Raw genomic sequence first — 72089 nt, 5'->3', positions numbered from 1 at the left:
AAACTGTATATATATTTGTTGTTGGCTACATTGGGGTTTCCGTTGGACACGGTCCCCAATCAGTACACTGACACGGTCTCTGGCGCAGAGCCGTGTGTGTCCCTGCCTGTTCTAGATCCACATGACATTCTAGGGTTCATTTTTGTTAGAAGCCAATTGACCTACCAGTATATATTTTTTGGGATTGTGGGAGGAAACCGGAGTACCCAGAGTAAACCCATGCAAACAAGGGGAGAATATATAAATTTAAAAATACGAATTTATATGGCACGAATTACCCTCCTGAACATGAATGTGTAAGTGGAATACATCACTGATAATAGTCGTATGCATTCGTATTAAGAATACGAATATGAAAATTCCTATTCTTAATAAATTTCCCCCAGAGACTGTGTCCTCCATATCACGCTGACAGAAAAACCTGGTGAGAGCAGCCCGGGTGGACGCACTGCTTCATTTTTTGTACACGTGAAGAGAAATTTCGTCACTCTCCCCTACACCTGCAAATTCGGAAGGCTTGCTGCCTTACCCACCTGCTGTTACAAAGGCTTAGTACATCTCGCCCATAATCTCTCCTAACTGTTTTTGGAATTCCCTTCATTCTATCCGTTGCACATTTGTCAACTGTGATATTTAACACTAGAGACTATGGTGATGTTGGTAATTTGGCATATTGAGGTATATCAAAAGCAGTTGAGCTAGTGATTTCCCAGTGGCTCCATGAGTTGTGACACCGTCATTTCTCAGACGTTTATAGAGTTTTTGTTTTGCTGCAGTCCAGCCAGCATTGGGGTGGAAGAGAAACTTTAACCACAAGCATCCCAGATGCATTAAATTAGATCTGAAATAAATAAGTATTGCTGCTCTAGTGGATGATATAACATTATCATGCCATAGACACTACTACTATAGAAAACTACACCTATATAGAAGCCATTGCTTTCAATATGCTTGGCAGTCAAGTGGCCCCCAGACTTTTAAGCTGCTGTGACAAATAACAAACATCCACATTACAAATAATTCCCCACCTACCCCCACTGAAACAGACCACAGACCCTAAAACCTCAATCAAGCACACAAACAACATTTCATTTCATTTCAATAATCCCTGAATATCAGAAATATCCCCACCCATCCTCCAGTGGAGTCCAGACACACCCCAGAAATTGATACACCCCCATATAGCACCCAATCATGTCCCTCTAACAGATAGGTGGCCACCTTAGATGAGTATTTGCAGCAACGGGTACTCTTCTGCATACCTCCCAACTTAGAGGACGGAGGAGGCGGGACGCTGGTGTATCCGAAAATTTTGTGGATGTGGCCTAGCGGAAAGGGGGCATGGCCTATGCTCGTAACACTCCCACGCGGCCACACCATCCGTTTTGCATCTGTATTTATTTATTAACAGTTTCTTATATAGCGCACACATATTCCTCAGCGCTTTACAGTGACTATTTGAACATTCACGTCGGACATGAGTATATGCGTCTATTTACGGGTGACAGGGGGGACGGGGACTCCCAACTGTCCATCCCCCCTCTGCGGGACACTGCCGGTCCCGGGAACTTCCCCAAAATGGGACGTTCCCACAGAAAGCAGGACAGTTGTTTGGAGGTATGCTTCTGTGAACCGGCAAAGGTTGCTTGTTTGGAAGACAGGTGCCTCGGCCTCCCCGGGAGTCATCCCTTTAAGGTCTATGGCCAATCCGCCCCTGCATCCGTGTGTATTCAAATCTACATAACACAGCTATCTCATTATGACAGAAACATTGATATTATTTTAAAGTTATGTTATGATAGATTTCCATGGGTAGAGGATTTAATGTACTTCCAGTAAAATATGCCTGTCTTTTTTTCTTTGCGTTCACGTGCCATCTAGTGGTGATTTGTAGATATAGACGAGGTAGGGAAATAAAATATTTGGCATATGTTTTACGGTGTTGATTTCTGGAAATTAGCATTTTGCAAGCACAAGCAGAGGTGTACCTAGTCTTGCTTTCCCCTTAGGCAGCAGCTGAAATGTTACTCTTCTCATATGCATAATGTTTGCTGTAGAAGACGAATCGCTTGCAGCGAAAACAGTTTGCAGTTTTTAATTAACTCCCAGCTTTGTTCTCTCCTTTCCTAAAAACATTCTGCCATGTAGCCACTATTTACTTACAGTACTGTGATTTCCTGTTTTAGTAAGATCATGTAAACTTACTATTGGACATTATTGTATACTACATTATGTAGACAAAAGTGATTGGACATAGACAGCAAATAGATCAATGACATTTTATTGATATCAGTACTTAGTAGGCCCACCATGTGCAGATACCCTTCTTGGCAATCTGTCCACAAGTTCCTGTACAGCAGTCAGTATGTTTGATCATTCTGCCTCAAGTGCAGTGACAAACAGTATCAATGGAGAGGGTTGAGTCGGCCTAGAATCCCCCCAGCACTTTATTTTATCCAAGAGGTTTTCAGTGGGATTAAGATTTGGACTCTGACCTGCCAGTCCATTCAGGTTACCAAATTTTCAGTATACCAGTCCTGCGTCACCCTGGAAACATGACAGAGGGCATTATCATCCTGCTAAAATGTTAGTATCTGTAGAATGGCCACAATGTAGGGAGCACAGTTATCATCTCTATACTTCTCACAGATAATGTGACCATACCAACTAGTAGACCCATTCCAAACCAGCTGAAATAGCCCAACTGCAAAATGCCACCACCTCCATGCTTTACTATAGGTACAGTACACTCTTGCAATCTCCTTGCAATCGCCAAACCAAGGGCCTTATTCTGGTTGGAGCGGCCGGGCCGTACGCGTACGTCCCGGGATTTTTTATGATCTGCGCATGCGTACATTCGCTAATGCGCAGGCGCGAACACTCCACAACGCCTACGGACGGGTCTCTACGTGCGAAAAAACCTATACGCGAGTGTACGGGCATTGGGGGCGGCATAGGGGCGTGATGAGGGGAGCGGCCGAAATAATGAGGGAAAATGGGCGTAAATATGGGCGTACACGGGGGTGTGCACCAAAAATGAGCGGTGCTACTACCGCACGATCGACTAAAGCACCGTTCATTTCGGACACAAAACAGGCGGCCGCCAACCGACATCTCAAACCACCCCTACAGATACCGCATGCCAGCGTGCGCCTGGATTTGCTAATTTACGCTGATTACTACCAAACACATACACCTGAATGTAATAACCAATGCTGCAGTCTATTAAGTCCAAACCATGATTTCACTACCTGCAAGCCACACACAGCACTCAAACACATTGGAAGCTTATCTTTCGAAACTTCTCAACATTTAAAGGTTTGTTTAATTTAAGGTAAGAATCTTTGTAAGACCTGCTTATATATGCTAAGGCAGGTATTTGTTAAACAGTTATACACATTCACTACGTGCTTTCATAGACTTTACACAGTAGCACACTCAATCTACACAAGTCGACATGTGTCAACGTGTTCACTCTAATACAAACATAGGTTTTGTATTTAGGATACAATAACATAAACCACATCTAACACCTACAAAGGACGTTTCAGCAATGTTTTAAGCCCATGTCCACTATTTTGCACATTAATTAATTCAATCAATTAATTAATTTACATCATTATAGTTCAAAGGCAAGATTTGCAGGTCCATATATATGAAGGCTATGTCAGCGTACACGGACGTACGCTCACTCTCACGAGCGGTGACATAAGCTGAGTTTTCTATTGAAAACAATAGGGACCCGTCCGTGCAAGCTGGCGTACGCTCAGATAGCCGCAAGAAGTCGGTGGGAAGACGGCCGAGAGACGTCCGTAAACGGTGGTGTACGCTCAATTGTACGCCAGTTGTCGGAGTGTAAGGGCTGGCCCGTCCGTGTACGTTGGCGTACGCACATTTGTACGCCACTCCCCTTCGACGTTGTTTCTGGCCGTACGTATGCGGCTGAGTTGTGGGTGGACTTAACCCCAACGGCCGCGTACGGATAGCGTACGTTGTTTGGGAACGTACGCACGTTTGGCCGCTACGATCAGAATAAGCTCCCAAGACACGTCCATTTGATCTTTAAAGTGTAAATCATGATTCATCACTCAATAACACTAGCCGCCATTGTTCTACTGTCCAGTTTTTGATCTCTGTACCGTGTACACCATTCTAAGCACAGGTTTGCATTCTTCTTTATGATTAGAGGTTTATGAGCAGCCCCCCCCCCACACACACAATATCCAAGTTCTCCATACAATGTATTAAAACCAATACATTAAAGGGCATTTGGAACTTGTGTACAATGGTATGCCTGGGACGATCCATGTTCTTTCTCTGCTCCCTTGTTAGCACTCGCCTGTCCCTTGGTTGCAGTTTCGGAGGTCCTTCAGGGTGAGGTCCATTCCTGCGATGACCACTCTCTTCCACACTTTAATAACAAAGGACCAACCAATCAGCTTCTAACTGCCATCTTACAGGCGGGGTTTGAAAAATGACAAAGTCAGTCTATTGCACTGTTAGAGCAGAGATGATCTGCATGGATTCTACACACGGGCCCTCTCCTCTAAATATATCTTGGTGAAAAATATTATGGTCTAGTTGATACATTGACATAACTGTCAACTAAATTATTATTATTGTCCTATTGAGAAATTAACCCATGTAATAATACTAACCACTGGGCAAGATTCTCCAACTGTTAGTCTATTTAACAGTCCTGTTCTGCATTCACAAGTGATTGCAGAATAAAGTCTTGTCAAAAAAGTAATGGGTTGATCATTCTAAAAAATGCTCCTCATTTCTCATACTGGGGTAATCATAAACCAGGTTTATTCAATTTTGATGACCGTGAATTGTTGCTCCATTCTGGGTGTACATTATTGTTATATTGTTCTTTCATCTTGAAGGGCCTGTAAATAGTCAATTTATAATTATGTATTTATACTTTACAGCTGTCAAAGAAGCAGGAATTTATGAGTGACACCAATCTCTCAGACCGTGCCACAACGCAACAGAGTCCCTCTGTTCTCAAGCAGATGAGCTTTGCCAGCCGTTCCATGCCAACTATCCCAGGTAGGTTCCAGGGTTTTTAGTCTCTACCTATACAGTTCTATCTACTGATCTTCAAAACAACGTACAAGTAATAGAACAAACACGTAAGTACCCTGTTGGAAACCAACGTGCGTGAATGCAAATTCTTCTCTATGATGTAACACATTTTGCAAATGTAAAGTAATTAATGACTGAAAAGGGGAAACATTTGTAACTTTCCTCTTACACAATTAATGTACAAAGCCTCCACTTAAACAGTGTATATGAATCACATTTTTTGTTTTTGTTTCAAAAACTGTGCAGGAAATGGGAAAACTGGATACTCCAGTAGGGTATGGGTGAGGTGGGCTATCTTTTAGGGTATGTACCAAACATGGGCGCCGTCTTGAAATTGGCCATCTTAAACATTTAATTTTCAGGTCATTGTTGAGGTACTTTTTGAAAGACTACTCTGTGACTTTTTTTCTTTTACTCTGTGACTTGCCAGCTACAGTTCCAGGTTCTCGGAATTTAGAAATTAGGCACCTAACAGTGTTATTTGAATTTGGAGGTCTTTCTGGGTGCCAGTTGTTAAAATATTCAGCTATGACATGGAAACTTTGTTCTCCAGACATCAAAGTGACCTAATTTTGTGAAAGCCATCTTCAGTTACCCTGCAACAAAATTATTGAACCAGAACTGCAATTTCAAATCTGTTTGGGGAAAAAGAAGCGTTTAGAGGGCGTTAAAAGTAAATACAAAATGTATGTGAAAACATTTTAATAAAAATTGCCCAATGGGCATACCATCGTAAATACAAAGTAAAAAATAATTCATTCAATGCTGTACTGAATTATTTTTTACTTTGTATATACGATGGTATGCCCATTGGGCAATTATTATTACATTTTTCACATACATTTGTGTATTTACTCTTAGCGACCTCTGAACCCTTCTTTTTTCCCATTTCTAAAACATTGGGTCCCACCTAACGGGATCCTTCAGAGGTGCTGCTCCATACATACTGAGCGCAGTTTGGGGTACACTTCTCTTGCACACATCTTCAGGATGTACAGTATATGCGGGTACCAGTTAGAAAAATACTATTAAAAGGCATCAGTTAGGAAAAAAGCAGTTATAAATGCAGTCATGTTTTGATATATAACATATTCACCCTTCCATTGTCTGATCAGTATGTCAGAAAGTCCGATGGTACCGTTTCGGTGCTAGAGGCACCTTCCTCATGGACTACTCTATATTTCTAAAGCCTATAGCTATAATTTTCGGCTTATATGATTCAATTTTCAATTTTCAAAAGCATGCATTTACTATCCCGGCTGCCTACTCATTCACATCGGATCCAGAGATCATCACGGTTGTCACAAGGATGTGACAGATCCCACAGCCATGACTGCAAAAGGGCCACAAAAGGTATCATATGAGATCCTGGCACCTGTGAGCTGCCGGGTGATTATCATATGAGATCCTGCCCCCTGGGAGGTGCCGGGTGAGTTGGCGTGGTATCGACTGCAATAACTCTCACTAGTGGATGGGGAGCTGTGCAGTACACTGTGTTGCTCTTTGCCTTTTCTAATGGTCCTGAATAAGTGGGGTGGGCCAGAGGAGGAGGGGCAGGGCAGTGAAAGAATAGGGTGGGTCAGAATCTGACAGATTAGCAGCGGCCAATGAGATCAGGTCTGCATTTAGAACTTAAGCAGGGTACAACTAGACAATGTGTGTACCTAGTGACATTGGCAGCAATGGGATACTCAGTGGCCGAATTCAGTGCGTTTTTTTCGGCTAGCTGGATAAATTGTACCTATTGAACACCCCCCATAGCGGGTAAACACTAGACATTTGGCCTGGTTCTGGTTCACTCACAATTTTTTTTTTTTTTTATGAAAACAGTTATTTGGTTATTATTAGATTTTACAACAGAGCAGAAATTGACAAAAGTGTATTATTTTAACTACAGTATTTTTTTGTTACTAATTACCCCTAATGTAGCTTTAATTACCTAATACATTACACTTAATTAAACTAAAACAACACTACTATGCAACACTATGAAAACCCATTAAAATATACTATTGACTAGGATTCTCTACAGATCTGATTAACACCCGACCCTCTGAGCTATTATCTTATTAGTGTGCGCCAGACTGGATTAAGGGCCTAATGGGCCTGGAGCTGGAAATGTTCAGGGCCTATTATGAGAAGTGGAGGAGGTGAGGTCGGTGCCATGTAGAACCAATACACTATACGCAACAGTGTCTCCCTAAATTTATAAAAGTTCAAAAATTGCATAATTTTCTGTGGAAAATAGAAATTTAACTTTAATACTTATGATTAACCACTTGATTGGTGGGTTTTGCAGGGGCAGGACAAACCTACCAGGGCAGGTTTGTTTTGCCCCAGCAAAAGCCACTACAGAGCGGTCGGCCAACCCTCGTCACTCCCCCCTCCTCTCGCTCCCCCTCATCTCTGAACCGGTGATCCTACACCGGAGCTCCTGGCCCCAGCCGCCATTCACAACAGGTGGCAGGATTGGAGCGGCTCGGGCACCCGAATTCCTGAGTCCCCCTGAGCTGCGTCGAACATCCCAGAGCCTTCCACCTGCTCACTGCAACTAATGGCGGCGGGGGCAGTGGCAGGGGAGCTCCAACGTACGATCACCAGAGGAGAGCGGCCACTGGGGGGGGGGGGTGTCTAGACAGCTGATGCACCCGTGGTGCACAGCCGCAGACACCACTGGCGCACACCTTCAATATGTTGGTATGCCGAAGATTCTCCCGAACAGCCCGCTGCGGCAGTGCTGCAGAGCCCGGAATATTTCTGGGCATACCACTCAAGCGGTTAATGGCTTATTAATAAATCAGCTGGTGATTACCATTATGACAATGTGTGCTTTCATCAATAGTTTCAAGAGGCTTAAAGCCATTTACCAGCTAACACCCTTGTGTACACACTATACAGGGTTAATCATACAAATGTTGGAAGATCAACCTCACAATCGTATAGTATGCACCCAGCTTAACAAACAAGAAACTACCAGTGAATAGGAAAATCTGGTTAAATGGTAGCCATGTAGCCCAGTAATTAAGGGGTTAAAGGTACATTTTGAAGTTTACCCGAATGTTAATCATCATTCCAGGACATTTCTTAGTCAGAATGTTTCCTATGGCAAAATTGTGGATTTCAGGACATCACCTACTTGCATACTGTGCAATGTGTGAGAATATATCTAATTAGGAACAAAGAGTGCTTGGCAGAACCATAACTACAGATGGAAACCTCCGTAATTCGCTCAAAGAAGAGATTAAACTTATTAACTTTAAACAATCTTAGTAAAATTAGCTGCTGCCTTAGATGTGTATGGATGTATATCCAATATAATATTATAGAATAACCATCTCCATTTGTTTCATTATATTTAGATTTTTTTTTTTCTTAAACAGAAATGTGAGAAACCCCTTTAATGTTTGTAGCAATTCCTGGTAACTAGCTCCTGGCATCCAGCCAGGGCTGCCAACAGAAATACTGGGCCCCGATGCAACAACTCCCCCCCCCCCCCCCCCCCTGGAGGGGGTGTGGCCACAACATGTTGGGAGCATGGCTGCACCTATTTGGGGGCATGTCTAGCACATGAGAAGAACCAACTCACGGGAGCATTGCATGCCTGCTGTGCGAGGACTGATTGTACTTGGCATTTTCACATCTGTCAGCCGTGCATTGCTGGTGCAACTACACTTCGGGTCTCTAACACATGGCTCTGGTGCACACATATGGATTTGTCAGCAGAGTGTATAGTGTCTGTTTCAAAACACTGTGTGCGTCACCTGGAGAGTGCTTTGTTGTTGCTTTTCCATAATGTTCCGTGTAGACTGTTTTGCCAGCACCATTCTCCCTTGCTATAGAAGTGTGTTCCTTAACATCAAGGAATGTGTATGCTGTGGGGACATTCAGTTTCCTGCAGCAATTAACTGTTATTCTACTTAAGTAATTACTAATAAAGAATCAAATAATCCAATAGTAATCCAATTTTTCAATCCAAGTTTCTGAATGATGTGTTCAATATTGTATTAAATGTTTCATATTAGACTTAGGGTGGGTCCATGTTATTCCAACGTGTACTTGGGCTAATTCTCTTTGGTCCGGACCATGGGGGTTATTCTAGTTCACTCGCAAAGGCACAACCACTCTCTTATGGACAAAATCATATGCACTGCAGGTTGGGCTGATGTAACATGTGCAGAGAGAGTTAGATTTGGGTGGGGTTTGTACTTCAAACTGATATCTGTAATGCAGTGTCAAAATAAAACAGCCAGTATTTACCCTGCACAGAAACAATAACTCACCCAAATCTTACTCTCTCTCTGCACGTTACATCAGCCCCACCTGCAGTGCATATGGTTTTGTCCATAAGAGAGTGATTGTGCCTTTGCGAGTGAACTAGAATAACCCCCCATGCCCAATTGCCCATACACACTACACAATGTAATAGAGGATGGAGTGACATCTTGTTCCGTCCCTCGTTACACTGCACTACATCACATGTGACATATTCCAGTTAGCCGCGCAGTGCGGCTGACCCGAAGATCTAACCTGCAACCCAATGAAAGTGCACAATTTCAGGTACACACTGCATAATGTACACAATTTGTAGTGGATACAGCAAATCACCCCAACATCGTGCTAGTGTGTACTCAGCGTAAACTATCATTATGTCACTCAGTTTCTACTGTTCCACTTTGCATTGTTGTTTTTGTTTTTTTTGTTTTTAGCCTTAACTCTATCAATTGCCAATGGCCCCACATGTGAGGAGCAGAATCAGAGCCACCATCGGATGAGCCAGCCAAATATTGGTGGACTGGAGTCAGACAAGAGGATGGGAAAGAAAAGCAAAATGAATCAGTTCTTTAAGACCATGGTGAGTTGTAGCAGAATACATTGCGGAGTGTGTAAATAATGCAGCACACAATGCTGTATATACAGCTAACCGAAGACAAACATTTCAAGGTTCTTGCTTAAAATCTAACTGGGTGGCCTCTGCCTCCTTGATACAGTACACCTTTGCATGATCTCATTGTTGTGTGCCTGCAAACCATCCCTTTAAAATGATGGCCAACCTGAGAATTTCCAGGGTCTGTGGAGTAGTGTGTAAATTATGCTCGAAAATAAATCTGTAATTTTGCAAATCCCCGGTCTGAGCAGAGAAATTTGCGGGTCGTATATATCTGAAAGGGGCATCAGACAGGAAGAGTGCTATATACTAGTGGCTCATGTAGTTGCAGATTGCTTAGGACAGTCATTGGGGTTGACTCTGAGCAGAATAAATTATCCAAGCTATAAAGGGTCAGAAATCCAAAAAGTTCAAAAATGAGATAGTTACTGTACTGTAGGAGAAAATTAACTACTCCTTCTCCACAACTATGATTTTCCTGTCAGTCCACACTCTTGTGTGATCACCATTGGAATATACTTAATCAAGAACCTAACTTAATCTATTTGTTCATGGAGCGATCCAGGGGCAAACGCAGGATTTTCAGAAGGGGGTTTCCAGAGGGGCAAAGCAAAGCACAGAGATGGACACTTAGGTGACTCAGTGTAGACCCCTGGGCATAGCAATGTATTGGGGCCCCTACCGATCCTCCAGCAGTAGGGGTGGGGGAAGCTTTGATGTCCCGCGGGTGGTAGGGGGTATTATATCAACCGCTCAGCATGTCGGGCCTGGATCAATAATTTCCCCTAATTACCCCTTTGCTGCACAGATGGTAGGAGATGGGGTGAGAGAAGGGGGCATTGGGCTGAATGAAGGGGCCCTGATACATAACTTCAAGGGTGGTAGAGGATGTTTAATATGCAGAGGAGGGGTGTATAGTGGTGTGGGCCTATTATTCATCATTTTCTGGTGGGAGGACAGCTTGCTTGACTGCAGATATCTCCAGTTCTGGAAAATAGTTTCTTAGATTTTAATGGAATTAAAAACTAGAGAATCCCACCTACCAAATATAATAAATAAAACTACATACCAGGTGTGTGGAGCTGGAGCAGTAACCAGCTGCTGGAAGGCTGATATCTCTGGTTATGGGAACAGTAGAGACAAAGGGGGAGAGTCCCAGCTTTTGGAATATACCCTCAGAAAAACTCTAAGTCAGACAGAACCTGAAATATCTGACTGGGAAGAGTAATTAATAGGCTTGGATGGGGCCGATTTTTTAAATTCTTATACCCATGGAAAGAGGGGACCCTCAGCTTTCAGGGTAAGGTCCTTAGACTCCTGGGGGGGGGGGTTTCTGGGTACTCAGAACCCCCCCCCCCCCCCCCCTGCGTGCACTACTGCAATCAAATTATAAATCTTTGGATTCTTCTTTGCAGACATTTGACATCCCCAAATCGAAAGTTTTTGAATATTTACAGCTACAGTTTTTTAGTGTCTTTTGCTGAGTTCAAATATTTGAGAACCTCGCCCCATTACGTTGTATATTATATTATTATTATCATTATTATTATTATTCTCTCAGTTCAGTAATTATTTATATAATTTACTGCATATACCCATTGCTGAACCTACTGTATGATGGGACATTTGCACAAGTTGGAGAAGGGTATAAGACCTCCTACAGATGAAATTTGCTTAATTTCGTTGGCCTCACCATCTCCATTTCCTGTTATCCTCTCCATCAATCTAAAGCCGTGTAAAAACACTGTGATTTTTGGCTGATTCCCATGTGTATCAAGATGTAGTTAAGCCGTCAAAGAGATGGCTAACTAAATCCTGCCAGTACCTGGAGCCACACAGTGTAGCAAGAATATTCTTGCCTGCACTGACTATTTGGCCAGGCAATATAAATGCTGCGGGGCCACGCATCGATATCGCCTGCTTTGTACACATGGAGCAATTCAGGCAAATATTCTAAGAGATTTTGAAGAATCGCCGTGTGTACACGGCTTAGGTTTAAAAGTAAAACTCTATGAGGGGAAAATGTCCAATGTTGATGGCCGTGAAGAAACAAAAAATGGTCAGAATGTCACTAAGTTGCATCTCTTCGCAAACTTAACCCCCCCCCCCCCCCCCTGAAAGGGAATGTCATTATTTTAGTACATTTTAAACTAGTTCTATGTCTTTCCTTACAGCGTGTCTCCAAAGTGGCTGATGATGACAAACAACCGGAATCATTGTCAATCGACCTCTGATCATCTCCTTCCAGCGTCCTTGTTGATTACATCGTAGTAAATTTCTTTCCATAAAAAATAAAACAACAAAAAATGTCATTATAAAACACAGGTAGTCTTATTTACAGAGCGCCAAACACTCGAGACAAAGAGTGTAATTCCATTTTTCCCAGCCTTGGCTTCATGAGAGTGCCTAAGGTTTAGCTGAAGCCCATTGGGAGTTTTTGCACCATCTGTGAGCTGGTGGGATCAGATCTCATTCTATATTATAAGGGACACTTCTTGTGCCTTCCAATCGCACTTTGGCAGTAAAGATCATTCCTAGATGCGCACACACACACACAGAAGGGACACATGGGGACAAGGTAAATGTGCCCTGACTTGTAATTACTGGAAATCATAATTAAATCTAACCTGGCCAGTATTTTAGCAGACAAATGTGACAGCAAGTGTAAATGACTGCCTGCTTTCCCTAACCTATTCTTTGTCTCGGATCCAAATTGTGGATGTGTTAATCAGTTTTATAAATGGTTCACAAAGAAACACTTTTTATTAATCTGACTTACTGTTGTCCACAAAAGGTATAAAAACTATCAGATAAAAATAAAATAGAAAATATGAATAGTAAATAATTTGGGCCAGTACACAGTGCTGCATATTTGCATTTGTACATTTGAGAGAGATAATTAGACTCTATACATGCATACCTCCCAACTGTCCCGCTTATCGCAGGAGCGCCCCTTTTTTTTGGGATGTTCCCGCGTCCCTCCCATGGCTGGCAGTGTCCCTCGGTGGGGGGAGGGGGGCAGCTGTGATCCCCCCCCCCCCGTCGTCACAAATGAATACACGCTGTGTAGTTAAAGGGGCTGGGGGCGTAGCCAGCAGCTATGGGGGCGGGGCTTCACGGCAGCAAGTATAGGCCATGCTCCCCGAAATTCGGCACACGTCTGTGGCCCGCTCACTGTACCTCTTTAGAGGGATGAAAAGTTTGGAGGTATGCGCATGATGCCTTGCAAAGGCGGAGCTACCATGGGTGCAGCGCACTAGGGGTCCCAGACAAACCTGCCAACTGCTTCAATTACAGTGCTGGGAACCCACAAATTGCTGAAAAAGTGGGGGTCGTCGTACTAGATCACGTACCTCTAACAATGGGCTGGCCCATTAGTCCTGAAGTACCACCCCTTTTCGAAGCGGATGTGCCTTCGAGGTGGCAGGCCCCTATTTCAAAAGAACAAATGTTGTGAGGTATGCCCTGAGGACTAAGAGGACCACTGCTGCACCTGTCGCCCTCTTCCTGTAACCCACTGCCTCCCCCTTCCTCTCCCTGTCACCCACTGCTGTGTTACATATTGGGAACTTGGGTTGGGGTGGAGCAGAGGGGAACAAACAACCCACAAGCTCCACCACTGATGCCTTGGCAAGCCATCCAGTGGTTTTGCACAAACTTGCTCCCACCAGTAAAATGTCACTGCCATATCTGCTGCAATAGGATGTACCAGCAGTATTGTGTAAATATCTGTCAGCATAACCTTCAGTATTTTAGACTATTGGTTTTTATATTGTTATAATAAACATGAATTCACTAAAATCTCTATAATGATGTTTCCATAGATAGTGTCAGTTCCCCTTAAGATTATAAGAAATACTATGTCAGATTGTACATAAAGTATTTTATTGTTATATTAAAACTACAGTGTCCTCTGAGTGGTACTGAGGCTGTGAGCCAAAGCTACAGAATGTTTTACTGCAGTGGGTGAAGAAATGCACATTGGAGCTGAATCTAGTTGACCCGCTCCCCTGCGCATTCGCACAGGGGAGTGACTTTTTGCGACTGCGAATGCGCATAAACATTAATGCCCATGTCCAGCCACATGCATCAGCAGGCGAGGCAAACTGCCTATTCGCCGTCCCGTTCGCACCTAGCAGTGCGGACGGGGGACCTAGGGCGGCGACGATGGGTCACACCCATGGGAATGCCCAGCGTTTCATGGTCGTTCCTATGAAAATGCTGGGCGTTCTCATGGAAATTCAACCGTGATGCGGGTGCTGGGGGGTGGGCAGCTGCCCGCCGCTTCTCATACAGGTACGCGCAGATCTAAGACACCAGAGAGGTGTCGGGACTCGCATCGGACCCAAGGGGGACATCACACGCATCCGATTTCGGCCATCGGGATCGGGTGAAATCGGAAAAGTGTTTGGGCACCTTTACCATCCTTATTCTGTTCCAATACATATTAATGTTCATCCTTTAATCCCTCTTATATTTTACGGTCTTTACTTTAGCACCCCTGAAAGTCATCAGTGGGAGTCGAGCTCGGAAATCCGGTACAAAGTTGTGACTTCAATAAAAGTAGTAAGCAATAACAATGGATTTACTGTAGCTGATGCTCAAAATGAACATTTGTTTTACTTTTTTAAGCCATCTAAGTGGGGAATGTTGAAGGGCCCTAATTCATTCCAGCTCTTGCAACAAAATATTTGCTGTATGACTGAAACACAAAGTTGTGCGTTTCTAATGATTTTTCATGTTTTAAGTACTGTATGTTTTATATTGTGTTTTAATATAATCCAAATATTTTTTAGCCAAATTTGTACTGTACGCTTTTAAAAATAAAAATGACATTGCATTACCAGTAAAGTGTTAATGTTTTTGTTGTAGCTTGTTAAGAGCTTGTTAGTGCCCTACGTCCCCCTGTTGATCAGGTCACTGTTGATGATTTGGTCTGCTTGCGGCCCCCTGCTTGCCCCCTGACGCCTGCCTTCATGCACCTCGCTCCCAGCTTACAGTGAAGGCTGCCATTCAGGCAAATAAGAAGGGGGGTGCACAGCAGAAAAGTTGAGTATATCTCAGTGCTGTGCATCTTATAAATGCTATTGCTGCCTCCACTCCACATTTTTTACCCATCTGTGGTCTTTGCCATTACTCTACTGGCTGATGGGTGTGGGGCAGCAATCTCCTTCCTCCTCCCCTTTACTGCAAATAAGTCTTACAGAGAATAAGCTCCGCCCCCACCAGAAAAGGTGCTGGTCTCAGTGGAGTTTGTCAGCAGTGCCTGGAGAGAGGGGAATGTGCGCTGTATAGGCAAATGCATGCAGCTATACCCCCGTACCTGCTAGTTACATTAACCTATTTGTTTTTTATTTAAAGTATCATATCTTAATATAAGGAGACAAGGGTGCCCTATATATTTTATGTACTGTTCAAGGAGTCCATGTACACTAAAAGAAACAAGCTATGTATAAAAGTAATAATTAACCTCTTACATTAGTGTGTAAAGAGGGACACGTGCCAACACTTTAGACCTAAGCGCCCCAATTTGCCCCAAAACCCTAATCCGGCCCCTCAAACCCTGATAACAGCAAAAAGCAATGTACACACCTAAGTGGGAAAACGTTACTTAGTGGCTGACTGTGTGTTTGGTTACATAATGGCTGCTCTGCAAACTTGGTACAGGGAACCCTCCCTGTAGAGCACTGTAAGCACTTGGGACTTCTCAGAAGTGGGACTGTGTTTTGGAGAAATTATAAAACAAAAAGGCGTTGTTGTAATGCAACTTAAAGCATGTATTAGCAGGCTGGCATTGAATTTTAAACATGCTGCTATAGTTGTATGTTTAAGTTATACCCCTTTTACACCAAAAATCCCGGATCCGACCCGGCATTTGGAAGAAGCCGGGTCGGATACGTGATTTACATAGTTTACACTGCGGTGCCCACCCGCAGTGTCGACGAGGCGGCGCTTGGAGATTACATCATCTCCAAGCGCCTGGACCGCGGTGACCCCCGCCGGGACCACTGATTGCCGTGCTGGGGGCAGCCCAGCACCAAGGTAAGCTGCTAGGTTACATAGTTACATAGTTACATGGTAGGTGAGGCTGAATAAAGACTTGCGTCTATTTAGTTCAACCTATGGTTGCCCCCGTGAACCCCCCAGCCATCGTCCGGGAGGTGAATGGATGACGCTCACAGGCATCCATTCACCTCCTCCGCTGCTGCTGTCTGCAGAGTATAGCGCAGGACGCTGCGGTCCGCAGGTTGCATGTCCCCCATTGATGTAAATGGGAGCAGTGTGGGATGACCCAAGGTATCCATTTAACCCGTGTTCTACCCAGGTTAGGACATGGAATGTCCCATTTACACCGCCGCTGACCCGGGTCTGACCCGCCGAAGACCTGGGGGTTTTCGGCGGTGAAATAGATAAAAATCATTAGGTAGCAACACAACTGTCACTGACATTCTGATGGCTACATAGACACTAGTGGCAGTTGGGAGCCTGGGGCTGGAGCAGTCTAACACTAAAATAGGTGACAAATGGTACACTCTGCATTACACCACCCCCTCCTCCGCAAGGAAATGCGGCCATATGAAAAAAGGGTGTGTCCTTAAGGGGATCTCCGTTCTGTCACTCCAGGTGTGTACCTGTCATCCCTGGATATTCTGGCTGCCCCTAAAGACAGGTTTGTCTGTAGTGTTCTTTATCTCTGACTGGTGCCGGGTACAGCACGAGAATATCACACTGCAACGCTCCTGTGCACCTGGTGCAGTTATAAAAGAGGAGAGACCAATGAGCCCCAACAATAATAATGACTAGATGGCATGCAGCTGCCTTGCTGCTCACCCCCCGAGCCTGCTCCCACTCTGATCATCTTCCCTCTGGCATCCCCATTGCTAGGCATCCGGTTACTTTCCGGCGCTGCAGCATCACTGTTGCCAAGTGCCGGGCGGACACCACCAGGGCCGGATTTGTGCCTAGGCCCATGAGGCACCGGCCTCAGGGTGGCACCAATTAAGGGCAGCAGGCGGGCTGACATCCTGATAAATAGCAGCATGGCACAGCGGGTGGGCAGCGGCGAGTGACGAGCGCCGCAGACATGAATTATCATATGTCGGCCTAGGGGCGGCCTGACCCCTAAATTCGCCCCTGGACACCACCCACCCCAACATCCGCCAGCAACACAGCATCTGTGCCAGCCCCCGTACACAGGGGAGTTGCAGCTTCCCGGTCGCCTGGCAGTGGCCATGAGCTACATTAAATGGAAGCAGAGGAGGTATCATGAAGAGTAGAAGTATTTTTTTTAGACTCTATAGGTGGAGCACAAGCATTGATTTTGGCAGTAATGTATTGTAGGGGCTCTTCCACTGAGCAGTAATATTGTACTTACATGCACTTAGAATATGACTAATTCATTTTTGTGGTTACAATGTAAGGATCTAAATAATGAGGAATAGAATGGGGAGGAAGGCAGTTAAATACCAGTGACCAATTTAAACAACATGTGGACCTTCTGTGAAAATGATTGAATGAATGGACAGGACCACCAAACATCCAGAAAAGCTCCCCTCTGGTTACATTGTCTCCAGCAGAGATCAGAAGTTGTCGGATAAATATCGCTAAAGGTGCCCATACACGTTACAATTATTGTATATAATATTGCATCTCATCGCATCTCTGTTTTGCGATGAGATGAGATCTAGTACAAAAAGTATAACCCCTCAGGATAAAAGAGGGCCTACTCCACAGCGGGATTGGTAATGGGTGAAGAGAGAGTAGTTGATATGTTCTGATGCAAAAATACCAAATATGTAGGGTGTAACAAGTGGCTGGGAGAAGTGAAGAAGAACAGTGGTGAGAGCTGCTCAATCAAACTAGTAATGCCCCCCAGGTGCTGCAAGGGAGGGGGATTTAACCCCCAGCACACCAAAGGGCATTAGTAATAAGATTTGAAAAACCAACATAATAGAGGGTCATTCAGAGATCTTAGTTACATATATTTTGCAAAAGATATGATAAGCTTCCGGGCCTTGTCAAGACTTCTCTGATACCGGAAGTCCTACACTGCATGATAACAGCACCCAATCTGGGCCATATAATTGTCTACTGTAAGGCTACATGATAACAGCACTTACCAATATAACTAAGTTGAGAGCCAGCCTAGTTACCCCTAAATCCTCCTTGTGGCACTACAGGAACCAGCATGCCCTCCAAATGCAGGTCCCAACAAATACCTCTTGCATATAAAAGCAGTGGTGAGAGCTGCTCAATCAAACTAGTAATGCCCCCCAGGTGCTGCAAGGGAGGGGGATTTAACCCCCAGCACTCCAAAGGGCATTAGTAATAGAAGTGAAGAAGAGGCAGGGTGGCGTGAGGGTGGTGACCAAAACAGGGAATATAAGGAGTAGAATTCTATACTATCAATTTCTATAGATGTTGACACACAATGATGTCTATAGAGCCGGGCTTCTGTAAAAGCACCGGGCCTGATTCAGAGTTGATCACAAAAGCGAAATATTTCTGAAATGGGCAAAACCATGGAGATAAGTCAGTCCTGATCGCTGCTGTGCGAATTTGCAGAGACCTCCGATTAGATTGTCACTGCAGGGACAGTGTAAAAACCTGCCCCGTGAAAGTCTCCGAATTGCTTGCAAAAATATCGATGATAGCTATCCTACTGCAAAACCAACTCACTCACCATCTAATGATATTTCCAGTCTGTGCAAGTGTGCGAACTTTGACCCTTCCACAAATGTGCAGCAGAACTAGGCTGATCAAGGCAAGAGCTGACGTCACAGACTCTCCCTGAAAAAGCCTGGACACGCCTGCTTTTTTGCCAGATACTCCCAGAAAATGGACAGTTATCACCCACAAACTCACGCTCTACTGTCTGAGCTAGCTGGGCTTGGTTATAGTGTTCTGGCATTAAGGCAGGTTTCAAACACTGATGAACATCACGGGTAAATGACAAACCATATGAAAATCCTTGGTGGTCCAGTGGTAGCATTCTTGTTTGCCACGTGGGGGGCCCAAGTTTTGCTGATACAGCAGAGCATTTTGTTAAAGAGTGACTGGCTCAAAAAGGTAAAAATTACCGCTCATCATGGGGCTCGAAGCAAATGACCCTGAGATTAAGAGTGTCATGCTCTACCGACTAAACTAGCCAGGCCTGGTTACAGTGTTGTGACATCAAGGCAAGTATTGCCCTATAATATATTAAACCAAAGACAGACTACCACATTCAGTAGACCCTGAGACTCCTGCTTTGTTTCATACACTGATGTACAATATAGGTAAATGACAAAGAGAATCATTGGTAGTTCAATGGTAGAATTCTTGCCTGCCATGAGGGAGGCCTATTACTGATTCCCGCCCAAACCAATCCTCAGCTTTTGCTGACACAGCAGTGCATTTTGTTGAAGAGTGGCTGGCTGTTTGCGTCTGGGGGGCAGGTATAGAATTCCACATAAAATGATACATGAAAAGGCAAAGAGTACCACCCAACATTCGGCTCTAACGCACAACCCTGAGAATAAGTCTCTTTCTCTTATAACCAGTGTAATTGTTTAACCTGCATTCTAGAAAGCTTTCAGGTTATTATTACATTGATGGCTATAATATTTAAAGAAGTGTAATTTTCTATTTTCATACTCACTTTATTTTCTCACACTTACTTCGGTTGTGCCCTAAAACTCCCACTAGAGGGAGACATTTACCATCTCTTGAAGAGTGGATTCCGTGACAATGCTTCAATCTGAAAAGTGAATACAGGTTTAATGCTTATATTTGGTGATGTATTTGAAGCCAAAAATATAGAGGTCTGCAAAAAACACAAATCTCTTTCTTGTTTTATAAACCATCCATCCTTTTCTCTTCTTTAAAATCCCATTAAACACATATCTAATTCTCTGTTTCATTCCCTCCTGAGCTTCACTCACTCCCCCAGCTATTATGGATCTAGGGCCACAGGTAAAGCACGGTCAGACATAAACCACAGAACAAGACTAACCTTGATCATATTCTTTGCATTTTTGCATAAAGTGACCTCTGCACACTTGACCTCCTCTGCCCAAACTATGGAGCTCACGCAGAGCCAGCTAAGATCACAGAAGTAGGGGCTTACACATACCTCCCAACTTTCATGCCGCTGCAGGAGGGATGTTTACATGAATGCCAAATGTACGCTGAACAGTTTGGGGGTGTGGCTTAGTGAACGGGGTGTGGCCTATACTTACATGAGGCCACATCCCATTTTTGCCACTGTGGGGGCGACAGTGGGGACTGCCAACATCTATACACGGGCGACAGTGGGGACTACCAACTCCCCCCCAAGGACACTGCCAGCCCCGGGCAAGATGCGGAAACGTCCCCAAAAACTGTGACGTTCCCGCATTGGGAGGTATGCTCACAGTCTTTTCCCCATCCTCCGCAGGAAATGGCACAGAGATCTGTGACTGCTGCTTACTTTACTAAAGTAAGGCAGGAAATGTTATGCCATGATACACCAGTACCTGTGTGCGGTAATGTTGTTGTCTACATTTGTAGCACTTATACATGAGAAGACATTCTCTCTCATGCCGCACATTATATATGCCAAGCATAACAAACTGACAGAAGATATGTTCTCACCCTGACTTCACAGTGATTTGTTCATTATACAGTAGCTTCTACACTTGGGTCTATGGAAAAAAAAATTGGAGACATAAAGCATACCTCCCAACTGTCCCGGTTACAGCAGGACAGTCGCGCTAATTGGAGACTGTCCCAATGTCCCTTCCATGAATGTCAATGTCCCATGGACATTTGGGGTAACTGGAGATCTCTGCTGCTCTGCTCTGTGGTATTCACTGAAGAGATGCTGTGAGCAGTGTTCCCTCCCGCATGCACACAACTCAACGAGCGTGCGCACAGACATTACAGCAGAGCGCACAAAGCAGCACTGTTCCCTTTTGCAGTTGTGGACTCAATTAATGGTGTTTCACCCATTAACTACATTGTGTTCTGTGTTTTGAATGTTTAAATGTTTATTATTATTTTGAAGTAAAGTTAACACAAATGCTGAACGTCATTTTCCAGTTATATATAAGTGATGCACAAAAATGATAAATTTCCTTCCAAAGTTGCACAGCCAAAATCTTTTGCCGCACACAGCCTTCATAAAATTAGAGGGAACATTGGCTGTGAGCCTGTGCACTGCATCTCTTTAGTGCAGGGAAGATGGAGGGAAGGCAGGGAGGGAGCCAGGGGCCGCCTAGTTGTTAAGGGAGCACTGGGCACAACCTTTAAAAATGATAAAATAGGGGTTATGATGCTAGGCCATGAACCTTTTTAACCTAGGCCATACCCGTAGCTCTGCCCTCTTTGGACCAAATGGGGGATTGACAAAGTTGGGAGGTATGGATAAAGTACCAACCAATCAGCTCCAAACTGTCACTTTTCAAATACAGCCTGTAACACAGCAGTAAGGAGCTTGCTGTTTGGTTCTTTATCTCTCCACCTTATATTTCTCCATGGCTTAGTTGATAGACTCTTCGGCCATCTCACATTAAACAGTCTTTCAACAAAATGGTGCTTTATTTGTAAATGTGTTGTGTTAATGGGCAAGATGTATCAAGCTTTTAAAAGTAATATCATGAAGAGTAATAAACAACCAGCTCCAACCTGCCATTTTTCAAACCCAGCCTGTAACATGGCAGTTAGGAGCTGATTGGATGGTCATTTTTCGCTCTCCATTTTATCACTTGTTGAAGTTTGGTACACGTGGCCCAATGTATTTCATTGCACATAATGTGAAGACTTGAAAGGCATACACACTGGGCGACTTTGAGCTGAAAGCCGCTGAAAACAGCCTGTTTGAGGGGTTTTCAGCTCAAAGCCGCCCAGTGCGTATGCCCTGACGATGAGCGGTGAACGCTGCTGCACGCTCCTGCATCATCGCCGGGAAAGCCGCTCATCTGCTGGTAATACCAGCAGATCAGCAGTTTTGAGGAAGGCTTTGCATAGCTCTGCGCTATGCAAAGCCGTCCGCCCCCCCGCTGCTGGTGCCGGGCAGGGGGAAAGCGGTTCAGTGTGTATGCACTGAACGACTTTCCCCCCCAGTGATGATAGCGATCATCGCTGTCTATACACGCTGGGCAAAGTCGCCCAGTGTGTCTTTCAAAAATACTTTTTGAAAGATAGAGGGCCTAATATATCAGGATTGCTCATGGCTGACATAAATATTCTATATTGATGAAGTGTGACATCCCAGGGTGGGGTGCAGTGGCCTGTGACCACACACTCTAGTAAATACAAACACAGGGGGCCCAGCACTCACTACAACAAACTGACTCACCTTAACATTTAAATAATAAATTAAATAAATAATGGGGTTTTAGTTCATGAATTGATCAATGCATTTAAGCTTGCAGCCCATCGCCAATGGACCCCATTTCACTGCAAATATATATTTACACATATATATATATATATATATATATATATATATATATATATATATATATATATACAGTATATACAGTATATACAGTAGGGTAGTAAAATCCACATCACATCCGGCTATATACAATGTCGGGGTGCTCCATATAAAGAAATCCCAGGAGAGGAGATTAATTTGTAATAATGTACTCCAGTGAATAAACTGCAGAGGGCACCCAACACTGATGCAAATAAGAATTCTCTTTACTGAAGTCACAGCATGTATGTCAATGTTTCTACCCTCAACAAGTCTTTTTGAAGATTGGACAGGTCACACACCCATCCAACACAGAAATTAGTGAGATACACATTATATATATATATATATATATATATATATATATATATATATCCTGATGACGATGTTCTGAATTACATCGGAAACGTTTGATCACGAAACTACCTGCGTTTGACTGTTATTTATGACTCCAAGTGACGCTATCCCTTGCTGTACTAACGGGACCAGTGGGACATATATATAGGAAAAGTTCTTTTCGGCACTCTGTAGCTGTCTCCAGTATATTCAACTGGCCTAGGTGCCTTGCCAGGTGCTTCCGCACACACATACAGAGAGAAAAGGAGGTCACCGACACTCGTAGGGCTTAACAAGGCTTATATAATAGCGTGTCTGACATTCATCTGTTGTTAAGCCATACGAGTGCCGAGTGCCGGTGACCTCCTTGTCTCTCTGTATATATATATATATATATATATATATATATATATAGATATAGATAAATAGATAGATAGATAGATAGATAGATAGATAGATGACCTCCTCAAGGATCCGGTACTCCAGCTACCAACTGCAACTGATTGGGTGCCGTGAACAGCCTGAATCTGAATCTATCCACATAAGCATGTGCTTTTAAGGCTCCGGCACTCTCCAATAGCCCAAAAAAACGACCCGACAACGGGTTTTACAGTCAACGTTTCAGGGGTCTTTTATTCGCCTTTCGTCAGGTATTGATGTCCTGAGGAAAGGGGCGATTAAAAGACCCCTGAAACGTTGTATGTAAGACCCGTTGTCTTGTAGTTTTTTGGGCTATTGGAGAGTGCCAGAACCTTTGAAGCACATGCTTATGTGGATATACATACATACATACATACATACATACATAAGTGTCTCTTTCCAGTGCACTCACAGTAAATCCTTGTAATTGTTGCTGGGGTGCTACGTGCAGATGCCAGAACGGCTTGTACGAGAGTCCAAGAACAAGGCACTCACCAGACTTTTTCAAATGCAAAGGTACTTTTTATTCCTTAAAATGACTGCATAATATATATATATATATATATATATATATATATATATATATATATATATACCAGTGATAGAAATGAGATATGGCCCCCACTGCATGGAATGTTTTTGATGAATCATGTTTAGTTATGAAATAACACGTGACCAATTACTTATATTCTGTGAATTTAATTTACTATGTTGCGTTTTTTTCTCTATCACTATTGTCCTAGTACAGTTTCACAAAATGAAACAACGTCTGTGCTAAGAAAATACTGAAATGAATTCACGTTGGAGGTGACTGACGGTGTAAACAGGCTGCTGTTTTAAACCAGCACTTTCAGCTGTTCCAAAGTTGGAAACATTCTCTAAAATTACTTCCATATGTTTTAAATCATAATATTGGCATAATTTATGCAGACAGTGGTAAGAGGAGTAAAACTTTGATGTAATGATTGTTTTTAGCATCTTAGCTACAGATAGAGATAGGGTATCACTGCTCTGGCAAAGGCATACAGAAAGCCCTGCCTCAGAACTCACCCTACACTTTTATGTGCAATATAAAGATATCAGCTCTCTTCACTAATTATTAGAGATGTGCACTTATCTGTACCACTGAATACTAGATCCTGACAATTGCCCTTTGAACTGTACATTCACCTAACACATAAAAAGGTTAACCACTGACAGCTTTCATTAATATATAAAATGTTACGTAGTTAGTTCATAGTTGCCTACCCTCCTGCATTCTGCAGGAGACTCCCTGAAATAGCAGCAATCTCCCTCTCTCCCTCATTCGTTTCGCAATCTCCCTCATTTCACCTAGCCCACATTATACTGTTACATTTTTTTGGGGAAAAAAGGAATGAGAGATAGATACATTAACATTAAATCATCAGCACCATTTCCCAGCACTTTACCAAGTATAGTAACTCTTACTAACTGCTTTGGGGCTCATCTACATTTGGATATAAGTAATTTAAAATCACACACCCATGCTTCTAGGTGCCACGTTCACAATCTATTTTCACAATCTCTCCATATATGGAACTAGACACACCCTTTGGGTGGAGCATGACACACCCCCTCCATGGGGCACTTTGCAAAAATTATATTACCAACTATATTCTCCCTGAAACTAGTTTTCAAACATAGGCAAGTATGAGTTAGTTACTCCTTAATTATGTCAAACAGCAAACATGATTTTGAAAATTATTTTGCAGACACTGATGTTTAATCTGTACTAACATAGCTGAATAGGAGGCTAGATTATCTAGGTACGTTCTTTTTTCTATCAATGAAAATATGATGCACAATTACTGAAATTGTGAAAACTGCTAATTGATAAAAACAAGAAGTGTACTGTATATTTACATTTTGTGCCCACTATGTTGTATTAATTTAAACATCCCATCATCTTACCCATCCTTCTTCAGCATGTTCAACCTTAACACTTTAACATTATTACTATATAAACCTGAAATAATGACTCGGAGACTTAGGTTTGGCAGAAATTGTTAACTGATTTATTTTCGTAAATTTTTAACTAATTTTATTGTTTGAATTAATTGATTAATTAATGGTGGCCAAGAAAGAACGGCTATTAAACTAAACTCCACCCCAACTTCAAACGTAACTGGCCTAACTCATAACAAGCGGTATCCAACTCAACCTTGTTGTCTTGACTACCCACCCCTCCGGGTGAGGTCACTGACCCCGACACGGGTGTTACAGCAACAGGCCTAAGTCAATGAGAGGTGAGTGCACTGCACCGAAAACAAGCCATGTACGCAAAATCAACACCTAATATATAACTAATTTATTAAAACTGCCGTTCTTTCCCGCCTATCAGCTAACGCGATTAAAACCACCACCCACACAACGGTCCCAAAGGGGAGGGAGGGCGGGAGTTTCAGCAGGAAGAAGAGGAAGCCTCCTCCCCTTCCTGCTCCTTTATTCAGTTAATCCTAGCCAAACCCACTCATCCTATAGGATCCCTAAGTCACATGCCTATCAGTGATGACACGCAGCTGGGGATGTTTAACCCACTACATGCCTCTTGCAGGCACTCCGTTATTCGTAAATGAATAAGTATTGGCTACAATAACACATTGTGCCACCTAACGTATGGATTAGTGGTCTGTCCCTTTAAGAAATGCGAAGACAGATTAAATCGGCCTGGTGTTGGTACTGCCTGCCCTGTGTATATCAGAGTATTCTGCAATCACACACAAGGTCACACTTCTGGGAGAGCTGCTGTCATGACTCATGTCTTTTTTTCAATACTAAACAGCTATTTTATATATTTTCACTGTAAATAAGTACACATTGCCACAGGCATAAACTATCTGAAACGACTCATCAAAGCCAGTATTGCGCTATGCTCAAGATTTACTCAAAACAAAACCAAAGTTGACCGTTCTCTATCTGCAGTACATTAACATGTGGTGTTCCAGCACATAGTGCAAGCTCACAAAGCAGGTGTCAGTATCTCAGTCACTGCTGGCTGCATGTATAATAATATATATATATATATATATATATATATATTCCACAAGAAATAAAAAGGGGGCGCCTAATAGTTCATTATCATCACTTTTAATAAAATAAAATCACTACAATCATCAATGAATGCACGATGTGCGTACCACAATAATCATCAGCAGTGACCCAGAGACTGCAGCAATCGAGGTGCCGCAAGCTGTGCCGGACGCTGAGGCGAGCCATAGATCGGAGGGATCCATGAGTGCACTGAGGGGATGGTGGTAGCCAGATTTGCCAGTGTGGAAATATTTAAATCTTGTGGTATCTAGCCCACTGCTGATGATTATTGTGGTAAGCACGTCGCACTACATTGCTGATTTCAGCGATGTAATTTTATTAAAAGTGATGATAATGCACTATTAGGCGCTGCTTTTTTATTTCTTGTTGCTGTGGGTCCCGTGGGAATCGTGACAGAAAAAGGGAGTAGCGATCTTTAAAAGGACAAGTGCTTTTTTTCCAAGTCAGAGACTGTGGACAAGGGTACAACTACCATAGGTGTAGGGGTTGCAGCTGCTATGGGGCCCAGAGCTTAGAGGGGCCCACTTTGCCTGTCAAAGTATTGGGTGCTGTATACATTTTTCAGCATTAGGTGATAAATAGGGGCCCTTACAAACTTTTGCTATGGGGCCCATATCTATGTAGTTACGCCACTGACTGTGGACTAATTAAGCAGGTGCCAGTTCTTTTCACTATCAAATAATTTTTTGGCTACCTATTTTTTTTGTGCTGGCTTCTAATTCTACGCTATTTTACATTTATATGGCTTCAGCACTTCCCAGTTGATATATTTTTGTGTGCAAACTGCTCTCCATATATATATATATATATATATATATATATATATATTTATATATATATATATATATACATATATATATATATATATATATATATATATATATATATATATATATATATACTGTATATAGCATGTTGAATAAACCAATCACCAAGGAGCCGGAACCTGTACTCTAACGGTGTCTATTATTAAAGAATGGTGTTTTAGTACTGAAGCTTATCATTTAACACATGGTGTTTCATATAAATACTTTTAAATTAGGATTGCCTTTTATTTCCAAGTATTGAATCTAATATCCAGAGAGTTTAGGATTTATAGATATTTGCATATGGTATATGCCATACATGTAATTAGGAGCACTTTTCCATTATTTTAGGGTCACTGACTAAGCTTCGTTATAAGCACCAACAATAACCACAGTGGCACTTGCAAATTATAACAGCACACTAGCCAATAGACTGAAGAAGATAAATGTATAGTACAGAAGCGTAATAACCACAAGAAACACAATATACTGTAACAGCAGCCACAGACATATGTGTGGTTAGTGAAGTGATTTGTATATCCTGTACTGAATATGTACGCACAAGACATATCAATGGTTTTCTATATCAATTTTAATTTAGCCTGAAGTAGGCCAAAGATAAACATTTGTCCTGATCTGTCTGCTGTAATGAAAAACCCACATTAGCAGACTGAATTATCATATTATCCTAATTTCTATCTTTCATGCCTATTCTTTGTTTGCCTCTTGTACCACTGCACTAATCCCATATCATTACATTACTTAAATGTTCTCAATAATAATTAACCTAAAGAACGACTTTATTTATAATCCACACACTTTTCTTATATAAACACATCTCTTGAATATTTATTTGTCAATTTATGAAACTAATCCTTGTATCCTCCTTGTCATCCTCATTCATTGTCTATATTCCAGATATATAACACATAAATATATATACTATACTATGTAAATATATAATACTATACTATGCAAATATGTATATACTAATACAATTATTATTCAGCGTCATTATGTATCAAAGGGTTCCACACATCTCAGTCTGTAACCTTACTTGGGCAAAGTCATCTATACGTTCTGTTTCATGTCATTGTATAGAATTTACTTTATGTCATGATTCCCTCAATGTACACGGCTGTGTAATATGTCCGTGTTGGAAATAAAACATAATAATAATAGTAATAATAATAATAATAATTATCATCATGATCATCATTTAGTGCACATTTTATTGACAAAACGTACAGTACCGAATAGTAAAACATTTCAAAATACTTTCTATGATTATTGACAAAACATACAGTACCGAATAGTAAAACATTTCAAAATACTTTCTATGATTTCTAAAATGGGATTATTATTATTATTATTATTATTACTACATATTAGCAGTGTCCAGAGAACTGTACAATATCTAGAACTAAAGCTTGCAGGTTAGTATTGTAAGCTAGCGGACACAGCAGAACAACAATAACATGATAACTATGGTGACCTACAGACGGAGACGATAATTAGACGTATGTCATGGCGTTTGTGACCTCCGTTACTTTATATTTTTCCAGTTTATACTAAAATAGACAAGAAAAGTAACCGCAGGCATAAATGGGGGACTAGTTACACACAGAGAATAGATGATATCTGTAACTGTTGCAGTGCCTGTTATGTGGGACATACCTGTAGGTGGGCATGAGTACTATAATAATGCATTGCTTTCATTATGGCTGTAGTGTGACCTTCATACACCAATCATCTACCCTGGGAAATATTTTGCTGTCACAATGGTCCCAGTATTTATGGACAGTTTGTAGCTCCTTGTTATGAGCAGTCGAGTTAACATTACACTTGGTGGACGATAGATAGTCACACGTCCATTCGTCAATGGAAGTTTATCCTACAATACCGTAACGCTATAAAATAGATGCGATTGTTTGTTTCCATTACACTGTGAGATTCAAGGTAAGATCAAGGGGCGCAAAACAAAACTGTTGTGTCGCCAAAACGTTTCCCACAGGCCGTCACAGATGAATCAGTAACTATTTGTTGCAGTTTTCTGATTTTGCCAGACATAGCGTCGTTCAATAATATTATTATGCTGTCTATTTACTGTAATCTCACGACGGCCACAATGAACTGAAACCAAAATACTGTATACAAGTGCTTTAAATGTATCTACTCTAAGCAGTGGCTTCCTAGCATTTACTACGAGCGTGTGTAACAGTAGTGCCGGCAGTCTCACCGCCACCGCTTCGTCAGCCTTAACTTTTATTACAGCTGCAAAAGAGCAGAGATTTTAAATCTCACATTTTATTATGAGAAAAAAAATGAATCTTGCCAGAGCACAGAACGTTCCCATGTACGCATTATATTTTTGTAAAAGATGAGTGGGTGGCACCAGGCTAGAATAAGATCATAAATACCACAGCAGCCTATTCCCACCAGGTGTTATTCCAATGTTATCACAGATCTGAATTCTAGAATATCAGCTTTTATTTAAAACATCTCCATTGACAAACTTAGCAGCCTTAGGAGCATGGCTTGGGCAACGGAACATCAGCAACCAGTGGATTAAATCTATAGGGAATAGGGATGAGCACATTGTTCCATTTAATGTGTACAAAGAAAGGGACAAATACATTTTTTCGTTCATTTATATATATATAATACTAATGGCATCATGTTGTTAGCCACTACAGATCACTGTCCTCACACAAGCCCTTATTCTGGTTGGTGCGGTCGAGCCGCATATGCGGCTCCGACCGCACCAGACGAATCCCCGCCCACCCTACGGATCGCCACGGCCGTCCGTACACGGACGGCTGGCGATCCGCATAAAAATGGTGGAGGCTACGCCTCCACCATGGTGGGAGCTGCCCCCTGCATTCGATGGTCGTCGACCATCGAAGGCAGGTCCGCACGCCGCGGCAGCTCCCGCAAGCTGAGACCAAACGGACAATCGTCCGTGTGGTAGCTTGTATGGGGGCTGAAAGCTGACATCCGGCGACGTCAGCTTTCCGCCCCCATGAGTTGCGTCATGCCCTCATTAGCATGCGTACGCCCCGCGTTTGCATGGGAACGCCCATGAAACGCGGGGCGTATACATAGGGAAATGAGGGCATGAAGCCCCTCACTCCCCTATACGCCCCCTTTGCGGCGTAGTAAATTTCTGTGCGGCGAATTCGCCTGCACATGCGCAGATTGACCTCTGCGCATGTGCAGACGGAAAACATCGGCGGTACGGCCGCACGCGGGCCGTACCGCGCGAATCTGAATAAGGGCCTTACTCCCAAATAAAGCTATTTTCAGGTTCCCTAAAGACACAGAGCCAAGTACCATGACAGTTGTAGCTGTTCGGCCCGTACTGACATACACAGGCAATACATCCACAAGTCACAGTGAAAAAAGAGAATATTGATGCTTTGCGCGTTGTTACGATTGTTATTTAAAATCATTAAGACTAATAAAAAATGTTTGAATAAAATATGACATTTTGTGTGAGCTTTGGCCCGAGGCCTTCCAAATGCTCCTGATCATGCTGAACTTGATGATGATGATCAAGATGATGTTATAATAATAATAATAATATTATTATTAGTCTTAAGGGGGTCTTCAATCCCAGGTCATGACTGTCAATCCGCCCCGACAGCCGTGATCCTGGCCCATTTGTGTTTTCACCAGGCGGGATTCAATGTCCCGCTTCGCAATCGGCATAAAGGGGGCGTGTCTGCGAACACAGCCGCGGACTGTTGAGATTTGACCGTAATTTTCAAAACAGGCCCAACAGCTTTTAAAGTCAGACCCATTCTGTCGATTTGCCTCTTCAATGCTGTCAGGAAAGACAGCATTGAATAGGGGCCCGCTGCTATTTCCCCTGTTGGAAATAGCGGCAGGGATTGAATACCCCATTACTCTTAGTAGAAGTAGTAGTGTTATACTTATGTAGTGCTATACATTGAGGGAGTCATTATACTAATAACATAATACAATAAGAAGGCAAGGCTGCCCTGGCCAAATGATCTTACAATTTAAAGCCGGATACACATCTGCACGATAGCTGTTCGATTTGTCTTTCAGTACTAATCTGAACAACAAATTGTGCATACAGTATTGTGAAGGTGTTTGCCCGATTGTCTGCTCCAGCAAGTTGCAAACAATATCTCCTGGTTGGCTTTGCTGCATGGCCAATCAGAAGATATTGTGTACGAGGTGACGCAGTGTAATGAATATGGAATGACATCACTCTTTTATTCATTACATCACACAGTGTGTAGGGTAATCTTGATGACCTGGGACGAAGGGATTTCATCCTGTCCATCAAGCAGATTGCATGTCATTCTACTGTGTACCTGGCAAGAGCTATGATGCATAATTGATACATTAGGTGCTGTAGAGAAATAACAATTGTAGTTGATGGTGTAGAAGCTATACCAGCCATAAATGTTGTATCAACCCTTAGTGACTGGCATTTGTGTGGTGTCAGAGGCGTAACTCTGGGAGGCAAAGGAGTCATCTGCCGCCGGGCTCCTGCTCCCAAGGGGGCACCTCTCCTCCCCTGCAAGAATTATTCAGTTAATTGAAAGCCATCGATATAGCTTCTGTGGCTGACTCCCCCCTCCCAGAAGGACCATAAATGTCACATTCTTTTCATTTTAAACATAATATACATACATTCAGTACACACATGCATACATACATATCATCTATATACAGGTATATACTGTATGTCTACACATGCATACATATCATCTATATACAGGTATATTTAGGTCTAGTGTCCATTTGTGTGTCTCCAAAACATTGGCATCTGTTGGCAGCATGTGAAACTACATCTCTTTCTCTCACACATGCAAAAACAATCACAAGGTAGCACTGTGTGGTGTGGTACGGCTAGACAGGAATAACAGTGGAAGTTGGAGACATATAAGAGTTATTGTATAGTTATGATAGTCAGTTACTGGGAACCGTGGCTGTGCTTCACCAATTCTTTTTTTTTGCGTGTCATCCTTGCGCAGCAGCCATGCTAATCTTCTCTGTATCGTTCCAATTTTAGTATATGAGCTGCTGAAGCGAGCCGGCTACAGCCTGCATGATGTTTATGTGAGCTGCCATTGAGCAAGATACATTTACAATAGAGCTGATAGCTATTGGTGCTTCCACCATATGGTTGCTGCACCTGACTAGACTGCAAATATAATGCTATTTTATGTGTTTATGGTTACCTAGAGTGTTTTGGCCCTTAGAACAAATAATGCATCTTTACAAAAATCCCATCTTGGACCCCCATCTAGGACAACATGGCAACCTTAAAAAAACATGGTTTACAAAAAAAAAATCAGTTTTGCTCTTCCCTGTCCCCTCTAAGGGCAGGATGTATTAATATACATCACTGCCCTTCGCCATACCCCCGCCGCGATACCAGCGCATATGTACTAAAATATGCGGCTGGCATTGCGGTGCGGTGAGGGGTCTCCATCACCTCCCAGCCACCTGCTTCTCCCCTGCAGCCGGGACAGCTCAGCGTGGCTGTCACCGGCGCCTCCTCCTCCCCCCTGCAGCCGGAAGAACATCCGGATGCGTTGCTAGGGGGAGGAAGGACTTACCTTCCGGGTTCCAGGAGGACCTGTAAGAAGGTAAGCCCAAGGGAGGGGGAGAGGGGGGTTTGGCGAGGCGGCGGGGTTGCGGCAGAGGCGGCGGGCAGTGAAAAGAACCCCATTGGCTTCTATAGGGTATCGCCACCCAAAGGTGGTGATACCCTGCCCGGCGATATCGGTGCAGCCGGGTAATAGTACATAGGAAAATACGGTAAAACAGGGGTTTTACCGCATTTTCCCCTTAGTACATCTCGCCCTAAATGACCAATACTGTATAACCAGCAGGTGCAATAAAAGCAGATAATATCAGTCTTTTATGAAACTGGTGCACATGAACGCTCTACACAGCAATAGGATAATAAAGTCACCCGGATTCATTTGCAGATCATTTTTGGGGACAAATGTAGGACCGCTTGGGTTATTACCTCTAGGTACCAGAACAGTACCTACAGTGGTGCTGTGTGTAGTTAATGTACTTTCTTCTTGTTATTGTACTTTGCAGTGGTAGAATTGATGGTAAGGACCAAAAAAGTTAAAATATTGCAATCAAATAAACAAAACTATTCTTATTTGCATACTGTATGTATTCATGTCTTCTGGGAATTGATACATCTATAGATGGGTACACATTATGCATTATGGGTTTTATTTACTAAGTTGGGAGGTCTATTGAAGATGGGATGTAGAACATCCATCTTAGTAAATAATCCCTTATGTGGCCCCAGCGACATCTTGTGCGATGGGTGCCAACATCGGCAAGGGCAAACACACTTGCCAATGTTGCCACAATAGCGGGAAATAGGGGGGAGCGGGGGCCACAGCATTCCAAAGCAAGGGCTGACCTCCATTATCGTGCATGTACAGACGATGGATGGTGATGCCGATGATATGTGGGAGTGTGCATTGTCAGCGACATAGGGCCTTATTCAGATCTGAGCTCAGTACAGATTTGTGTGAGTTATTTTGTTTCTGTGCAGGGTAAATACTGGCTGCATTATTTTTACAGTGCAATTTAGATTTTAGTTTAAGCACACCCCACCCAAATTTAACTCTCTCTATACATGTTACATCTGCCCCTCCTGCAATGCACATGGTTTTGCCCATTTTCCAAACAAATTTGTACTGAGCTCTGATCTGAACAAGGCCCATAGTGCGTACACACTATATGATATTTAGATGTTGACATTCTGCCCCGCGGAATCAGCAAAATCGTTACGGATATTATCCAGTGTGTACCGAGCTTTAGTCGGCAATAGCTATATTGTCATGATCATATGAAAATTAAGTGTGCTGCCCCCAGATCTCAAACAAAAGTTAATGCTGTATGTGTGTTATTGTCACATTACAAAAAAATTATTCAAAGCAATAAGTAATTGTATTTAACCTACAGTTTTGCATTAAGAGATCATGGGCCAAACGTAATAGGGGGATGCAGTTTAAATCCCGGCGGTCGGGATCCCGGCGTTCAGAATCCCGATGCTGGAATCCGGACTGCCGAAATCCCAACACTTTCTCCCTCCGTGGGTGTCCACGACACCCCTGGAGGGAGAATAAATTAGCGTGCCGAGCGTAGCGAGGCACTGGTCCCGCTGCGTGGGGATTTCGGCGGTCGGGATTCCAGCGTCGGGATTTTGAACGCCGGGATCCCGACCGCCGGGATTTCATACCGACTCCAGTAATAGGGTTTGAGATTTTGGGAGAGTTTTCCCAATTTTCCAATTTGTTTTAAAGCGGCAATCATTTACACTGCACAACCAGGGTGATTTTGCCATGTCATTGATTGCCGCTGTAAAGAATTGGGAAAACTCTCCCAAAATCTCTCCCTTTCTGATTGTCACATCCTAATACATTTGGCCCCAAGTTGTAGTTATCATAAGAGAAAGCTCTGTGCATATAATGAAACTAGTCAGGGGGATATTGGGAACTATGGGCCTAATTCAGATCGCATCACTGGAGTGCTAATTTTGGAGCCCTGCACTCAGGTATACACCGTCCCACCAGAGTGTAATCCCACCCTGTGCAAGCCTGCAAATTGCTTAGCAGGGCTTGTGAAAATGAGTTGGATCGGTGAATAGCTGCAAATCCATTTGCAAGCCGCCTTAACAGTGAATGATATTTCCAGTGTGTGCAGTCTGTGTGCAGCCCAGGACTTACTTGGCTGCCGCAATGGAATCAGTCAGAACATGGCCGAAGCTGACATCACATGACTTCCCCTAACACGCCTGGGCAGACCTGCGTTTTACTGTACCTGACACTCCCAGAAAAGGGACGGTTACCACCCTAAAATGCCAGTTTTCTGTCAGTCAACTTGCCTACGGCCAGCAATAAAATAGGACAGATTTGCACACGTGTACTATGGGCTGTACGCATGCTCAGTCTATCAATAATCGCGGTCCTGTAAATTCACAGCCATGTGATCTGGTCCGAATTACGCCCAATGTATAAAGGTTCTCCTTGCCAGGTGCATCTAATATGGACAATAATTAATATGTCTATATAATAGATAAGACAAAGCTAATGTGGCATGAGCATGTTTTCTGCAAATTGGGGAACACTAGATGTCGCCATATGCCCCAACTCAACTCATTTATGTTCATGAACAGTCATGGGACACTGTTGCCTTCACTGGTACCATGCCCACAAGTCATACCGTTACCGCTACAGTATATGCCACCTACAATAAATATTTATTTTACTTTGACAATTAAAAGCTACTGTTCAAACAGTAGATTAAACTATACAGTAATTGGTTCTGTTTAGTGTTTAGTACATTGCTACGGAGAAATATTATATGAACAAATCTTTAATCATTTGGATTTTTATTGTGTTGTATTAACAAACGCATATTGGGGGTCATTCTGGTTCATTCGCAGCAGGGCTGCGCTCGCACGGGGACCGATGTTTTCGTACTGCGAATTTCTGCGCATATGCAGGGTGCTTGCTGCCATAACGAACAGACTGTTCGCCAGGTGCAGTACCCAGGAAAGCGGGTATGGGGAGCTGGGCGGCCCACATTAACATATGGGAGTGCCCAGTGTTTCATGGGTGTTCCCATGAGAACACAGGGATTTCTCATGCTAACAAGGCCATGATGCGGGTTGGGGGGGGGGGGCGCCCAGATCACATCACCGGACGTCAGCTGCCTGTCCATTTCCTTCCCAGAATGCACGCCTATGTAAGGTTGCATCTTTAATGCATATACAGTAGCATTTTGTTACATTCAGAACGTAATTTCATATTAAATGATATCAATAAAATATACATAAACAATCACAGGTAAAGCTAGTATAAACGTCTTAGCCACATACACTATCTATGTAAATCCAATTTCTTAATATTTTTTATATATTTATATTTACTGTAAATGTAGTGAGCAGGAACCAAAAATACATTCTTCGAATTATTGAATCGATTTCAGCCCCTTTTTTTCCACAAATAATTTCTGTTGTAGGAATTAAAATGTAACAAAACCTGAAGAAATATATTTTATGTCTTTTTTTTTTTTGACAGTGTTATTAATTGTGTACATCTCACACTGTGTATTCAGCCAACAATAATAGTGGAGCATTCCCGTTATCTCGTTCTAAGATAAATTCCTTTTGCTCTCTTCATCTAACACCGCTCCATTAACTTTGAAGACATTATCATGGCAGCTCCCACAAGTTTGTAGTTAGGTTGTAAATCAATTAATTTTTTTTTCATTTTCAGATACACCGATATCTCTAAGAGTACTCTGGAAGCAATGCTAATGAGTAGGATTTATAATAATGGGTAACACGGATGGTGTAATGGTCCTAAAAGTGTGGAGTTTGTATATTCTCCCAGTGCTTGCATTGAGTTCCTCAACGTACTCCCGTTTCCTCCTACAATCCAAACAGGTACTATTAGGTTAATCGGATACAAATATGTGCAGCGACGAACTGGCCCGCTGAAACAGCCCTGGCATTTGTGCAAGCACGTGACCTTTGTTGCACGCATGCACACGCCAGGCACACACACTTGTGAGCACACATGCGCCCGTTGCCTCTCCCGGCTTGTAAGAGAGAGGGGAATAGCGGCGTGTGATCCCCCCTCTCTCCTGGACCTCAGCGGTGCACAGGCAGAGCCGCCGGACCCACCACGAGTCCTGCGGCCCTTTCTGTGCGCCAATCAGTAGGCGGAGCCTCCACCTTGCATAAAGAAATCGGCCCACCTGGTCATCGGCCCCTCTGGCATTTGCCAGAAGTGCCAGATGGCCAGTCCGACCCTGAATGTGTGTATATACATGGTATGGAGAATGTAAGCTCCACTGGGGCAGGGAATGAATACGCTAAGGAATTTGTGTCACTATATAAATAACTGGAAATAATTTAATAATAAGGCACAGTAGGTCAATGGTTGCGGCACCTCACCCTTTTTTTGGACAAGTCTCTGGCTCTGCTCATTTAATGAGCATTACTACACTCCATTATTATCGTATATACAGTATAATCCACAGATTATTAGTATAGTATAAAAGACCTAGGAGGTACGCTACAAGTGAAAAACACGTCACTTGGCTTTTCATTGTTACCGACAGCATTTGAAATCACTTTTCCTGCCAGTGCGGCCTTTTTTAGGCACAGCAGGTTGCTAGAAGTGGCCATTGAGCACTCAGTCCTGGACCCATCTCTACCCACCCATGAAACAAACAAAGACATCTACTTATCATAAACTTCAAGTAAAACATGTGCTAAAAACAAGACAACCAGCACCATCAAAGACAGAGCAGACAGCACTGGAAGCCGTGCATCATATAAACATTACAGGACTTATCTAACAAAAACAAAACAACAGCAGGCAACCTGTCTTCAATAAATGTTATGTTGTCACACTGTCCCTGTACAGCTTTTAAATAAAAGCGTCTTAGAGTACATCTTAAAGTTACTAGCCATAGATGCAATGTAATATGCAGTGTTACGCACTGTACAGTAGGTGCTCTCATGACATTTTGAGGTAAACTTCCATCTTGTTTTATATATATTTATTTATACATGCATGTGTTTTATTTTGTACAGCATCTTATCTAAGCAAAGTGCTGTGTCTTAGGCCCCTCCCATGCTCCATTCTGGCCAAAGCTTAAGATGCATTAAGCACACACCTTTGTTGTTCTCCTGACTGATGTATGTACCATTCAAGTAACCTTCAGAATTGAAATCCCTTCCATCTTTTTGCCATTTTATTTCTGAGGATTTGAAGAATATGAATGCAATTTGAAGTTTGCGGTGTTAAGTTTTCCTTCATTCCTTTGCATCACTATGAAAAGAAATGACTGTAGATTATTAACAAGAATATAATTATTCTCTCTGATCTGTACTGCACGATAATGTCCATGGTTAATCTGATTTTCATTCTTAATAAAGCACTTTGCAGAACTTTAACTACCCTACAAGATGCATGAGGTTTCTCGTTGGGTAATGTGGTCCATACGATAAATGCGCATCTATCCAGAAACTGGATAATGAGATTATTTTTTTAAAACCAGTTTAAGTACAATTTATTTCTAAATAACAAATACATTGAAAGCCTCAAGGGCAGCAGTCTAGTCTTATTAGTGTGTGTGTATTGTCACTGACTTTCCTTTGTAATGCATTGCTTCAATTAAAAGCAGTGTGTACATAGTTGATGCTATATAAATAAACATGGATGCGAGTACAGTAAGTAGCTAATACCACTGCAGAAAAGTATTTGGAGGAAAATAAAAAAAATCCCAATTTTCAGTGTCATGCGCTGTTTGGGAAATGTTGTTATTTTGCGCACAACCCCTATATGCAGGAAACTAAACATTATGAAGGGTAAAGATGATTTTTGATGCTTATCTCTCTTTATATGGCAATTAAACTTAGGACAAAATACCAAGCCAATAAACAGAAGTAAATGTACTGTAGTAAGTAGTAAATGTTTTACATTTTAAAGAGTATTTTGTGGCATTATTGAAATCTGCGATCAGGTGTTACGTACACTATAAGGGCTAAAAAAAAAAGAAAAAACCTGGGCTAAAAAAATAAAAATAAAAAAATGCAGGTGTATGCAGGTGTCACATACAATGTATCAAATCCAGAACAGACGTTCTGTTAAAAAAAAAAACCTTTGTCCCATATGCTGTAATATAATTCACTTTTGTATACATCTATAAAGTTTTATTGTGTTAAGAAGTTTTTAGTGCATTTTTATCCATTTCTTTGTACTGGTATCAGTCTGTAAAATACCACATTTTAAGGTAAGGACTTTTACCTGTTGTAGATTTGCTGTAATAATGTACTATTTTTATTTTATTTTATTTTTTTAGAAAGAACCAGATAAAAAAAAAATATTCCATTCTTTCAAAAGATAAATACTCATAAATTTTAAATGGTTTTATAGGCTGCCAGCATTCTAAAAAGGGATATCACTTAATCTCCAGCCAGTCAGTGAGGGCTGGGCGGAGCAAACCCAGAAACCTAGCTACTGACAGGTGTATAAGTAGTGGTGAGGAAGGGCACAGTCAATACACCTGTTTCAAGACAGTAGCAAGCACAGGTGCATTAGGCTCTGTAGCCTACCAGCTTTATATTATGAGTGCATTTGATCCACAGACACACTCTCCCCCACGCTGTGGGCCACAGTTTCCAAATATTGGACAAGAACCTCCCGAGATGAATATCTACTGTGATAGCATCTTCCACCCACAGACCATGCCTAGTCCTCAACGACCTTCAAACTTTGAAACAGGAGATTACAGCGCTGCTTCAAATCCTTATATTTGGCTGAATGGACCTTCCATCACACCACCTCCCTACCTGCCAGGCTCTAACACCAGCCACTTCATGCCTCAGTCGTATGGGATGCAGAGACAGCTGTTGCCCAACATGCATGGCTTGGGAGGATCTGAGTTAGGATGGCTTCCAATCCCTTCCCAGGAAGAACTGATGAAGTTGGTGAGACCTCCTTACTCCTATTCTGCATTAATAGCCATGGCAATACATGGTGCTCAGGACAAGAGGCTGACACTCAGCCAGATCTACCAATATGTGGCTGAGAACTTTCCTTTCTATAACAAGAGCAAGGCTGGCTGGCAAAACTCAATCCGACATAATTTGTCTCTTAATGATTGCTTCAAAAAAGTGCCCAGGGATGAAGATGATCCAGGTAAATGTCTTATTATTATTTTTGAATTTTACACATAATAACAGAAGAGGTAGATTTTTTTTCTTTCTCAGGCATAAGGATAGGAAGTTACTGGCTGCTTAAATGCCATTTAGTAAAATGCAGTACATTATGTTAACTGTGTAATGTGGTTCAAAAACTCACAGGAATTTAGACAGCGATAGGAAATTTGAGGAACCGTCACTAATGTACGGCTTGCCGATTGATGTACAGTATAGTGTGCTTTGGAACTGACAAATAAAATGTCTTGAGCATACTTTGGTTTGGTACTCTGAATTTTTGCATTGTTCTAATCTTTCTCTCATTCTGTTGTTGTTAAGCCTGTTTTAAGCTGTATTTGATGTGACCTATGGATATTACATAAGGGGGGATACATTAAGCCTTGAGAGAGGTCAATTAGAGAAGTTGCCCAAAGCACCAATCAGCTTATGTCTTTCATCTAGCACAGTATTTGAACTGAAATATATAATTTGATCGGTTGGTTTGGGCAACTCTTCCACTTTATCTCTCTCCAAGGCTTGATGCATCTCCCCTAACATCAGTAAAATGCTAAATTAACCTAGGTAAAGTGTTTTAAACTCAAATGATGCTATCAACGTAGACCTCTAAAGTCAACCATGACTTCAATGACCTTGGATGCAGTATATATATATATATAAATACTAATAGGATATTTTGTTCTATTAGGTAAAGGAAACTACTGGACATTGGATCCGAACTGTGAAAAGATGTTTGATAATGGAAACTTCCGCAGAAAGAGAAAGAGAAAGTCTGACCTCAACGGACAGCTAGCTTCTGAGAAAGCAGAGGGAAGCCCTCTGACCGGTAGTCCAAAGAACGGGGAACACCAAGACTTGTTGGAGAGCTCCTCACCAGGAACTGATGACTCATCTGAAAAGAGATTATCTCCACCCGCTATAGCACCATGCCTTAACAACTTTCTGTCTAGCATGAGCAGCTACGTCAGCAGTGCCAACTCTGTAAGTAGGTCGGTTCCGCTGGGACTCAATAACGAAACATCTGATAAAATGGGACAGAACATGATGGGCTTCAACTCTTACTCCCCACTATCAAACATACCAAGCCACGGAGGGTCAGAGTGGTCGACTACGGTGCCATCAAATCCTTTTGGTTACGGCAGTTCAGTTTTAAATCAGTTCAATTCCCATTTCTACAACAGTATCAATGCAAATAACACACTCTACTCCAGAGAAGGGACAGAAGTATAAGTTACCATTAGCATTGTACTGTAGAATAGGATAACAGCGTATCTGTATGATAAAAACATGCAAGAACTACAACAACAAAAAACACTGTACTGGGTAAAAGATGTAAATATCTTGCTTTTTTTTTTTATTCTCTTATTTTCTCATAACAAGCAGGTTAATATTTAAGTTGCACTTACTAAATGATAAATGATGCATACACTTTTCAAAAATAGAAAGTGACCTTACACGATATTATTACAAAAAGTGTTGACTTGCTCGCTCATTTAAAACAATACAGTAAATATGTTTTAGGACTTGGTGAAAAGTAATGTAAGAACGTTATCTACAGTACAGCGTACTTACTTGTATCCAACTTTTTTGGAAGACTGCCCTATAGTTACACACTGCCTTTTATTGCTTAACATTTGCATAGTGCAGAACTCTTAGAAATGTTGTAGTTTCAAAAGATGCACATTTACATGGATGTTATTACAGAACGCTCAGCCCCGCTGCTGTATAGACTTTTACCATAATCATCGGCTTTTTCTACAACTCTGTATTTATAAATGTTTACCGGGGGTAATATACTGCTGGCTATGGGATAAATATACTGGGTTGCAGTTCGGATTATCATGACTTTTTGAAAATGTTTAATATGTTTATGTTCTTCCTCTGACTTCACTGTGTAGGTAAAAAGTAGGTCCATTTTTAATAAAATAACACAAAGCTATCGATGTCTGTGCATTTTCTTGTGTTTTTTTTCTCACAATGTACATCATACAAATTTACAAAATGAGTAAATATGCCAAAAAATTATGTGCCAACAAAATAAATAACTTAGGGGAAGATGCACTAAGCTGTAAAAGTGATAAAATGTAGAGTGATAAACAGCCAGCCAATCAGCTCCTACCTGCCATGTCAACGACGGTGTCAAATCAGGCGGGAGCTGATTGGTTGGCTATTTATCACCATACATGTTATCACTTTTCAAGCTTCGTGCATCTGGCCCACAATGGGACTACAAAATAGAACTCAGTGGTATGCAGAACTTAGTTTACACCAAACACACTTTACTAGTTGTGATTTGCTGGAGCAAGGGCCAGTAAAAGTCAGATTCAACTAGGTACAACAAGGCTGTGTGTTAGTGTGTGTGTTATTACTATTGCCTCTGATGTGTAAGGGCCCGTGGTACTCAGCAGGCCCAGAAAGGTACATAAACACAGGAGACACAAAACAGGGACAACAAGAAAAACATAATAAATGAAAACATTTCTAAAACAGAGTAGACAGGATACAGACCATGAAATAGCTTATTGTCTAATGTGAGTTAGAATGCTGGCATTGGCGTTTAAACAAGCTGGTAGCCAGTATTAATTATTATACAAGCCAGCGCTATATATTATTTTTCCTAATTTTATAGATATAATATGATTTAGTGCCCTTGGCTATGATTATAATTTTGGGTGTCAATCTGGTACAGAAGCTTCCATCCTGCCATAATAAACAATGACTGTCTCACAGCTAATCCTACCTTTCCACATCACATACAGCATGGTTTTTTTATAACAGGTTTGAGGCTGTGTGAATTGTTCCTGGTGAGAAACATGATGAGTTGACAGCTATGAGGGAAATAACTTTCACTACCTGCAAGGCACACTCTGCATTTCTAAGGGAACCCTGCTTTCTTTTGTAATGTGCAACATGCTCTATAGATCTACAGATTGTAGGGGGTAGAGAAATGGATGGATATAAAGTACCAGCCAATCAGCTGCTAATTGCCATGTTACAGGCTGTGTTTGAAAAAATGAAAGAAGTTTGTTGGCTGGTAATTTGGGCCTTATTCTTGTTCACTCTTTCTGACAAAATTCTTTTATAGCCCCGTACACATGGGGGAGATATATTGCTCAGTTTCTCCTTTTCATCAGTGATCAGAGATGGTCGCTGATGAAAGGGAACCTCTGCCGGCGGAAAGGGAATGGGGCTTAAAACGGGAGCGCGCACCTGGCGAGTTATCGTCAGGGCACACTCCCATCACTGGCAATATGGTCGCCAGCGACCATATTCCCAGCAATATCAGCCCCTATCGCAGCCGTGTGTACACGGCTTAAGATGGACAAAAACCATGTGCACTGCAGGTGGGGCAGATGTAACTTGTGCAGAGAGAATTAGATTTGGGTGGGGTAAAATAAAGCAGCCAGTATTTACCCTGCACAGAAACAAAATAACTTACCCAAATCTAATTCTCTCTCCACATTTTACATCTGCCCCCCTGCAGTGCATATGGTTTTGTCCATCTAAGGATTTTGTCAGAAAGAGTGAACTAGAATAAGGCCCTCTGTCTCTGACTACATCTTAGTACATATACCGAAACTCTACTGATCAATCAGCTCCTCCGGTAGCTTTCATTTACTGAGTGTGTTTGAATAATGACAGATAGGAGATGATTAGTTGGTTCTTTATCTCTTTCTCTCTACTTTATCACTCAACATGCTTTGCTAAATCATAGGAGCCCTCTGAGTAAAGGAGCCTACACACGGGTGTTGCTGATGTTGCTGATCACTCAGCAAGATTGCTCAGTACACAGTGTTGCACAGCAATGTGTCAGCGCTGTGTGCTGGGCGATCTGTCAGGGGCAGTTTTCGCTTAGAAAATGCTGTGAAAGTGCTCATGGATTCTCAAATTCTCTAGAGCAAAGGTTAAAACACCCAAGGGTAACCCCTATGAAGAATATATAAAAATTATACATGAAGAACATGTCTGAGATTCCAAAGATATGGCTTTTAAATGATTTTCACATTATGCCTGGCTGCAGATGCAGAACGATGTTAGGCCATTGCATATAATATCAGATTGTACTGTGCTTAGTGCTTTCTCAAAGATATGCAATAACTCTGATTTATACATTAACCAAGATGAATAACAGCAATAAAGGCCCATACACACTCGCTCAGAAAGGGCTTTCTAAGCAAAAACCTTTACTATATCTTCTACTGTGTACAGAACACTGAGGGGCAAATTTATTAAGCTCGGTGAAGTGATAAAGTGTCTGTTTTTTATCACCAGCCAATCAGCTCTTACCAAGCTTGTTATTTCAGTGTTAGGAGCTGATTGGCCGGTGATAAAAACCAGACACTTTATCACTTTACAGAGCTTAATAAATCTACCCTGAATATTGTTAAGATCAGTGGCGTAACTATAAATTTTGCTCCCCCCAGCCAAAAACTTTGTGGCGCCCCCCCCACGGCTCCTCTCCAGCATGTTTCCCCAGTGTGTGACGTGATGACGTCACACCATAACAGTAAAGCTGAAGCAGGAGAGAGGCAGAGAGACCAGCAGACACTTCTGCTTCCCCTGGCTCAGACGCGTTCCAGGCCGCCCCAGCACGCCCAACCTGTACACAGTAGCCAATAGACAGCTCTGTGTACAGTCAATTGAATCAGTGGGGGGATTTGTCGTCTCTGTCATGGCTGACTCGCCTCCGGTGCTCAGCCAGTGGGCAGCGGCAGGCAGCAGCATGTCAGTGCATCGAGCAGGTGTTGGCCCCGCTGCTGCTTGCTCCCCCAAGCAGCTGCTGGGGCTGCCTTACAGTAGTTACGGCACTGGTTAAGATCCCCTCCTTCATCCTGCAGGTTCTGGTGAGGGAGGTCCTCGCTAACGACTGCCATATTGCAGCTGCAGCATGGCCATCGCCCCCCCCCCCCCCATCAGGGCTGTCTTAACAATTGTGAGGGCTCCTGGGCAAAATACCCGGCCACCCTGGCCCACCTACCTCCCACCTATGCTACCTGGATCCAGTTCAGCTGCTGCACATAGGGGGGAGGTTGGGGGTGGTGGGCAGAGTGATCCGGGTATCGGCGGCTGGGCTTGCCTTGTAGCGCTATTTGGGGGTGGGGCAGGAAGCGCTACTGAATTTGAAAAGACTGGCAGGACACTGATTGGCTGAATTCTCTCAGCCATTCAGCATCCAGCCAGTCTTTTCAAATTCAGCAGCTCTTCCTGCCCTGCCGTCTGGCGAATAGCACTACAAGCTCCCAGGCCCAGGCTCTGCTGCCCAGACCCCACTGCCACCCACCCGCCTCCGCAGCCGATCCACAGGGCAGTGCTGTCCATCGGCACAGGTTTCCTACTATACAATATGTTTTCCTGCATGGCAACCAGGCCTGTGCTGATAGACCTTCCCCTCCCTCTTCTCTGCCCTCATCATTGTTTGCAGCCCTCCCTGTGTGGAGGCTTTGTGGTACTCGGGGACCCACACTGATTGGCCATGCGGCTTGCTTGCTTCCTGGTGCTGGTGAGAGGAGCGGCCACCCTATGGGGAGCGACCTGACTCGTCTGGGAGTCTAGTAAGAACAGTGGGGAGACGAGACGGCAAAGTGACTGAGCTCCCCCAGGCGGAGATGAACGGCGTGGAGAGGAGGCTGGGGAGGTCCACAGAAGTGGCAGCGAAGAGGTGGCTACACACACCAGAGTCTCTGCTCCGGAGTGAGAAGTGGAGGAGATATTTTTTCCCATTGGGGTGGGCCCCTAGAGTACTTGGGCCCCTGGGCAACTGCCCATTATGCCCAATGGGAAAGACGACACTGCCTCCCATTACTCCATCTCCGTCGCTCCCTCTCCACCAGCATCAGCAAAAGTGCCAATATCGGCATTGGGCAGGGATCGCCAAGTGTGTATGAGGCTTCAGAATGAATAATGCATAGCATAACATCATTGCAAAGGGCCACAGACGACACTTAAGGCGGTCTCAAGGATTTATTTATGGTATGTGGATAAAATACTGTTTTCTTGTATTATTCATGCCACAGAAGGATTAAAGCTCACTTAAGCTTAAGAGACTGAGCCCACGCAAGTCAGATACAAATGCACACACTTAAATGCAGATCTTTTCCTGTATTCGGTGCACTGCCTGTACTTGGGTGCTCCGGTGCACTGCCTATACCTGTATCAAGCCTTAGAGGAGGATAAAGGCCCTTATTCTGGTTGATATGTGCCCCTGCATTCGCGCAGGGGAGAGATGTTGAGCGACTACGCATGCGCAGCAGGCACTGCTTGTCTGCTGTCCTATTCGCAACTAGCAGTGCGGGCCCCCCGTCCGCAGTGCTAGGTGTGACTGAGATGGTGAAAAAGCGTGGGGCGGCGGTGAAGGAACATGCCCATTGGAACGCCCAGCGGGGGGGGGGGGGATTTGGGGCGGGAAGCTGACGTCAGTGGATGTGAGCTGACCACCCGCTTCCCGCACAGGGGGCACATAGATGTGAGACACCAGAGAGGTGCCTTACATCTGCATGTGCTGAAATCATTTGATGGTTGGCGACCATCGAAAGATTTCCTCCCACATGCAAGCTGCGAATGAATGTTTATGCAAAACATCGATTCGCATGCGTTTGGGGGAATGCAGCATGTGACGGGGGTGGGCGGCGTTTGTGGACTCGCAAAGCTTTCAAATTTGCAGCTTTGTGAGTCAACCAGAATAAGGTCCAAAATGTAGAAGTTCCACAAAGACATCAATAAGGGGGGTATGCAATGGAGTCTGAGATTGCCAGACGTGTGGGATACTCGATGATCCTGGATGTTTTTAAAGGGGCAATCATTTATAAGACTTCAGTAATGAACAATGTAATGCAGGATTAAATTAGTACAATTCCCTTTATTTACCCTTGATCTACAACCCTGGATTTCTGGATGGAATTGCTGCTGACCCCTTCATTATGTGTAGATTAGCAGGTATTGCTACTATTCAATCCTTAACATGCACACGCGTGTGATTTGCGCTTTATAGTCAAAATCGGAAGACAAGTTAGTACAAATCACACAGTGATCCTCATTCTGGTTGCTTTGCACGTTCGCACAGGGGAGTGATGTTGTGCAAATGCGCATGCGCATAAACTTTTATGCACATGTGCAGCCACGTTGTTCGAGCGTGCGTCGTGATTTGATTATTCACCAGCCTGTTCACATGCAGCAGTGTGGACAGGGGGCCTGTGGTGGCGAACATGGGTTACGCCCATGGGATCGCCCAGTATTTTATGGGCGTTCCCATGAAAACACTGGGCGTTCCTATGGATATGCGCCGGAAACAGGCAGCTGATGTCACCGGAAGTCAGCTGCCACCGCCCTCTTCCCATAAAGGGGCGCTGCAGAGACTGACTTAGATCTGCGAGCGCTTGAGAAATCATTTGATAGTCGTGACCATTGATTGACTTCTGCCCCACACACAATATGCAAATGGGTGTTTAAAACATCCATTTGTATGCGTGCGGGGAGATTTACGCTGCGTACGACGGGCGGACCTTCGTTTGGGCGGCGATTAGATGATTTAGAAATTTGCAGCTTTGCGGGTTTATCAGAATGAGGGCCAGTGTGTATACGGCTTGCGATGCCGATGCGCGTCCCTGTGGGATCAGCATCGTAAGACAAAATAGACTGTGCAACCAAGCCAATTCTGACTATATTGTGCATAATCTAATGTTTTAGTATAGAAAAAATTACCCATAGTCAACATTTCAAGTAATTATAGTCAGTATTGTATGGTTCTGGGCTCTAGCGAGTTCAAGAGAGATCGCATAGTTAAAATTGTACATAGCCAAAATCTATACTATGGGATTCAAACATCTCTACTCTCCCCCTAACCACATGACAGCAAACACACCATAGTTTGAAGAACGCTACATGGTACTTTACCAGGTTGGCAGCACAGGACCCGCCTGTTTCCCTGGTCTAGGAGCATGATGGCTGGCGGGATCCCTCCAGGCCTATCTTAAATAGACATAAATATTGGTGCCCTGCCCCCCCCCCCCCCCACACACACACACACATACACACACCATCTTATATAAATATATGTATGTATGTAATGTATATTAAATGAAAAAAAGTGGGACATCTATGGTCGAAGGCGAGTCAGTCACGGAAGCAATATTGATGACATTGAATTGAATGATTCAAACTCGCAGGGGAGGAGAGGTGCCCCCCATAGGAGCAGGAGCCCGGCGGCAGATGACTCCGTTGCCTTCCAGAGTTACACCTCTGCATGATGACATTGTAAGAACACATCATCCTGACTTTTGCTTTGTTGTGCACAATAATACTTTATTATATATTAAACTTAACTGTTACTATAACATGATTGTCTGATTTTTTGCTGTATGATGTCTCAATTAAAAATGTTATTTAAAAAATACCTAGGCAAAAAAAACAGAGAAGAACTATCATAAATCTAGAAAATGACACAGCTGCCAGGGCCAGTTTTGACTTTGCTGGGCCCCAGGCAAAAAACAGCAACTTCTGGCCTCTTCTGACCTTACATGATGCAGTACACCCTCCTCATGTAGCTACAACCTAGCGATACCTAGCGAAACAAAGCAAGCGTGTAAGGACTAACATGATGGCACATTGGGAGTAATTCAGATCTGATCAGATGGCTGCCATCTGATTATCGAATAACTGCACATGCACACTGACCGTAGCGTGCATGAGCAGGGTCTTTCTGCGATAAAATCCTCCAGGTTTTTTTTTTCTCTGGCCGTACGCAAGTTGATGGACAAGCATTAGGCATTTGGGGGTGGTAACCGGCCATATAATGGGAGTGTCATGGAAAACGCAGACATGCCAAACTGTGTTCATGGAAGACCTCTGATGTCAGCTCCGGCCAGGAACAGCCTGTTAAAATCCCAGCTGCGGAGTAAGTCCTGGGCTACGCACAGACTGCACACTCAGGAAAACGCATTCGATGGTGAGTGATTGCTTATAGATTTGCAGCTATTCACAGGGGCTGCGATATTTCTGCTGCCCATTTGCAGCCTTGCATGCGGGAGGTTTTCACTCTGGCGGGGCGATGACTATGCTAATATACCATAAATAGTGTAATATATGGGCAACAACTTACGCAGAAAAGGTTAGGCTGTCCATCAATGTTACACCAATGGTAAATCACCAATCCACCACAAACTTGAGGGGTAAATTTACTAAGAATCATGTTTGGTCCATGTATAAACATAGAGGGTTATTCTGCTTGACACGCAGTGCTGCATGTCATTGTTTGCCCACCTGCCGCTCGTAAATGCCGCCACCCCCTTTGCAGGCCGAATTCGGACGCACAGCTGTGAATGCACACACATCCATTCACAGCTTTTATGGGGTTGCTCACTCAAATCTAAGAAATCTCTGGTGTCTTAGGCTTGCGTGTGTCCTGGAGGGGAACATGGCGGGCAGTTGACATCCGGTGATGTCAGCTGCCCACCCCTGGCAGCCCATTAACATGAGAACGCCCAAGAAATGCTGGGCTTTCCCATGGGCGAGACTACCCACTGCCTCCCCATGCCCCCCACCCGCACTGGAAATGCGCATGCTCACAGCGACACCATTGGTCCCCGCAGAATAAGGCCCATAATGCCCCCAGCAGTGCCATTTACACACAGAATGCATCCAGTAGTACAATATATACAACATCTTGGTTTTGTTGTGCCATGTATCTTGGACTCTGCAAAAGTCACGCTTTGTGATTTTTCTAAAAATTTGCTTCTCTACTCTATTACTTTATACAAATTATACTCAGGGGCGGGTTGGGCCGGGGGGCAGGGTGCCATATGCCCCCAGGCCGCTCTACCAGTAGTCTTGCAGGTCGTCGTCATGTCTCTGTTCCTTTCAAAACATGGCCGCTGCTTCAGGAACATGGCGGCCGGCCTCCAGGGCTACGTGGAGGAGGGCCCGGCCGCCTGTTCCTCCTGATTACTGCCCGTGACAGATGCTGTGTGGGGACGTCAGGACGCTGACGCCGCCCACCCAGGCGTCTGAAGAGAATCGGGGAGCCGCAGCAGGAACTGGGGGAGAAACTTCAAAGGCACAAGCAGCCCAAGCAGGTGAGCATATAACTAAAAGAAATGTATTTCTGCTGTCCTCCTGTTATTTTGCAGGGGGAGCAGCCTGTGGAGTCCTGATGTTGTTGTGCAGGGGGAGCAGCCTGTGGAGTCCTGATGTTGTTGTGCAGGGGGAGAAGCCTGTGGAGTCCTGATGTTGTTGTTGTGCCCTGTTATGATTATACAGGAGGAGCAGCCTGTGGTGTCCTACTGTTATTATACATGTGGAGCAGGGGGTTTTCCCAGCCCTCAGGCCCCCACCCCCTCTCTAATGGAGCAAGTGTTTTAATTTTTTATTTTTTTGTCTGATTGCGGTTCGCAATCGTAGCTCCGCCCTCTTATGGAATTATTCTCCGCCCATTTGCGGCAATATTTCTCCTTGAATCGATGATGCGCTGTTAATTATGGGCCAGTGCTCTGGACTTGCCCCCCAGGCTAAAATTTGCCAGCCAGCCCCTGATTATACTGCTGCAAATGTTTTTTTAGAATCCATCTAAAGTACTTACTACATTTGGAAAAACAGCAAAGCCGTGTTTTGCATGTTGTGACAAATTGAGAAAAATAGCCAAGATGTATGTGAACACATCTGTATGTACTCTTAATAAATAAATAAATTAATGTACATAATGCCCCCAGTAATACTCACCATCCAGCCTCTGCTTCTACGGCTAGGTTACTACCACTGGCTCCAAGGGTGTAACTACCATAGGTGCAAGGGATGCATCTGCTATGGGGCCCAGAGCTGAAGGGAACCCATCTTTACTGTCTAAGTAATATGTTTTACATACATTTATCACCATCAATTTCTAAATAGGGGGCCCTTACAAACATTTGCTATGGGGCCTATGAATATCTAGTTACGCCCCGGCTCCTTCTATCTCTGAGCGGAGGAGAGCGGAGTTTACACTTCTCCCAACCCTCACTGGGAGGGCACACTGCCCACATACACAGGGACCAGGGGTGCACTGACACACACACACACACACACACACACACACACACTGTAAGGGCACACACACACACACACACACACACACACACACATTGACCAGGGACACACTGATACACACACACACACAAACACATACATTATAAGGGCACACTAACCCACATACACAGGGACCAGGGGTGCACACACACACACACACACACACACACACACACACAGGGACCAGGGGTGCACTGACACACACACACACACACACACACACACACACACACTGTAAGGGCACACACACACACACAGGGACCAGGGACACACTGATACACACACACAAACACATACATTATAAGGGCACACTAACCCACATACACAGGGATCAGGGGTGCACTGATACACACACACACACACACACACACACACACTGTAAGGGCACACACACACACACACACACACACACATACAGGGACCAGGGGCACACTGACATACACATACATACATTATAAAGTCACACTGACCCATATTTACAGCAACCAGTGGCACACTGCCGCCACCGCCGCCTCCCCTCACCCCTCCTCTCCATTTAATAAACAGTACCTATAGTAGCTGCAGTGCTGCCCTGCGGGTGGCCACAGATCCTGGGATGACCTACAGTGCATTTATGTGTCAGTGGGGAACAGGATCACAGCATGATTGGGGAGATGGGACCTTTGCTTTGGCACTTACTTTGCTTAACAGGCAGCCCGGCCAGTCCTGTGTGGGGGAGGGGGGTGGGCTTGCTATGGCCACAGCAGCCACTCTACTCAGCAGTCAGGGAGGAAGGGAGCGGTGCCGACAGGCTTTGAGGGAAGCATGTGAGTGGGTGATGGTTATTAGGGTGTTCCTAGACACACCAGGCCTATTACAGTAATGCATACTGACTGTAATGCCTGCTTACCCTACCTCTACCACTATACCTAACCCATTCCAACTGTAATGCCTGATAACACTAACTCTACCACTAGCACTAACGCACAGTTACTGTAATTCCTGCTAGCACCAACTCTACCACTAGCCCTAATGCATACTAACTCTAATACCTGCTAACCCTACCAACATGGACTCACTGAAAAGGTGAGTGAGGGGGCAGGAGACAGGGGTACAGGGCAAAACCCTGGTGGGCTGCACTAACTGTGGCCCCACTTTCTCCTCTAGGGATCAGGACTGTGCATTTAAATTATACATTATACTAGAGATGTGCGGGCTCGGATTCCTCAGATCCGAGCCAGCACGGACGTCATCAATCCGGGCCCGGATACGAGCAGTGCTCGGCGCTTCCCGCCTGACTCGAATCCGGGCGCACGGGCAAAACGTCATCGCCCGGCGTCGGATTCTCGAGAGATCACTGAACCCTTAAATTCCGCAACCTCGCGCCGCCATCTTCACTCCAATCTCGGAGAAGGGTAGGGAAGGGTGTGCTGCTGCTGTGTGTGGTCTCTGCTGGGGCCCGTGCTGCTGTGTACTGTGTCTCTGCTCAGTGATCAAGACATCACCATTGCAAGGATGACTGGTGCTGTGTTCTGTCTCTCCTTTGTGCTGGGGCCTGCCTCTGCTGAGTCTGCTCCTGTATAGTCAGTCACAGTGTGATAGTCCACTGGTGCTGCTAGTGCCACTGCCTGCCCTGCACTGCCTAGTGTCTGCTGCAGTCTGCTATCTGCTGTTGCCACTGGCTAGTGCCTACCAGTACCTATTGCAGTATATAATTCCAGTGTGCTGTTGCCCCTGGCTACCAGTACCTATCACATTATATAATTCCAGTTTGCTGTTGCCACTGGCAGTGGCTACCAGTATTTTATTTATTGCATTATATAATTCTAGTCTGCTGTTGCCACTGGCTACCAGTATTTATTGCAGTCTATAATTCCAGTCTGCTGTTGCCTCTGGCTACCAGTATTATTTATCACAGTATATAAATCCAGTCTGCTGTTTCCACTGGCTACCAGTATTTATCGCAGTATATAATTCCAGTCTGCTGTTGCCGCTGGCTACCAGTATTATTTATCACAGTATATAAAAATCCAGTCTGCTGTTTCCACTGGCTACCAGTATTTATCACAGTATATAATTCCAGTCTGTTGCCACTGGCTACCAGTATTTATTGCAGTATATAATTCCAATCTGCTGTTTCCACTGGCTACCAGTACTATCAGTCCAGGGGTGCCCACATGTGTGCTGTATCCATCCAGGGGTGCCCACATGTGTGCTGTATTTGTCCAGGGGTGCCCCCATGTGTCCTGTATCAGTCCTGGGGTGCCCGCATGTGTGCCGTATAATTCCAGGGGTGCCCCATGTGTCCCATATCAGACCAGGGAAGATGCCTTTTTTTTTTATGAAAATAAAATTAAGGTGTTTTTTTTTTTTTTTTACTGCAAGGGCTGTTAAATGCGCTGTAGTCCAGGGGTGAGCCAAGAGTGCTGTATAATTCATGGGGTGTTGCTAAGTAAGGTTTGCTGCTCTTTTTTATAATTAAAAGAATACACATTTTTATTTTTACTGCAGGAATTTGTCTGCCGTATAATTCCATGCCTGCCGCCATGTGTGCCGTAACATTCCAGGGGTGCCGCCATCTGTGCCGTATAATTCCATGTGTGCTGTATCAGGTCAGGGGTGCCACCATCTGTGCCGTATAATTCCTGGGGTAAGCCAAGTCTGCCGTATAACTTATGGGGTGCTGCCAAGTGTGCTGTATTAGTCCAGGGGTGATGCTTGTTGTGCCGTATCAGACTAGGGGGGATGCTAAGTGTGCCATATCAGTCCAGGGGTGATGCTAAATGTGCCGTATCAGTCCAGGGGTGATGCTACCTGTGCCATATCAGTCCAGGGGTAATTCTAGGTGTGCAGTATCAGCCTAGAGGGGATGCTAAGTGTGCCATATCAGTCTAGTGTTTGTGCCGCACACTTGTGTGGCTTATCATAGTTATCCAGCTACCTCGGTGCAACCTTTTGCCCTAAAAACAATATTGTAAGGTGTGAGCTGTTCAGAATAGACTGTAAATGAGTGGAAATGAATGTTATTGAGGTTAATATAGCGTAGGAGCAAAAAAAAAAAAAAAAATTATGCGATTTTAGCAGTTTTTATGCTTTTTTAACAAAAAAATCAGAACCCAAAACCCAAGAAATCCAAACACAAAACACTTAGGAGGTGTTTTGGCAAAACCCATTAGAACCCAAAACCTCAAGGTAATCAGAACCCAAAACCCAAAACCCAAAACCCGAAAAGTGGCCGGTGCACATCTCTACATTATACATATGTTACTGTTTATAGCACAGGACTATGGTGTATTCTCTAAAGTGCCTTGTGGTTATCATTCTAGTTCATAACCATGCATGCGCTAGTAGTAACTATTTACTATATATATTTAGCAAGGGGCCCTGTTCATGTCCTCCCTAATGGTAAGCTAAGTCTCTGAAAGCTGACCACACCTCTTCTGGAGACTAACCACACCTCTAAACATGGGCTCTTACTAGGGTTACCACCTTTCCCCTTTAATTCCGGACACATATTAATTACACAGGTTCTATGGCTGGCTGACTTCAAGACTCCATTTCACCTGGTTTTAAACTTCCACAGAATCTGTGTAATTAATATGTGTCCGGAATTAAAGGGAAAAGGTGGTAACCCTAGCTCTTACCAATGCATTCCCCTGGTAGGCCCTTCATTCCATAGTCCAACACTGCCAGTAGACAAATAAGCTGTGCAGGGAGGAGGTCTGAGGGCTGCCCAGCTGCTCAGGGAGTGTTGACCACGCCCACAAAATGAAGAAAGTGGGTGTCAGTCTCAACAGGAGACCGTGCCCATCCCTCCCATCGTCTTTTCAGATGCAGATGCTTCTCCAGCACAGAAGTCCCCGATTCCCCAGTGGCTGTAGTTGGGAGATATGTTAATATAATAGTCTCAGCACTGAAATTTGGTAGTAAAAAAAATGAATTCCTCAATATTAAATTATGCTGACATAGCATCAGGGCATTACCCTGTCACCTTGCCTTACCAGAAGTGAAGGTACTGAGGCAGCAGCTGATTATACCATGGGGGTTATTCCCATTATGTCTAATGGGTACTAATCCACGTATTTGTACCCATTTGTTGTAAAATACGTCTGGTATATTAGTGTCAGGTAATTTACTATCAGATAAATTTGGCTGATTTGCTGTATTTATATATGGCAAGCTCAGGTGAACACAGATGGCAAGGATTCATTTTGAAGTTATATTTTTGTTTTGTTGGATACACTAATATAACTGGTTGAGGCCCAGTTGCACCAGAATACTGGAGTGATTTGTGACCTCTCAGCTGCTGCACCTTACCATCTACCCCAGGTGATGGTACCTGTTACCCTGATTCCTGTTCCCCTGACCCCTGTGGGAGGGAGAAGTCTAGTCTGTGCATTGGTGATGTGGCTGGCGGGAAGATGGGCGGATCGGGTACAAGGTAACACGATCACGTTATCATGGCTCCACCCTCCACTATATAGCGCTGTAAAAACAGGTACTGGAACAGCTCATTCAGGTCCTATATCAATATTTAGATGTTTGCAAAGCAATGCTGTTCTCCCATTACAGATTCTCACTTTGCTCCAGGAATGTACCACACAGGAATATAGCATATTTCAATACCTATAATTATTACACATGTATGTAATGTGTTTGGGCTTTCACTATGTGTGTGTGCAGTGGTGTAACTAGATACATGTGGGCCCCATAGCAAAAGTTTGTAAGGGCCCCTATTTATCACCTAATGCTGAAAAATGTAAACAACACATGATACTTCGACAGGCAAAGTGGGCCCTCTCAGCTCTGGGCCCCATAGCAGCTGCACCCCCTCCACCTATGGTAGTTGCGCCCTTGTGCGTGTGTGCAAATTCTGCATATGCTCGTAATTGGCCTTTACACTTATCCTGGAACAAGAGAGGGGGCCTCAGAGCTGTGTATATTTTTGTTTTAGTACCACAGAGCTCTAGAACAAGGCATCATATTGTATGTACATGTTATACATAATCAGAAATTCCATAAACAGTTCATAACGGATTCCTCTGTCACTTACCAGCCTGTGTGATTCTTTAAGCAGAAAGATACTCGTCAGGGCACTTGGTAGCACTTGTCATAAAGGTCGTTGTGTTTAGTTAGACTTTGATAAATTGTCCCCTATGACCAACAAATTCTTGTAGCAGTGAGAATGAGAGGGCTGGATGATGTAATGTCAGGATACGGCTATTGGGTCACCAGCAACCAGGTAAACAAGCATTAGGTCAACACCACTAGGTTGACATGCAGGAATGTCGACATGACTTAATGTTGACATGCAGGAAGGTCGACATGGGTTAGGTCAACAGGGTCATTAGGTGAACAGGGTCATTAGGTCGACATGGGGAAGGTCGACAGTCAAATGGGATTTTTTACTGTTTTTGAAAGGACATGTGGCGGGAAAATAAAGTAGTGTTCCGAGCATAGCGATGCACTGTGCCTGAAGCATGGCGAGCGCAGCATGTTTATGTTGACCATGTCGACTTTTTGACTGTTGACCTTCCCCATGTCAACCTAATGACCCTGTCGACCTAACCCATGTCGACCTTCAGTCACGTCGACCTTCCTGCATTTTGACCTTAAGTCATGTTGACCTAGTGGTGTCGACCTAATGCTTGTCGACCTACTTGTTGGTGACCCCATGATCCATACCCATTTACACACAATGGCAAGCCATTCCACCTGCACGTGTGGCTGTACTGAACTGTATGACATATACAGGGGGAGATTCTCTAAACTAAAAACCTGATAACGGGGTTTTTACCGCATATTGGGATGCTCTAAACATCCCCCGCCGGGTTACCGTGACGGGGGGCATCGCCAGAAAAATCTGCCGTTGCCCCATAGAAGTCTATGGGCTTCTACCGCGACCCACCACCACCTGCACCAACCCCCGCCTCCCTGCACCGACCCTCCCCCCTCACCTGTGTCCGGGCAGCACAGTGCTGCCCGGACCTGTGACCTCCTCCTTCCTGCACTATAATCCTCTTCCGGGTGCAGGGGGAGGAGAGCCTGGCGCAGCAGCAGCGCTGGGTAAGGGAGGGAGGGAGGAGCCACTGGGACCCGCTGGGACCTGGCGACTCTCACCGCAAAGGACAGCTCTTAACGCAAGTCCTTTGCCATAATTATCGCATGTGTTAGAGCATATGCAATAATTATGTAGGCGATGGGTGGTGAAGGGGGGCGGAGCTGGGCTGCGGATGTTAGAACATCCCGCCCACAGTAAGATAAAAAATACATGGGTGGAATTCTGCTAATAAAACAATAAGTATAATGATGTTGAGAATAAATAATATTAAGACACATAATTAACAACATAAACATTTAATACACAGGTTTAATGGAACAAAAACCATAATATACGTATACAGTGCAGAGTATTGGACTTATATATGCAAAGAGAGATGGAGGAGGTGCAAACATAAGTAAAATTATTTTACTAATGAAACAAAAGCTCACATACACTTACGTTTTAAAAGATGAACAACAATACAGTCACCAGCATCTGTGCGGTGGCAATTGGATACTTTCAAGCAGGCGGCTAACAGCTCGACGGCAGCGCAGCAGCAGGTGTATCACCGAAGCTTGAGACAGAACCGGACGATTCTCAGTGTCACTGAAAACATGAAATACTATATACCAGAGTTTCCTACCTGACCCTCTCCTTCAGGGAGAAAATGCTCTGTTCCTGGCCTTCCCTGGTAATGTATGATTACCATCACCTGTGGTGAGCTAGCTAATTGATAAGAAAGGTGTTTCACCACAGATGATGGCAATTATACATTACAAGGGAAGTCCAGGAACAGAGCATTTTCTCCCTGAAGGAGAGGGTCAGGTAGGCAACCCTGGTATATACATATGCCCACTTGGGTCCTATATCCAATGATCACTATAATGACAAGAGCCATTGTTGACCCACTTCAGTCCAATAAAGGTAATTGTGTTCACTGGTGATGAAGCACAGGGTCCCGCTAATATCAGGTGGTGATTCTGAAGCAGTAATATACTGTAAGGAGCAGCAATGTTAGGACCACTGGGCAGGTTCTAATCTCTTAGGGCAGCAATGCCTAACAATCAGGGGGAGATTCTCTAAAAGTCGCGGCTCGGCTCCGCCCCCCTTCGCCGCCCATCGCATACATAATTATTGCATATGTTCTAACATATGCGATAATTATGGCAAAGGACAGCTCTTGCGTTAAGAACTGTCCTTCTCGGTGAGAGTCGCCGGGTCCCATAGGGTCCCGGCGGTTCCCCCCTCCCTCCCTTACCCGGTGCTGCTGCGCCGGGCTTTCCTACTCCCTGCACCCGGAAGAGGATTTTAGTGCAGGGAGGAGGTCACAGATCCGGGCAGCACAGCTCTGTGCTGCCCGGACACAGGTAAGGGGGGGGGGGTCGATGCAGGGCGGCGGGGGTCGATGCAGGGCGGCGGAGGTCCGTGCGGGCGGCGGTAGGTCGGTGCGGGGCGGCGGTGGGTTTGCGTTAGAAGCCCATAGGCTTCTATGGGGCATCGCCAGATTTTTCTGGCGATGCCCTCCGCCGCGGTAACCCAGATAACGGGGTTTTTACTCTATTTTTTGCTTAGAGAATCTCCCCCTCAGTTTGTTAAAACAAAAAAATGATCTGAAGATAATAAATTGGATTCCAGCAAACTTAGAAATGCCGTATGGAAAGTTGAAACACCTCTGATTAGTTTCACCTGTGGATTGGAGAGGAGCTGTATCAAGCCTTAGAACAGTGGTTCTCAACCTCGGTGTCCAGGAACCCCCCAAACAAGTGACGTTTTCCAGGTCGCCTTACAGGTGCACAGGTGCACTCATTATTCACGGAAACATTTTAAAAGATCCACAGGTGGGGCTAATTACTTCACTTGTGATTCTGTGTGGAGACCTTGAAAACGTAAACGACCGAAGTTGAGAACCACTGCCTTAGACAGTGATAATGTGCAGAAGGGGTGCCGGACGGGGTCCCGACAGTCGGGATCCCGACAGTCATTAACCCGACGTCGGGATCCCGACTGTTAAAACACCGACTGCCGGGTTCCCGGCGGCCGGCGGCTATTTTCCCTCGTGGGGGTCCACGACCCCCATAGAGGGAGAATAGAATAGGTGGCTTTGTTGCGCTGGCCACGCTGTCTGAGGCCAGGCAGACGGGATCCCGACGTCGGGATAATGACTGTCGGGATCCCGACTGGCGGTGACTCATACCACACCCGTGCAGAAGTTGCCCAAATTAACTGTAATTTTTCTAGCACAGTTTTTAAGATGGCAGAAGCTGATTGGTTGCTTGCTGGATCTACCCCCTGGTGACAAATGAGCCCATTGCACTTATAACATACATTGACTGAATTTCGTTATTTTTTAGTATAGTAACAGCCCGTGAAAGCATAACACTCAGTGATTAATAGTAATTGCAGCATCTTAACGAGCTAAACATCCCATCACCTTACTTGTCATCCCTTAACATGTAAAACCTTAAACATTTTCAACTTATCACTATAAAACCTGAAATAATGACTAATGGGTTTGGCAGAAATTGTTAACTGATTTATTTATCGGAATTTGTTAAGCTAATTTGATTATTTAATTTTAATTGTTTGATTAATGGTGGCCAAGAAAGAACGGCTATTAACTCAAACTCCACCCCAACTACCCACGTGACTGGCCTAACTCAAAATAGCGGTATCCAACTCACCTCACTGCATTACCAGCCCAGCCGGGTGGGGGTCACTGACCCCGACACGGGTGTTACAGCGACAGGCCTAAATCAATGAGAGGTGAGAGCACCGAAACAAACCATATACGCAGGATCAATAACTAATATAAACTTACTTTTATTAAAAAAAACTGCCGTTCTTTCCCGCCAATCAGTTAACGCGATTAAAAACTACCCACCCACTCAAAAAACCCAACAAAATGGGGAGGGCGGGAGGGAATTTCAGCAGGAAGAAGAGGCATTCTCCTCCCCTTCCTGCCCCTATACTACCAGTTAACCCAGGCCAAACCCACCCCTTCTATTGGCTCCCCTAGTCACATGTTTGCCAGTGTGACGAAGATGGGGATGTTTAACTCACTACATGCATATTGCATGCCTTACGTTATTCTAAACATCCCATCACCTTACTTGTCATCCCTTAACATGTAAAACCTTAAACATTTTCAACTTATCACTATAAAACCTGAAATAATGACTCGGAGACATGGGTTTGGCAGAAATTGTTAACTGATTTATTTATCGGAATTTGTTAAGCTAATTTGATTATTTAATTGTAATTGTTTGATTAATGGTGGCCAAGAAAGAACGGCTATTAACTCAAACTCCACCCCAACTACCCACGTGACTGGCCTAACTCAAAATAGCGGTATCCAACTCACCTCACTGCATTACCCACCCAGCCGGGTGGGGGTCACTGACCCCGACACGGGTGTTACAGCGACAGGCCTAAATCAATGAGAGGTGAGAGCACCGAAACAAACCATATACGCAGGATCAATAACTAATGTAAACTTACTTTTATTAAAAAAACCTGCCGTTCTTTCCCGCCAAAGCGAGGCATCTAAACAGATGCCCCGCCCCGCCACCACCCAACTACAGACTCAATGCCCAAGAACAGATCCTCCAGAAATATAAACAGGCCCTCATCGCCTAAATGAACACCATCCGGCCGGAAGAGGTGCTGGTACCCAAACCTGATCCTATCATGGGAGACTACTGCCCCCCCAGAAACCAGCACGTATCGAGCTATTGCCGCATTAAGTTTCTTCCTGGCCTCGTCGATCGCCTTAGGATTACTAACCCCCCTCCACCTCAGTCTGGGAACCACAGAGGACCAGACAATGGTGCAGCCAGGCCAAGATGTAACAATGGCAGCCAGATCACTCAAGATCAAGCTCCGCAACTCCATTTGGGACATTTTCCCAAGGGCATTACCACCTAAATGAAGCACCAGTACTCTGGGCAGCCCGTAATTGCGGACATTCCTCATCAGAAAACCACGAAGTGCCAACCACGACATACCCGGGACTCCCAGCCATCTGATCGACCCGGTGCAAGCAAAAGAGGGGCCCCATTCTGAGCCAGCTAACCTGGCCGCCCAATGAATAAAGGAGTGGCTGACTACCCACACCTGGAGCCTATCGAGTCCCAGACCTATAAGGAAGAGATATAAAAGTTTGGGGTTAGGCTAGGTTCGTTGAATGTAGGCCTATTTACATATAAGGGGGATCTGCCAAAAAGAAAAAACAAATTTAGCAGCATTAAGCTAAGGCACAAAGTATTGGTGCCAAAAGACATGCTCCAATCACGATTGGAGCCATCCAGGACACAATGGGGAAGCGACAAACAAGGGTAGGGTAAGGTAATGGAAGGTAAGTGTCACAAGTTTGCACTGGACTACCTGCCTATACAGCTCGGGAATTGGCTAGACCTAATGCAGAGGTGCGGAGTCTAACCGTGCCGAGGGTTTTCTGCCAGTGACCCCTCCAATTGGGATTTGGGCTTCTGCGGCACTCGACACGTCGGTCGCGGTCCTCTGATTAGGTTTCCCTTTATGAGCTGAGGCCGGGAGTAGCTGATATGGAGAAGCGGTCGTCTAGCCGGGTCGGTATCTATGCGGTCAGTTAGGAGCCCAGGGGAGAGACAAAGGAGGTCCAAGACAAGCCGGGTCATACACGGGAAACACTGGTTGCGGTACACTGGGATGAGACAGAAGAATAGTCGGGAGCAAGCCGGGGTCATACACGAGAGGTCACAAGCGGAGTACAAGGGGTTAAGCGGGAGAATCGTCAGTAGCAAGCCGGATCAAATGATAGCAATGGAGACAAGCACTTAAGGTACGGTACGCTGGAGTAGGTGTGAGCCTATACTCTGGCAGAGTTCCCCTGCCAGAGACCTCCCTTTTATCCCCTGCAGGCTGCTGCTATTTCCTGCCTGTACCTTTAAATCTTAGAAGATGCGGCGCGCGCGCCCCTAGTGAGCGCGCGCCCGCATACCCGGAAGTCTGGACACACACACGCTGCTGAGCTCCGACGGAGGGAGACTCCAGCAGCCTGCATTCTTGCTGGTTACGGCCCGTGTCAGCACGGAGGCACCCAGGCTGAGCTCCCCGCTGCTTGGAGGAGTCAGCCTGCCGCCCGCCATGCCCAGCCTGACGTCCACCCCGCCTGACCTGCCGCCCGCCGAACGCACGTCCCCGGACCCGGTAAGAGGCTCCCGCGGTCCGGGAGACTGTGACATTACCCCCCACCCTAGGGGTGGGCACCGAACACCCTATGAAAGGTTTCCTGGGATATTTCTGATGGAACTTGCGGAGTAATTGTGGGGCGTGGATTTCAGAGGCCTTAACCCAGCAACGCTCTTCAGGGCCGAATCCTTTCCAGTCAATGAGGAATTGAACACGACCTCTGGAGACTCTTGAATCCAAAATCTGTTTTATCTCATATTCCTCATGACCACCTACCAGGAGAGGTGTATAAGGTCGTTTGGAAGAAGAAAACTTATTGAGAATAAGCGGTTTCAAAAGTGACACATGAAAGACGTTGGGGATCCTAAGGGATCTAGGAAGTTTGAGTCTTACCGCCACTGGATTGATTACTTGAAGAACATAAAAGGGCCCGATGAACTTTTGGGCTAATTTCATGGACGGGACTTTGAGCCTTAAATGTCTCGTGGAGAGCCACACTCTATCTCCCGGTTTAAATTGAGGGGCTTCCTTCCTTTTACAATTGGCAAAGCGTTTGTAGCGATCAGAGGCTTTTGTAAGGTTTCTTCTCACCTCAGACCAGATGTTCAGAAACTTTTTGACTGTGTGTTGGACAGCTGGCAGAGTACTGGAAGACTTGGAAAAAATTTCAGGAAGATTAGGGTGATATCCATTTTGAATAAAAAATGGAGATTGACCTGTGGACTCATGGTACAGATTTTTGTGGGCGAACTCCGCCCACGGGAGCAAAGACGCCCAGTCATCTTGATTGGCTGACACGTAAATTCTTAAAAACTTCTCGAGGTCTTGGTTAACCCTTTCAGTCTGCCCATTGCTCTGGGGATGGTAAGCCGAAGAGAAGTTAAGTTTGATATTGAAGGAAGAACATAGAGCTCGCCAAAACTTGGAAGTGAATTGAACTCCTCTGTCTGACACGATACTTTGAGGAAAACCGTGCAATTTAAAGATATTCTTTATAAAACTCTCGGCCAGCTGGGAAGCAGATGGGAGGCCCTTGAGGGGAATGAAGTGAGCCGCCTTGGAAAAACGATCCACCACCACCCAGATAGTATTGAAGCCCTGGCTAACAGGAAGCTCAGTGATGAAATCCATCGAAATATCAACCCAGGGGTGACTCGGGACTGGAAGAGGCTGAAGTAACCCCACTGGAGCTTGTGGTATAGACTTGTGTTGGGCACACACATCGCAAGCGGCTACAAATTTCTTAACGTCTGTTTTGACTGATGGCCACCAGTAATTACGACAAATGATATCTGTAGTCTTCTTGACGCCGGCATGTCCGGTGAAGTGAGAGAAGTGGAACCAGCGTAGAAGTTTAGTTCGGGACTTTAATGGCACAAATGTTTTCCCTGCGGGAATTTTAATCTTCTTGGAGGATGCAATGAAACAAGATGATCTCAAGATGGGCTTCTGGTCATCTAACTCCTCTGAAGCAGCTGGCCCAAAGACTCGCGACAGTGCATCTGCCTTAATGTTTTTGTCTCCTGGACGATAAGTTAGCACCAGATTGAATCGGTCGAAAAATAAAGACCATCTAGCCTGTCTATAATTCAGGCAATGAGCCGTCTTGAGGTATGTCAGGTTCCTGTGATCAGTATAACCTGTTACTGGGAATTTTGCGCCCTCCAATATATGACGCCATTCTTGTAAGGCCAACTTGATGGCTAGCAGCTCTTTATCTCCTACAGCGTAATTTCTCTCTGCAGGTTGAAATTTCTTGGAGAAGAAACCACAGGCATACCACTTGTTAGCTTCGTCTTTTTGAGAAAGAACTGCCCCCACCCCTGCTGACGAAGCATCTACTTCCACAAAGAAGGGTTTGTCAGGGTTAGGTTGCCTTAAGATGGGTGCAGAAAGGAAAAGTTGCTTGAGTAAGGAAAAGGCTTGCTTGGCCTCAGAAGACCACTCCTTGGTATTCTCGCCTTTGCGAGTGAGCTTGGTTATAGGAGCTACCACAGATGAATAACCCTTTATGAACTGTCTGTAAAAGTTACAAAACCCCAAAAAGCGTTGAATGGACTTTAACCCTACCGGTTGTGGCCAGTCAGAGATTGCAGACAATTTCTTTGGGTCCATCCGTAATTCTGACCCAGTAACGATGAACCCCAGGAAAGGCATTTCTTGTTGTTCGAATGAGCACTTCTCTAGTTTGCAGTGCAACCAGTGCTTACGGAGACGAACTAGAACCTCTTGAACATGTTGCTGATGTGCATGAAGGTTCCCTGAAAAAATTAAGATGTCGTCCAGGTAGACAATTACAAATTTGTTTAAAAGATCTTGGAAGATATGGTTCATGTATCTCTGGAAGACTGCCGGGGCGTTACTCAAACCGAACGGCATCACCAAGTACTCAAAGTGTCCATCTCGCGTATTGAAGGCTGTCTTCCACTTGTCTCCTGACCTAATTCGAATTAAATTATATGCCCCACGGAGATCCAGTTTTGTGAAGAAGTGAGCCCCTTTGATCTTGTCAAAGAGTTCAGAAATGAGAGGAAGAGGAAAACGGTCCTTTACCGTGATGGCATTGAGACCCCTATAATCAATACAAGGCCTGAGACCCCCGTCTTTCTTTTTGACAAAAAACAGACCCGCTCCCGCTGGCGACTTGGACTCCCTGATAAAACCCCGCTCCAAATTATCCTTAATATATTCTGAGACTGACCGAGACTCTGCCATGGATAATGGAAACACTCGACCTCGAGGAGGACATTTCCCGGGGACTAAATCTATGGCACAATCCCAGATCCTATGAGCTGGTAGCTTCTCCGCTTCTTTCTTGCTGAACACATCCGCAAAGGCTTGATAAGCGGTTGGAAGCTTGGGGCTGGATTCCAGTTTAGAGGAAGATATAGAACAGGAACAACGCTTAACCTGTTCAAGGCATCGCCCCTGACACTCCTGCCCCCATGCCAATACTTGAGGGTGCTTCCAGTCCAGGACAGGTGAATGCAACTGTAGCCATGGCAACCCCAGAATTACTGGATTCTCTGCTGATGGGAGCACGAAGAAGGATATGGACTCTTGATGAAGAATCCCTACTTTCATCTGTACCGCTGAAGTATTGGAATGGATGCTTGAAAAGGGCAACCTATTGCCATCTACTCCTATAATGTGTAGAGGATTCTTCAGTTCGCGACACGGAACTCCCAGGCGTTTGGCAGTATCTGCGGTGATTAAGTTGCCATCTGCGCCGGAGTCTAGGAATGCTTTGAAGGCCAAGGAAGAGTTCCTATAAGTTAGGGTTACGTCGATGGTGAACCCAACTGCAGACACTTGAGAAGAGGTATAAGATAGTGTGCCTAACCTGACCCCCTTGCAATCAGTTAGGCCTTGTCGTTTCCCGGACGCTTAGGACAAGCAGATAGAAGATGACCTGGCTCCCCGCAGTATAGGCACAGTCGATTTTTAAATCTTCGCTCTCTTTCTGCGAAAGGGAGACGAGCTTTCCCAATCTGCATGGGTTCCTCCAATTGCTGACTTGCCCCGGAAGCTGATTGTGAGGTTATCAGATTCACTGTAAATCTGTAATTACTATATTTTATTAGGTGTAGTAATTAATGTACTATTTTAGTCCGTCGGTACCCTCTTGTTCTCCATATATGTCTATATACTCCCTATATGTGTGTGTAGTTCCAGATCATATATTATTAGGCTGTATAATCCCACCTCAAATGTAATGTCTGTATTTCCCAGGACTTTATTCATGTAAGCATTGTACCATTGGCAATCTCCACAGGGGGGTTTACAATTCTTTGTAAACCTCTGGGCTCTAGCAGACTTTGTGGAACCGGCCACCACAGGGGGTGATCAGCCCATAATGTAATCAGCCTGTGTTTTGTATCTTGTGTTGACTCTGCTATGCATATCTTGGCCACTTCCAGACTTTCTGGAACCGACCCCAGCAGGGGGCAGAAGCAGATGGGCAGCAGCAGTACCTGGGAGGGGGGATAAACCTGACTTGAATCCACCAATAGGGATTGAGTGCAAGCCCACTGATGGTATGGAGAAGCGTGGGAAATTGGAAGTTTTTAAAATGACTGGCACACAAGCCAGGAGGATAGATTTTGATGGACTGTCCTGGACTAAGAGGTTATGCTCTGTCTAGGTATCGTGTGGACTTATATGCTATCACTGCTGTGTGGGCTAAGTGATAGTTTGCCCTGTGGAACTGATCCGGGACTGTGACTATACAAGGACTGTCTGTTTGGGCCTGCTACCCGATAACGTTTATATGCTACATTTGCCTCTTTTTCCTGTCTTCATCTACTTTCGTGTGCTGTGATAAAAATAAACCATATTTTGGTTTCATCTGCTCGGTGTCTGAGTGATTGAGGAACTCGTACCCTCACATTTGGCGGCAGCGACAGTGGGATCATTCAGACACCAACCATCGAGCACAGAAAGCACAGAGGACAGAGGATCAGACCATATGTAAGGAAACGGAAAATGCAATAAGGTGATGTTCAGCAAGTGAGCAGGTGTCATTCCTGTGGAAAGGGAAAATGTTTCCAAGGAAGGAAAATCGATGCCTCAAGACCCCTGGAGCAGAGCAGCTCAGGGACGGAGGTTCTTCAGTGTATCGGCAGGCTGGGAAGCCGAATCTGTTATTTATTGTCAGTAAAATGCAGTATATCTGGAAGTACTGGGAAGAAGCTCAGCAGATGGTCAGCGGGTGGAGAGTATCCAGCATTCAGGACAAGTTGTGTTACCTGGGGGATGCATTCCTGCACTGTAAAGGTGAGGCCACTTCTTGGAATCTGCTGGGAGAGCCAGAGTTTGTAGAATTTACAGAGGAAGTGATTGCTACAGTTACCCAGATGCTCCAAAGAGGACAATATTCTGAGGCTGAAGGACAAGTCCAGAATAAATTGATGCCCCAGATAGAACCAGAGGAAAGGTCTAGAAGGGGGCTACTGCAATCTGGGCAGACAACCGAGGGGTCTGCCACAGAATTAATTGTTACCGCAAGAGAAGGGTCGTTGTCAGGGGGGCCCCTAACTGCCCTTGAAGAAATGAGTATGGAGGAGCTGATAGCAGAATGTCATCAGCGAGGTATACCCATCCAATCCAGCACTCGCGGGGAAATCATTCAGCAGATCCTTCACGATCAGGGAGATCCTACAAAAGCATTTACCGATTATCGGGCATGTATCCTCCATTTCGGTGCCCAGCTGAGTGTGTGGGAACAATTGGAGTATCTGGAGGAGTGCTTTATTGTGGCAGAGGAAGAGGCGATTGATCGGGGGCTCCTGGATACCCCAGCATGGCAAGATCAGTGTCGCAGGGGGCGTGATGAAAGGCACCGTTTGCAACTGCTTCTCCCCCATCCTAGGGAGGAAGCTGCTCCGTGTTCTATACAGGGGGAGGTTATCCCCAAAGTGAAGGAGGTTATTCAGGAGGAGCTGCACTACAGCTTCCCTTTTGCTGAGATGGAAGATGAAGAGCTATTATCCTGCTGCCAGGGGATCTATGAGGACTGCGTCCAGGAGGAGATCACCGTGGTTAGAGGAGTATCCAACAACATCCAGGCCACAAGCATACCAGTCGCAGATGATGTCGTGTTTCGGGCTGCCCAGCATACTCAGCTGGGGAAGGAGGCTATCGCGGAGAAGGAGGTGTGCGCAGAAGTAGCTGCAGGTGAGCATCTGGCTTTTAAGGGGACAGAGCTGACACAGCCTGTCCTGCAGCCACCAGCGGAATTGTTTGTGATGGAGGGTCCCTCCTCAGCCCTGGACATTGAGACCAAATGCTGGACTGAAATTTGCCATGCCCCTAGTTTGGGTTTGGGGGAGGAAGGACATGACGGGGTGGTGGAAGTGCCAGGGCCAGAGCCCCTATATTGGCCTGCTGTTTGGCCCCTGTTCCTTGGGCAAGAGGGGGAGGTGGAAAGTGGTCCCTGCCCCATTGTGCCCGAGGCAAAAGTATTAGTAGGTTACAATGTTGCAGAGGGGGGGTACCCAGAATCCGAAGAAGAGGAATCGCTACAGCCCTTGTTAGTTCCAATGTATGACTTAGACTGTAATCATGCCCTTGCTGGTTCTGCAAACCAGCCGCCTTTTACAAGATGGGTTTGGTATGATGTCACCCTGTGGGACTCAGGTGGTATATCCAAACCCCAGATTCTCGGCTCTGCATCCCGCTATTCCAGGTTGTTATTGGTTCCTGAACAGCTTGGTACCGGGACTACAATAGTAGGGGAAGGAATGTGAGGTTATCAGATTCACTGTAAATCTGTAATTACTATATTTTATTAGGTGTAGTAATTAATGTACTATTTTAGTCCGTCGGTACCCTCTTGTTCTCCATATATGTCTATATACTCCCTATATGTGTGTGTAGTTCCAGATCATATATTATTAGGCTGTATAATCCCACCTCAAATGTAATGTCTGTATTTCCCAGGACTTTATTCATGTAAGCATTGTACCATTGGCAATCTCCACAGGGGGGTTTACAATTCTTTGTAAACCTCTGGGCTCTAGCAGACTTTGTGGAACCGGCCACCACAGGGGGTGATCAGCCCATAATGTAATCAGCCTGTGTTTTGTATCTTGTGTTGACTCTGCTATGCATATCTTGGCCACTTCCAGACTTTCTGGAACCGACCCCAGCAGGGGGCAGAAGCAGATGGGCAGCAGCAGTACCTGGGAGGGGGGATAAACCTGACTTGAATCCACCAATAGGGATTGAGTGCAAGCCCACTGATGGTATGGAGAAGCGTGGGAAATTGGAAGTTTTTAAAATGACTGGCACACAAGCCAGGAGGATAGATTTTGATGGACTGTCCTGGACTAAGAGGTTATGCTCTGTCTAGGTATCGTGTGGACTTATATGCTATCACTGCTGTGTGGGCTAAGTGATAGTTTGCCCTGTGGAACTGATCCGGGACTGTGACTATACAAGGACTGTCTGTTTGGGCCTGCTACCCGATAACGTTTATATGCTACATTTGCCTCTTTTTCCTGTCTTCATCTACTTTCGTGTGCTGTGATAAAAATAAACCATATTTTGGTTTCATCTGCTCGGTGTCTGAGTGATTGAGGAACTCGTACCCTCACACTGATGACGACGGTGGGCTAGTCGGAGGAATAAATCGGGGTGCCAACTTGAAACTGTACTTCCGGGATTGTTCCCTCTCCTTGTCCCTCTCTTGGTAACGGAGATCCACCCGTGTACATAAGGAAATTAGGTCATCCAAAGAAGTCGGCGGCTCCCGACCTGCCAACTCATCCTTAATTTTCTCAGATAGCCCCTGTGTGAAGGTGGCCATTAGAGCTTCCTCATTCCACCCTAACTCGGATGCGAGGGTCCTGAACTGGACCGTGTATTGTCCCACAGTCTGGGTTCCTTGTCTCAGCCGGAGAATGGCAGAGGCGGCGGACGTCACCCGGCCCGGTTCATCAAATACTTTGCGGAACTCAGTGATGAATTCAGTGATATTATTGATCACCGCATGATCCTTCTCCCAGAGTGGGGAGGCCCAGGACAGAGCTTGACCCGAGAGTAGCGAAATCATATAGGCTACCTTCGCTCTATCCGAAGGGAAGGATGCTGCCTGTATTTCAAATTGAATAAGGCACTGATTCAGAAATCCCCGACACTCCTTGGGATTCCCATCGAATTTGGCTGGGTTTGGGATGCGAAGTGAAGGGGCACTTGCTGCGACCACTGGGGGAAGTGGTGCCGGAGGCGGTGGAGCCGGGGGAGCTTCGATACGCTGCATCAAGGTTTGTAGACATTGCATGATCTGTGCCTGATCCTGTTCCTGCTTATTCACCCTGGTTAGCAGATGCTCCAGAAGCTCCTTTGGAGACGGACCGGCCGCTGGATCCATATTTATGGGCCAGAGTATTCTGTCACAAGTTTGCACTGGACTACCTGCCTATACAGCTCGGGAATTGGCTAGACCTAATGCAGAGGTGCAGAGTCTAACCGTGCCGAGGGTTTTCTGCCAGTGACCCCTCCAATTGGGATTTGGGCTTCTGCGGCACTCGACACGTCGGTCGCGGTCCTCTGATTAGGTTTCCCTTTATGAGCTGAGGCCGGGAGTAGCTGATATGGAGAAGCGGTCGTCTAGCCGGGTCGGTATCTATGCGGTCAGTTAGGAGCCCAGGGGAGAGACAAAGGAGGTCCAAGACAAGCCGGGTCATACACGGGAAACACTGGTTGCGGTACACTGGGATGAGACAGAAGAATAGTCGGGAGCAAGCCGGGGTCATACACGAGAGGTCACAAGCGGAGTACAAGGGGTTAAGCGGGAGAATCGTCAGTAGCAAGCCGGATCAAATGATAGCAATGGAGACAAGCACTTAAGGTACGGTACGCTGGAGTAGGTGTGAGCCTATACTCTGGCAGAGTTCCCCTGCCAGAGACCTCCCTTTTATCCCCTGCAGGCTGCTGCTATTTCCTGCCTGTACCTTTAAATCTTAGAAGATGCGGCGCGCGCGCCCCTAGTGAGCGCGCGCCCGCATACCCGGAAGTCTGGACACACACACGCTGCTGAGCTCCGACGGAGGGAGACTCCAGCAGCCTGCATTCTTGCTAGTTACTGCCCGTGTCAGCACGGAGGCACCCAGGCTGAGCTCCCCGCTGCTTGGAGGAGTCAGCCTGCCGCCCGCCATGCCCAGCCTGACGTCCACCCCGCCTGACCTGCCGCCCGCCGAACGCACGTCCCCGGACCCGGTAAGAGGCTCCCGCGGTCCGGGAGACTGTGACAGTAAGGAATGAAAGGTGTACTCGGCCGGAGAAAAACGACTAGACCTGCTGAGGGACTCTTAATTAGACTATAGCCAAATTAGTAGCATCAGATTCAGTCCGTCAGGTCAGGCAAAAAAGCGACAAAACTCCGGACGCTGGCCCAATAGCAGAGCGTAGATAAGCCCCGAGTAGGGTGGACATAGGGTGGGGAAAACAAATGACCATCCATCACACCAGACAGATAGACAAGACAGGCACAGCAGCGCTCAGGGCAGGAGATGAGGCCTAATGTATTTCCTATAGCTCGCTGAGCGCCATCTACCCAAGGATTTAATGTCAGCTACTGACCAGCCAGCCGCAGCAGCCGCTGTAGCGGCGCCAATGCGGAATGAGTGAGTGCCAAAATCCCCCGGCGACAGCCCCAATCGCACCAAGCAGCGGCCCAGCATCCATCTGAACTGGTAAACCGTCATGGGTGAACCGTCATAATGCAGGAGCCAAGAGCGCCCTGCATGTGGTCTCACTTGTAAGTAAAGGGATGCCAATGACACTGGGCACTCCGAATCCGGGACAACAGGGCACATGGAGGACCATCTGCCCCTGGCTGACTGGTCAGTCTTGGACCGCCTAATCCTAAACCATAGCGCTCCACCCTCCAGCCGAATGTCAGAGCCTAGCAAGACAGCATCCCTGGTCTTCGAGGGCGCAACTAACTCTGATATCCTAAACGCGCCGTGAAAGGCCATGGAGAAAGCCAACCCAAACAGCAGCATCTCAAACGCAGAGCTAGCGCAGTGACCAACCTCCTTCAGGAGAGCTGAAAGGAGAGAGGCATCTATAGGCCGACGGCAGTCAGGGGGAGACGGGGCCATTCGGGACCAGCCCTTCATAGCCCTGGATATAAGGAAACCCTTAGTGAAATCCGGCTTACCCTTAAGCCTAGCGAAAAAGGATATGCCCGCTAAGTAGTGCGCGGCCACTGCCCTGGATTTTCCTGCGCTGTATAGGGACCAAAGGAAGGAGAGCAAACGCTGTGGACCCTGCCTACCTGGCTGCGCATTCCCTCTAGAGAAAGACTCCCACTCTGTCCAGGCCTACCGATATGTCCTTAGGGTAGCGGGGGCCAATGAGGATACCGCTAACCCCTCCAGTCCGGCCCGATCACCTGCCAAACATAAGAGGGGCAGGGTACCCCCACAACATCAGCCTGTGGAGCCAACTCTCTGAAACGCTGCCACTGGCAGCGGGAAAGCGCATCCGCTATCTCATTCTCGACACCTGGTACATGCTGGGCCCTGAATGAAATG

The 72089-nt window shown here is 44.9% G+C and overlaps 2 protein-coding genes and 1 non-coding gene across 6 annotated transcripts in view; 2 read left to right on the top strand and 1 right to left on the bottom strand.

Moving 5' to 3' along the window:
• DOCK2 (dedicator of cytokinesis 2) overlaps positions 1-14827 on the top strand; it is a 707149-nt gene extending 692322 nt beyond the window's left edge. For all 4 annotated transcript variants that reach the window (XM_083181781.1, XM_083181779.1, XM_083181780.1 and 1 more), the window contains exons 50-52: positions 4935-5055; positions 9798-9943; positions 12151-14827. In XM_083181781.1, coding sequence (XP_083037907.1) covers positions 4935-5055; positions 9798-9943; positions 12151-12210 — 327 coding nt within the window. In that variant the 3' untranslated portion in view covers positions 12211-14827. The remainder of the gene's footprint in view (positions 1-4934; positions 5056-9797; positions 9944-12150) is intronic.
• Positions 14828-32015: 17188 nt separating this feature from the next.
• Positions 32016-32123, bottom strand: LOC146076803 (U6 spliceosomal RNA). The gene has a single exon (XR_014474200.1). It is a non-coding gene; the product is annotated as a U6 spliceosomal RNA (small nuclear RNA).
• Positions 32124-39206: 7083 nt separating this feature from the next.
• Positions 39207-41213, top strand: FOXI1 (forkhead box I1). The gene is made up of 2 exons (XM_083179619.1): positions 39207-39786; positions 40492-41213. Exons 1-2 carry the CDS (start codon positions 39213-39215, stop codon positions 41031-41033), a joined length of 1116 nt encoding a protein of 371 aa, XP_083035745.1. The 5' UTR covers positions 39207-39212; the 3' UTR covers positions 41034-41213.
• The last annotated feature ends 30876 nt before the right edge of the window (positions 41214-72089 follow it).

The sequence above is a fragment of the Crinia signifera genome, chromosome 4, assembly GCF_055691185.1.
Source record: "Crinia signifera chromosome 4, ASM5569118v1, whole genome shotgun sequence".
Taxonomy (NCBI): Eukaryota; Metazoa; Chordata; class Amphibia; order Anura; family Myobatrachidae; genus Crinia; species Crinia signifera.
This window is presented reverse-complemented; position numbering and strand designations above follow the sequence as displayed.

Excerpts from the sequence above, each read along its gene's own strand:
- FOXI1 (XM_083179619.1), top strand. The coding sequence starts at position 39,213 with ATGAGTGCATTTGATCCACAGACACACTCTCCCCCACGCTGTGGGCCA. Across the intron at positions 39,787-40,491 it reads CAGGGATGAAGATGATCCAG|GTAAAGGAAACTACTGGACA; the intron begins GTAAATGTCTTA and ends TTGTTCTATTAG.